Source organism: Bacillus rossius, chromosome 17 (assembly GCF_032445375.1).
Source record: "Bacillus rossius redtenbacheri isolate Brsri chromosome 17, Brsri_v3, whole genome shotgun sequence".
NCBI classification, from domain to species: Eukaryota; Metazoa; Arthropoda; class Insecta; order Phasmatodea; family Bacillidae; genus Bacillus; species Bacillus rossius.
The window spans coordinates 3,635,123-3,707,211 of NC_086344.1; the positions used below are offsets into that span (position 1 = coordinate 3,635,123).

The 72,089-nt window shown below is 36.9% G+C and overlaps 1 protein-coding gene across 1 annotated transcript; it reads left to right on the forward strand.

The window, feature by feature from the left end:
• The first annotated feature begins 336 nt into the window (after positions 1 to 336).
• LOC134541017 (alpha-tocopherol transfer protein-like) lies at positions 337 to 29,444 on the forward strand. The gene is made up of 7 exons (XM_063384144.1): positions 337 to 401; positions 5,032 to 5,154; positions 8,706 to 8,862; positions 12,024 to 12,279; positions 19,705 to 19,815; positions 21,817 to 21,922; positions 29,224 to 29,444. Exons 2-7 carry the CDS (start codon positions 5,058 to 5,060, stop codon positions 29,373 to 29,375), a joined length of 879 nt encoding a protein of 292 aa, XP_063240214.1. The 5' UTR covers positions 337 to 401; positions 5,032 to 5,057; the 3' UTR covers positions 29,376 to 29,444.
• Positions 29,445 to 72,089: the final 42,645 nt, after the last annotated feature.

Sequence of the window (72,089 nt, forward strand, 5' to 3'; positions counted from 1 at the left end):
TGTAACTTCGCAATCGGAATAAAAATGTTCACTAAGGTTTACACAATGTCACGATTTTAGGGTATTTTGAATATCTTTGAAATACTCTAGCCAACCTTTCATTTTACTAACGAGCGAAAACCTATCTAAAAAGTAAGTTTTGCGAGGATTTTTTTATTTGTTAAATGTCGAAAATAACCTGCCGCTAACTTTTTCAACGGAAAAGATTGGAAAATCCGTGGATGCACGAACGCGGAATGTTCAATTCGTGTGAGACTCGGGGTCAGTGAATAGTAGGGTCCAAGAAGGCGCTATCTTGATTTGAACATGGCCAGTGTGTCTCATCGATAACAAGCCAGTGTTGACTGAAGCCCAGACACGACAACTACGCATCTGAAGCCAGAGTTCCGACAGACCAGCAGGTAAGCGTTTCAGATAGAATGGCTGTTCCAAAATACCTTATTTTTTAAGGCGATAGTAACCTAAATTATTTTGCTGCTAATACCTATTTCGTGTTTTTTTTACACACGATTTGAAATAACTTCAAAATTGAAGCTTACTAAAAAAATTTATGAATTTTTTTTTTTTACTAACAGGTCCTTATTGAGTGGTCATTATAAACTTAAAGACAAATTTTTAAAATCAATCGTAGCATTTACTGAATGCATGAAATAATTTTTGGATTAACTGTTTGTATGTTTCCTTCGTCTAAAAAATCTTTACTTTGAGATTATAATTTGTTAAGTCAATAAAAATTTAGTTTTCCAAATAATGAGAGAAATCTCAGTTTTTCAGAGGTTTGTAAAAACCTACTTTTGTGTTTATTTATGAATAATACTCTTTAAAAAAATTAAGACAAAGCTAAATACGAACGGTTAATACAAAACTGTTCAAACACATGATTTCATGCTTTCATCACATGCTACATTTGACAAAAAAAAAAAAAAAAATTAAGTTCATCAAAACTAATAAATAAAAAATTGTTAATAAGAAAACACACTTAAAAACAATTAAATGTGTTATAGTGTGAATTTATTACAAATTAGTCCGAAACCACGAAATAGATGCAAAATAATTTTGGATACTACCCCCTTAAGAACCCTTTAACCTAAATGATTCACTAAAAGACAAGTCACTTTCGGACTTTCGTGAATTTTGTGTCCTTTCAAGGGTTTGTGGTGATACCTTTAAATAAATTGTAATGACAGTCTGTCCAATCAATTGCTGTCTACATCCTTTTACACTCATCAATACTGTCAAATGATTAATTTGAACGTGTTAAAATATGGAATTTCCTTACGTTTACCGTGTAAAACTTTAAAAACGTAAAAAAAAAAAAAAACCAGAAAAAATTTTCAATTTTGATTCACTAGGTTGTGTAACACCTAAAGAATTTATATATGTATGTTTGGAAGACAATTTTCTTATTGTTTCAGTTCATGAAATTTAATGTCCTTTAGTTAAACCTTCAGCAGTAAAGGACACGATCCCTGCTATTAAGAAATGTCAAATATTGGGGAAAGTGAGCTAACGAACGGCACAGAAACATTTAATTACATTTTTATTACCTACTTTAGTTTATTTTGGCTGTACGTCTAGCTGGCAGCGATTTATTAAGATAGGAACACGCCCGATAAACACTTCGCAGGGAAAAAAAATTGGGGGAAAATATACCTTGACGTGTTTCAATATTTACTTGAATATTTAGGGTAAATAATATCTAAAAGGGTTGAAAAAGGATTTGATGCCCCCCCCCCCCCCCCCCCCCCCCCTAAAACCCAACCCACCTGGTTTATTTAAGTTCAATGTTTTACCATTGTGCAATTTCATCAGGTAATTCCAAAACTGAACATGATTCATGTCTAATGTGTGATGGTTTATGAACTGACGCATTTTTTTTTTTTAGGTAATTCAATGTTATGGGCATTTAGTGAACCAGTTCAATGCAGGGTGCTTGCTCAGTGCATCGTTTGGGAGCTTAATATTTTTGTCCGTCCTTTACCCAACATTACTGGAATGATGCGATAAGTATAATAATATTTCTTACAAAGATCAGCTGAATTATGAGGATGGAAAAACACGTATCACGCATGCCTACACAAGAACAAAAGACAGTCGTTTGCAGCCACGTAGAACCATACTTGCGAAACAGAAGCAACAAAGCAAAACAAAACTAAGCAAAACAAAGCATAACTATAGAAACACAAGCCAGACACACAGCCGCAGAGGTGATTTGACACTGACTGCGTGACTGTACGAACAATTTGAAGTATAATAAAAAATTTTATCACGAACACAACAAATAATCAAACAATCCAACATTTTTTAAAATATTGAAAAGTAAAAGAATTTTTCTGAACGTTCACCTTTACCTTAGCAATTTTATATATTCCCAAAAATACTAACATTAAATGGTGTTTTTTCATAAATGAAACCCAACAAAACATTGTGGTAAAGATATTAAGTGCATAAAGTGCATAAATATTACTCTGTCCAGCAACGGTATTGTGTGTGGCGGTCTTGACAGGCACTATCACGCGATCAGATAACTCTTATCAAAAAAAAAGTTATCAAAATTAAAACTGAGTACACAAAGGAAAACAAGCTCTTAAATGTCGATAAAATAGACCAGTGGCTTAAATAAAATGATAGTGTGATTGGTGTTTCTTAAAGAGTTTCTCAACATTATAGTTTTCTTTTAAATATTCCGTGTTTTAAAATTTTTTTTCTGCAGCATAAACTAGATCGCGCACGCGTGCACACACGTGTATATATATATATATATATATATATATATATATATATATATATATATATATACACGTGCACACACGTATATATATATACATATACACTTATATACATATATATATATATAACTAGCTGGTGCCCGGTGCGCTTCGCTTCACCTAAAAAAATCTACCATTTTTAATACGTAAATAAAAAACAAAATGGCGCATTGGGTTGACGAGCCAGGAGCACTGAAAACCAGCAGCCTGGCGGACAGCACCCTGTTTTTTCTACATGCCGTAAAATAGCAGTGCTGATAAAGTCCTAGGGCTCAGGACACAGCCAACTGTCCTGGTCAGCTGAGTGAGGTACGGGGCTGATGCGGTGACTATGCTGTGTTGGTGGCCCCAGCCGCTGGTCATTGCCGAAGCTCTAATACCCTCCCGATCAACAACAGGGAGGGATCCCTAGCAGTTCTGTTTATTTAAAAGCTCTGGAATGTATAACAAGGATCTGGAATGTTACTCCCACCCTACCCTATTAGGGCGCACATGTGGGAGGGGAACGTGAGAATGCCGGCCGTGAGGTCGGAACAAACTGTAACTCAGAGCCAAAATATGTTTACCTCTAGGGATGTGGTTAAAATCTCATTAATGGTTTTTTTTTTTACTTTTTAATAAAATGATTATTTATAAACAATGCATAGAGACCGGAAAAATTCACGGATTTATTTCGTGATAGGCTGAAATTTAAACATGTGTACAATTATGCTATTGGCTCGCAGTTTACCTGGAGCTCTCTGGACCAATGAGAGACCATCGACCAATCAAGCGTCGAATCACAAGCTACCCAGTGGAGACGCCTCACAGTTTAGTACCCAATGAACACGCGTGTTTACTTGAGAAATGCAGAGGATAATGGAGGCTATCCTAGAAGTCATTGAATCCGCGAATTTTTCCGGTCCCTAACAATACATAATTAATATAATGCTGAATCGCTTTAATAAGGATAAGATTGGTCTGTTGTAATTATTTACAGATTGATTTCAGTCGTTTGTTTTAAAGCTTATATATAATCAAATACTTAGTGTTATAATATTCTTGTTTAAAATGATTCCTGTTAATATTTTACTTTAGGCATAGACGTATAACTTCTAACATGTGCGGAAACTTTAGAATATGAACAGTTTAATTAATTTTAATAAGATGGACAGTATTTTTTATAATATTCCTAGTCAAATATCATGTTTAAAGCCTGGGTTCAGGATTTTATTATATTATCTTTGAAAGATTTGTGCAATGGGAATGCATGACTTGATGTAAGCTTTTGGACATACGCCATTGCTAAGCACTTTTTCTGTAGAAGAAAACTAAAAAATACACAAAAGACACAAACACAAATTAAGCAAAAAATTGCTATTGTCAACAGGATATAAACACCACATAATATTCCATAACAGGAATATGGTCAACAAACAAAAAAAAAAAACAAAGGAAAATGGACTAAGAGAATGAAAAACCCCCCACAAATTATGACAGCACAAAAATATTGAACCCAAAATATTCAGCACAACAGTTGAAACGAGACAAAAACACGACAAAACGAAAAGACGAAACAAACACAATAGTTTTCCAAAACTTTTAAGTTTTCTTCTACAGAAAAAGTGCTTAGCCATGGCGTATGTCCAAAAGCTTACTTACATCAAGTCATTTTATCATGTCTTTTTTAGCTTTTATCGGAAAATTTTCCAATAGTTTAAAATTCCGTTTGTTTCGTTCGGACATCTGTGTGATGGTGGGAAGAAACTTTTACAATTCAGGCAGAAAATTCTAGGGGGGGGGGGGGGGGGGGGGGGTTTTGTAGAAAGTAAATGTGAGATTCCCATCTAGAAATTTTAGTATGTAATTGAAAAGAGTAATATTTTGTTGTTTAGTATGTTTATCACGCTCGGCATTATTTTAAAGTATTATCCTGTAAATTACGTGTCCGATTCCGTGTTACAAGTTTATGTGCAACATGAACAATACGAGAACATGTAAATAAATTTTCTCGTTAGCAAGGTTAGATGTTTACATATTACTGACGAATACTGAAAGACTCACTCTCAAATTATTTTTCCAATGGGATTCATTCCAAAGAAATTAATTAAATATTAAACACCATTGAATTTTCACACATTAAATATAATGCAATGCTTTAACGAAGTATAATTTTGAAAGCTAAATCTTTAGAAAAAAATTATATCCTTAAAGTTGTTTGAAACCAAGACTTTGGCATTGGATTTTAAAATTCTTCCCCTAACTGACATTGCTTCTGTTTAAGTGTCAAAATGGACCGTTTGTCCTTGGATGAAGGCGTACCAGAGCAACGCAAAACTCAAGGAAGAAGACGTCGAGAATCTGAAAGAATGGCTTATTAAGCAGTATCATCTACCAGCCATTTCAGGTAAATATATATTTTTTTCTCATTTAATGTAATATATTAACATATTATTAAAGAATCTTGAAAGGTGTTATTTTTAAAAATCATATAACTGCTGGTTCAGTAATTCTAGAGTACAAAATTGTTTGAAATTTGTTATCAGTCTTGGCATCCCCATTTTCGCTAGTCGACTTTTAACCAAGCTGATTGTAAAGTTCACTGTAAAGAAATTGTGTTAATTTGCACATTATGTATATGGCAGAAGGAGTTTTCACCTACGCTAGTGTATTTTTACATCTGTGGTGTTCTTGATTGCTTGTAAACTGTGTTTAAGTAAAACTTTCAACAAACGTAAAAGTGCAATATTTTTTAGTTTGTTTTGGCAAATCCGTCTCAGCTGTTTGTGTAACTGTGCTCTATTGTATCTAAGCTTATGCATGCAAAGAATGTTTATTTTTTCCATTAGCGTATTATTTTAAGTAAATTTAAAGAAACGTGTTCCTAAATCACGATGGCTTGGGTTTAGAAACCGAGGCCTCACGAACGTGAATTGATTACATCAGAGATTCACTTAGATTATTGTTTATGTGGTACGCAGTGCAATATAGCTTCGCATTTATGTTTGTAACTACTTCCAATTGTAGACATTGTACACGGAATCCACTGCAAGAACTTAGCTATCGAGAGCCAGAGAGATTCGCGTGTTACCTTGGACTTGTGAGTATGGCAACTGAGTCGAACTATCCCCGCGATAAATCAAGGTTTACTCACCTCACTGATTGGCGAAGGTAAAGCTCCTACAAAATTAATTTTGCAATCGGTATGTAACAAAGTTTTGTGATTTATATTGTAACAGTTAACCGGAGGAACGTGTTATTTCATGTTTCATATTTGACACTTACTGGTTGCTATACGATGCTTTTAAACCGTATAGTACACATGTTTTGCGATTATCATCATCCACCCCCCCCCCCCCCCCCCGATAACTTCCTCGTCCTCCAACAATAAAATATTTAAATCCATTTCAAACGTACAAAAATCTATTATAACATGATTTTCCTATAAAAAGTAGAAAAAAGTGTATTCTTATTATCACAACAAACTTATAAATATGGAAATTCTAAAGGAATGTAGCAAATAAATCAACGTAACTGAAATCGAGCTAGAATGAATCAAAGGTGGGAAACCAAATCTGATTTCTCCCCTCGTCTGATACTTTGAACAGTATTGCTTATTCAGTTATTTAACTGTAAATATGGCTATCTAAAAATATATTTTTTTTAAATTTGAATTGATTGAGTCATTGCAACGCAATCGAGCTTTAGCTTATATATGGACGGTGCTATGTAAAAATGGTTGAACCCACAAACATTTTCAACTGAGTAAATTGAGCTCAAAGTTGAACACACAATAACCGGTATTGTGGCAGGGCGTTGAATGTTTGGTCGCAAGATGGCATAGTAGCAAGGGTTGTAGGTTGAAAAAATTTAGCTCAATTAAAAGTGTCATTTTATCTACACAATTATTTCAATAACATTTTTTTTCCTTTTGTTGGTTAACTCATTTGTGCATAATATATACATACATACATAAAGGGATGTGTGATGAAGTGAATAAAATGAAGGCGCTGATAACTGACATAATGATTACCGGTCTTGATAATAAATTTTGAAACACACCACCTTCGACGGCAATGTGTTTGGCAGCATTCGTGTGAACTTCGCATGCAGATATTACCTACGCGTGCATGTAAGGTCGACTACCGCTAGCTACTCAATGCTACGAGCGCGCGCTTCACATTCGTGAAGATTAGGTGTTGAGATCCACCCCATAATATATAGCATTTTTTTTGACGTGACAACGTCTAATAAATCGATGAACGTCGGCTGCACGCACGTAAAAGTGTCCCGTAACGCACATTGTCCCGTTACACTGTGTCCCGTTACGCTCATTGTACGCTTGCGCCGCATCTATCTCTCTTCCACTCGATTGGAACAACCATCGATTTGACTTTTTCGAGGCACATTAAACTTGAAACACTCCCATTCGTTTCCTACTTTTCCTATCATCGTCCTATCCTTGACAGAATAACACAGATTGGAAGGAGTTAAATAGCAAACATGTGTAAAAGTTATAGTTAAAATAATCTCTTCTTTAAAGTAATAAACATATTTGAATTAATGAGTGCAAATAAAAGTTAATTTATCAATTAAAATGTAGATTTCATTTCACTTTTTCTTTGTATTCATACAAAATAGTGATAATTCAATAAAAATTATTCAATTTTATTCATAAAAGTATGCAATAATTTCATCAATGTTTTGTTATGACGTTGACACGTTAAACTATCGTCCTTAAACCGACTTTACAGACAACGAATTTTTTTTTCTGCTCGAAATAATGTCAGTTATTAACTCCTGCATTTACTTCACTTCGTTACGAATGACTTTTCATTGCGTTCTTCTTGCGTGTGTTAGAATAGGTATACGTGTGAATTATTCTGGACGATAAATAAAAATATTATAGAGAGAAAACTCTGGAATTAACGTTCTTATGTTTTCATCACCCTCTCCTTAAAGGGGATTATGCCTAGATATCTTGCAATTTGAAATATTTTGATACTGCTTGCAATACAAAGCATTCGTGCAAAATATTTTTTTGTCCGACGTGGAATAGGACTTAGTTTTTGCTTATTTGTTCGAAGTCAAAACTTGCGAACTGTAGTGATTATTATGATAGTTCTGGTCGCCCGCGTTAAATACTAAGTTATTTCGGGTCGTTACCGCAACGCCGAAATACCACAACGCCGAACGTGCAATAACGCCGAATACCATAACGCCGAATGCCGAACGCCGAAAAATGATCCTGGCGGGAGGGCGGGGGGCACAGGAGCAAAATGAAAATAAAATGAATGAATTTGTGTGCTAACCTTAGTGGCAGTCCTGCAATGACATTTTTCGGGGTAATGTATTTCGGTGTCGTGGTAATTCGGCGTTGTGGTACACAGCAGTTTTTTAGCTGTCGGCGTTTTAGTCAATTTGGTATTCGGCGTTATTGTACGTTCGGCGTTGTGGTATTTCGGCGTTGTGGTGTGTCCCCAGTTGTTTTCTCGCGGCGCTTAAAGACTAGAGCCTGTTAGTAAATACGTGGTTGCAAATAAGATATATAATGTCTGGGATAGATGATTTGTTCCTTGACATTTGGATGAATAGTTCAAAATTATAATTATAGGGCGGATCCCCGTTAAAGTACACACTCAATTTTTTTCTCGTACGACTTGTTTAGAGACCTGAAAAATTCGCGGGTTCATTTCGTGTTATGCTAAAATTCAAATAATTATACCTTAGTGCTGCTTCTGTCATTCGTCACTGTTAATCTGGAGGACTGAGGGCCAATTAGAGACCCTCACTCATAGAAGTGTCGAATCACAGGCCACCCAATCGAGACGACTCACAAGTCAGCAGCCAATGAACAGTTGGCATTTGCCCGAGTGTGTAGAGGATATTGGAGTCTATCCTGAAGGTCATTGAACCCGCGAAATTTTCCGGTCTCTACTTACGTTGCGTCGTTTCCAGAGAAGAAGATGATCATGTTCCTGCATGCGTGCGACTACATGATGGAAGCCACGAAACGAACCATAGACAGCCACTACACGATCAAGACCCAGTTCCCCGAACTGTGGAGCGACATGGATCCAATGCTACCGGAACTACAGCGCGCGATGCAGGTTATGTGAGTGACTCGTCGTGTATACCGTGTCGTGCATCCTGTACTCAAATTCGAAATCATTCAAAACAAAAAAACTGGTACCAGTGTTCAACGTATTTTTCTGCCACTGTTATTTTTGTCAACAGTGCTGGCAAACAACTCCATGAGATTCTCGCTGTTTGCCAACAGACATCTTTATTTGCTTTGCAAGTGGTAATTAGAAAAATGGCTAACACTGGCACTACTTTTGAAAATGGTTGAATCAGAAACAAGTTATATTAGAAGGTTTTTTTTTATCGAGAAACTATTCACAGATAACTCAAGACAGCGACTCGTAATACGACCACCTACCTGAGCCACCGAGTAATTTGCAGATAACTAGTTAAGTGTAATATGATTTTTGATGTGTAACATCTGAGCTCTCGGCATACGGCGTTCTTGCGAATAACTTCGTGAATGGAACAGACGTCGCGTGGAACAGAAATGTGTAACCACGGTGCTGCCATCTGTGGCAGATGGCACGAACCAAAGTTCACAAAGCCAAAGAGAAAATTTATTACCTGTTTAATGAATGTGAACAAAATGGATATTATATTTGAAAGTTTTGTGCAATGGGAGTGCATGACTTGATGTAAGCTTTTGGACATAGCAATGACGTATGTCCAAAAGCTTACATCAAGTTAAAATGGATATTATTTTAATAAAAATTCCTGGTCAAAAATAAGGTCCAAATCCGGGGTTTTAGTATTTTTCAAAATTTTGTCTTTCTTCTCTGTGCTGTTTTATTATGTGGTTTAACTTTTCACTCTGAAAATCGGATAACTCAATAGTCGACGTAGAGGCTTCGGTTATAGCGGGGGGTGCGGAAACGATGTGTGATTTGCAAGTAATGTAGTGAAAAAAAAATTTCGTATATTTATGATGCTCGGGATTATTTTAAAGAATTCTATTAAATATTTCGTGTCCGAGTTTCATATTAAAAGTGTATTTTTAACATGAGAACACCTGAATTTTGCCCGTCACTAATGCTAGACGTTACACATCTCAAGAGAGTTCTAAAATTCTCGCTCCAATTTTTTTATTCCGCTAAATACTCCTCAAGTATGTTTGATTAAGAACATTATTTTATAATGAATATAATTCCCCATTTCATTCCTATTGGTAGAATTATTTTTCTGCCAGCTTGCAAACCTTCACATTTTAGCCTTATCAATACTGATGGAATAGGTGTATATTAAATTTGAAGAACAATTAATTGAATAAAAAGTTTTGAATGGTGGTACATGAAAGGGTTTTTGTGCTCAGTTTTTCTAATTAACACTTGCATTTAAATTCCCACTGGGGTGTTGTGCACCATTTATTTAATGGTAATACAGGTGATGAAGAAGTAAGGCATTTTAAAGTCTAAATATTGAGTTTGCCACATGTATTTTAACCTATATTCATCTTCTGGTGGTTAGACTGTGCCTCAGTAATTTAATATAAACCTAAGTGAATCAGAAGTTGGGTAGTGCGTCAAGTTTAAGGAGATAGGTGACCAACTTTCCGATCACCTAGGCCAATAAACTGATCACAATATTATGCAACAATTATTCAAAATGAACCCATGTGATGGAGGAGTTAAACAGTGTGAAGCCTAAAGATAAGGATCATATCAAGTCTGATCCACCTTAACCATTAAAATGAGTATTAGGTTGTGCACCAAAAATTATATAGGAACACAAGTGATAGAGAAGTTGGGTTTTGTGTATAGACTGAGGTGGCATTTTGCCTCTTGCCTGATCCATCTCGACCAATTTATCTGATCACTAGAAGCAGCGGATGTATGGTGAGCATATGATTTCTTAAGAGTATTATTACTGATGTTAAAATATAACATTAAGAAGTATTAAAGCAATGACATGACAATCCCATGAAGTGTCCCCCTAAACTGCTGGTCTCTTAAAATAAAACAGCGCATTTCAATAAATATGGAAATATAAATTTCTTCTAAATACATGACATTACTCCTCAAGATGTGACTGCATAATGCTTCTGAATCCCTGCCTTGTTACCCCAAAAGTAAAAAATGCTTGTAAATTCCTGCCAGACTCCCTCAAGATATATATATATATATATATATATATATATAAATCATATTAAAGCCTTCCTTGACACCTGAAGATGAGAGTAGTGAAAGTTCCTAAATCTCTGCCTTGATCCCTGAAAAAGAGAGTACTAAAGTCTTCCTCGACTCCTTAAAATGTGACTTCAGACTGCTTCTAAAGCTGGGCCTTTACTTTAAAATTAACAGTATTGAATGTACCTAAAGTCCCGCCTTCATTCCTCAAGAGTATCAAATGAGTCTAAATCTCTGCTTTGCGCCCTCAATAAGTGACTGTATAATTAATATAAAGGCCTTCCTTGATACCTGAAAGTGAGAGTATTGGATGTTCCTACAGGCCTGCCTTGACCCATCAAGATGTGACTGCAGAAGGATTCTGAAGTCCTGCCCTGGTCCATGAAAATAAGAGTTTTGATTGTGCTTAAAGTCCGGCCTTGATCCATCAAGATGTGACTGTAGAATACTTATAAAGACAGGCGTTGACCTTTCAAATAAAATGTATTAATTTATCCTAAAACCCTGCCTTGACCCCTGAAGATGAGACTATTGAATGTTCCTAAAGCCCTGCTTTGACTCTTAATGTGTGACTGCAGAATGCTTCAGAAGCCCTGCCTTGACCCCTGAAGATGAGAGTATTGAATGTTCCTAAAGTCCTGCCTTGACCCTCAATGTGTGACTGCAGAATGATTCAGAAGCCCTGCCTTGACCCCTGAAGATGAGAGTATTGAATGTTCCTAAAGCCCTTCCTTGATCCCTGAAGATAAGAGTATTGAATGTTCCTAAAGTCCTGCCTTGACCCTCAATGTGTGACTGCAGAATGATTCAGAAGCCCTGCCTTGACCCCTGAAGATGAGAGTATTGAATGTTCCTAAAGCCCTGCCTTGACCCCTGAAGATAAGAGTATTGAATGTTCCTAAATTTCTGCCTTGACCCTCAATTTGTGACTGCAGAATGCTTCAGAAGCCCTGCCTTGATCCCTGAAGATGAGAGTATTGAGTGTTCCTTAAGTCCTGTCCTGGACCTTCAAAAAGAAAGCCTCTGAAGCCCAGCGCTGACCGTTGTCTCCGCCGGACGGCCGCAGGCAGTGCGCGCAGATGCCGTCCAGGGACGCCCGCGGCCACCTGGTGCTCGTCATGCGCCTCAGCGACGCCGACGCCTCGCGATACTCGCACGTCGAGGTCGCCAAGACGCAGGTCATGCTCATGGAGCTGGTGCTGTGGCTGCACGGTCCCTTCTGCCCGGGGCTCGTCGTGGTCGTCGACGAGAAGCTGTCCACCTTCGGCCACGCCGCCCGCACCAGCATGTCCGCTTTGCGCAAACACTTCACCTTCCTCAAGGTAGGCCCTCTTTCCCATTACGTGTTTACTGAGAGTCAAGTATGTTGCGACCAGTTAACATTCGTCGGTTAGGTTTCATTTGTTGCTTTTTGGTACCCAATATTATATGCCAATGGACGAATGGCAAAACGTAACTATCTTGAGGGTTCGGATCAGTTTCCATTTTATGCGTTTCCATGTAGTAGAACATGCCTACAGAGAACTAGGTGCAGAACTGGCCAGGTTGTGTTGATACTATCCCCCCCCCTCCTCCAACTCATAAATAAAATTTTGTTCTTTTACAAAAGATTCCTTTGGAAAAATTATGGGGTCTCGTACATTTGGATCATAGATGAGTGCAGCTTCGAACTCTGTTCACGCCGCCGTATTCGTGTACGCTGTACACCTGCTGGGAAGTTTCTTCCCGAGTGCCTCTCTTCCGCCGTGCAACAAGGCGGTGGTTCGGTCATGGTGTGGGTCTGCATATCCATGCAAATAAAATTATACATAATATCCAGAAATACAATGAAATTGATTAGAAAAAAATTATAAGGAAAAAATGAACCAAATTCTTTAGAATAATATAAGTTAGTAGACAAAACGCAAAACCAAACCAAAAGCCAATGCCAGCCTATCTTATTTTTAATAAAAGCTAATAATATCTGTAACTTGTCTCCAATTTCAAAGTTCTCTAAAGAATTACTAATTGTCTATATAAAGTTGCTTGGCTTCTGGGTTGTAGCCGCGTCGAAGACAAAGGAAGATATCACCGACATTCCGTTAGACGTTTCAGTCGCCATCATCAGGGAGCAGTTACCTACTGAGGTTACTGCAATTTTTTTTTTGGACTACAGCCCCTCCATGCTGATGTCACTCTCACACAGCCGAAGTGTTTGTGAGCCCTCCTAACAAAAATGGGAGTGATTTTACGGGATGTTCCTAGTATGTTCCACACACCCATGTCGCAGGGGCACCAAACCCAGGGGCGTATTCTCCATGAATGCAATGCATGCAGTGCATGCTCTAAATGAAACTAATATTTTATTTTTATATTTAATTTTTATTGTTTTCTGCTTAAGTTATTCCCTTTTCTTTATAGCTAATCTCGTTCCGTTCACGATTTGTGCGACGTGTGGCAAACAAATGCATTAGCGCTACCTATTGACTACAGCGTGAATGATACTTGTAATAGTTCCTCAGATTGTCGCGGTACGGCGCTGTGGTGTTCTCAACAGCCACTCTCCAGATGTGACGTCACTACCAACTCTCGCGAAGACGGGGTCGCATGCATGCACTAGTTGCTTCTGCATTCACTGATCAGTAACACAGCGCGGCCGCGAACGAGTCCATTTAGTGTCTGTTCAGTCGGTTTTTTTAAATTAAATGTTTGGGTTAGAATTATATAACATTCGTAGACACATTTAGTTGTAATTCAACTCTTAATTTTACTGTTTTTCCTTTTCACTGCAATCTTAACGCGTTTGGGCTTGGGTGCTTGTCGCAGCTTGTGTTAAGCTTATGTGTCACGTGGGAGGTTGCAGGTGCTTGAAGGTGACATTTTATTCAGCATGAACAGGAGTAGATTGTGTGATGGTTAGAGATTTAGTGATAAGTTTACAATTAAGTTTGTTGTAAAATTGTAGTTTTGCAAGATGAATAACTGTAAAAATGACGTCGTAGAGACTATTTTTAATAAACCTTTTCAATCATGTTCATTTGATGAAAAGTTATAAATCGTTAAAAACGGGCGCCCGACGCCAGCGCTTAGCAATCTAAAAACAGATAAAACTAAAAATTTTGTACGGACATTTAATCCTGAGCTTTATAACAAAATTGTGTGGTTATGTGGCAGTGAAACATTAACAAAACTCTTCTGTTGGCCATGTTTGTTGCTTGCAAATGAAAAATCACCCTGGAACAGTAAAGACCGGGGTTATTCAGATCTTAATAATTTGCACACGGCAATTTCAAGGCATGAAAAGTCAGTCTCTCATATACATGCGTGGATATCGCTCGGTACATTCGGTAAAAGTAGGGTTGACTTGCAACTGGATTCACAGAAACGTGCAAGCATTTTAAAACACAATGAAACTGTAAAACAGAATCGGGAAATACTGAAGAGATTGACTGCAGCTACATGTTTATTAGGGCAACAGGAACTGTCATTTCGAGGACACAGGGAAAACAGTGATTTTAACAATCGAGGCAATTATGTAGAGCTAGTTCATTTGTTGGCTGAGTTTGACGACAAATTGAGAGTCCACTTGTCTACAAGCTCTGTGTTCACTGGAATATCACCAATAATTCAAAATGATTTAATTCAAAGTATCAATGATGTAATGATTTCGGAAATAAAAAATGAGATTAAAGAAGCAACGTTTGTTGCTATTTTTCTTGACGAAACATGTGATGTAACAAATTTTTCACAGCTATCAACAGTGTTAAGATATGTGTACAAGGGGCAAGTATACGAAAGGTTCGTAGGCTTTCATGATGTCAGTGGAGACAGGTCAGCAGAGGCACTAGCAAAACTTGCAATAGACACTCTTGAAGTATTTCAATGTAAGGACAAACTGGTCGCGCAGACGTATGATGGTGCGGCGGTCATGGCCGGACATTTGAATGGTGTGCAGGCAAAAGTTAGAGAAGTGATTCCTCATGCTGTATTTGTACATTGTTACGCCCACAAGTTGAATTTGGCGTTATCGCAAGCAGTTCCATGTATAAGTGCATGTAGAGTGTTTTTTGCTAACCTTAGCGGCTTTGACAGTTTTTTTGTCCATTCCTCAAAAAGAACCAATTTATTAGACACTATAGTGCAGAAGAGATTTCCTAAACTTGCACCGACAAGATGGAGTTATTCAAGTCGCTTAGTTCAGACTGTCGCTGATCATAAAGTAGAACTTGAAGAACTGTACGAGCACATTTTAGAAAATCCGGAAGACTGGGACACAACTGCTATTAACGAAGCTCGTGGATTTCTTATGATGTTAAGGGATTTTCAGTTCAACTTCTTGTTGTGTGTATTTGGAGAGTTATTTTCGTTGACAGATGTTACATTTAACATTGTGCAGTCAAAATACTTGGACATTACATTTTGCAGCAAAGAAGTTGAAGCTCTGAAGAATAAGCTAAACACAAAGAGAAATTGCGGTTTTGGTAAAATATGGTTGAAAACTGAAACCGTATCTGACTGTGAGCCTGCAAGGAAGAAAAGAAAAGGAAACTGCTCAGAAGCCACTGTAAAGGACGATTTTAGGAGGATGTACCTTGAGATTTTGGACACAGTAATCATGCAGCTGAATATTCGGTTTCAATCGTTGCATGATTTGAAGTTCATTGAAATGTTTGATTCAAAAAAATTCTCAACATTTTCAGATGTTTTCCCCGAGGAGGCATTTCAAAAATTAAGGACACTCTATGGAAATTTTTTTTGATATTGTTAGGCTGAAATCTGAATTGAGCGCTATGTTTACATCTAAACATTTTGAGAAAAGACAGTGCAAGAAATGCACCATTTCCTGTATCAAAATGAACTCCAAAGTGGACTTCCAGAACTCTATAAACTGTGTGTAATGGTTTCAACTATTCCTGCTACATCGTCATCCGTAGAACGTTCGTTTTCTGCACTAAGACGAATAAAATCATTCACAAGAAATGCGCAAGGACAAAGTCGTTTGTCTGCACTCTCCATCATGTCCATAGAGAAAGATCTGTTGGTGCAGATGAAAGCCCGCAACTCGTTTTTCGACGAAGTCACGGAGCAGTTCTGCAGGAAAAACCGCAGAGCCGAGTTCCATTATAAGTAAATACATGGTGAGTGACAATTTGATATCTTTGTTAATTCTTCTCTCTAAGTTTATCACAAAAAATTTAACGTTGTTACCAGTTTTATGTTTCATAATTTTTTTTAAAAAAAACTGCCTAAACAGCACCATTTTGCTCCCTGAAAACCAAAATTTTCCGGGAGAGGGCCCCCGGACCACCCTTCTTCCGGGGTGGGGGGGAGGGGTTGGATGTATTCTATATTTCATGCGTTACCAAATTTGTCAGGATACGCCCCTGACCAAACCTATCCTACATTCCTCGCTCCCACCCTCTCCGGTCTGCCGGGCGCGAGCTGCGTTTACATTCGGGCTACAGGTTTCCTCCAGCGCGTTCGCTGGTTTACTGTAGCCATCCCACTTTGCAACTTCCCTATGGCTGCCGGGGCGCTAATTGCCGCGCCCCTGCAGCCTTGTTCTAGCGCTAGACGCAAACGGGCCACCGACTCCTCGCCCACGAAAGTGAGGGAGGGCTCTGGTCATTGAGGATACTGCAAGTTTTCCTGACTTTTAATACCCTTGCCTGAAAGGGGAGAGTTTCCTGATTAGCTGCAGTTGTGTGCCAATCAGAGCCTTCCTTCTGGTTGGCTGGTCGGTTTGGCCAATTGGAGCTGTGCTTCTGTGATTGGCTGGGGGTGACCTATCAGTGGCCTCTTCTCTTCTGATCTGTCTTTAGTCGGATACAGAGAAAGATTATCAAGATTTCTGAAAAAAATTCTGCTTTATTTGTATCCATATTCGCTATTTATTTTTAATTGGTGTTTTAATATTTAAACCTTTTCTCGGATGTAGGTACCTTTTCTGGCATTGTGGAATGTTGGCTAATGTTTATTTTTGATTTTGTCTAATTAAATGCTGTGTCTTTTATTTTTTTTATTTTCTGCTCTAGATGATGGTAGATTTTCGTGTTTATAGTTGGTTGTGATTATTCGTCTGCCAGTTTGCCCTGTCTATAATTTGTCACATGAACATGTAGTCCTTTACACATCGGCTAGAATTTCGGCTGGAGTTTTTTTCATTTACTAATATCAGGGACCCCTCAAACTTGTTTATATGTTTTAGGATGCTATGATGTTCATGTTTTCTGAGAATTTTGGCCATTTGGTCTGAAATACTTTTAATGTTATGAATAAAGGGTTAGTCATAAGTGCATTACTACTTTTGCTCTTGGGGTGGCTTCGTGGCTTTCCTCATTTTGGAATTCGTGTATCAATTTGCTTGTAGAGCAGTTTTTAGGTTTTTCGTATCTTCTTAGATTCTTCGTCATAAATGGCTCTAGTTCTGTTGACCAGAGTGAAAATAACTGTTCTCTTCTAAGATGGTGGGTTGTGTGAACTCGCCTGTTGATAACCTGTCCATTTGTGTTGGCTTTCTGTAGATACTGTGTCCGATGTGGTTCTCCTTGCCTCTTGTGAAAAAAAAAAACATCTAGAAAAGGCAGTTCTCCATCTACCTCCGCCTCCATAGTGAATTAATTGTATGTTTTGATGGAAATTTTATCGGTATTTCAGTAAGTCTCACAGCTTATCAATGCCATGGCTCCATATCACAAATGCATCATATACATACCTATACTAGTACTTGCATTGGAGCTGGCTGGTATTTGATGCTTTCTTCTCAAAATCTGCCATTTAAATGTTGCTAAGAAGTGAGAGAGAGACATGATCCCATGGCGGTGCCTTCCTGTTACTTGTAGATCTGCCCCTTCGAACGAGAAGAAAGTCGAAGAAACACAGGGTTCTGTGAGCTTCACTGTGTCTTTGCTCATGTTTTTCTTCTCCCTGGTGTGTGAGGAGAATTTGAAAGGCTTCTGGAACAGGCACTTTGGTGAAGAGTTATACCACGTTAAAGCTGACCAGAATTGAATGATAACAATTTTTCATCACAGCCAACATCCCATAAAAAAAAAAAAAAAGATACATCTGAGAATCAGTAGAAATGTGAAAACACCCATTAGACATTAATAGAGAATAATATAAGAATTTTTTTTTCAGAAATACTGAAAACCTATAGTTCTGCATTCAAATAAGGACGGATCGCCTTTGACTGGCCAAACAGCCCAGCCAACCAGGAGATAAGAGGCCACTGATTGGCCAGCACCCCCAAGGAAATCACAGAAACCCAGCTCAGATTAGCTAAACCAACCATCCATCCAACCAGAAGGAATACTCTGATAAGGCGCACAGTTGCAGCCAATCAGGAAAACACGCCCTTATTAGACAAGTGTATGTGAATGCATGAAAACGTCGGTGATAATTATCTTCGCCTTCGACGCGGCTACAATCCATAAACCAAGAAACTACAAACAATGGCCGCGAAATCCTGCGAACTCTATTGTCTTCATATCATTATGCCCTCATAGTCCTCTCAAAAGTGTTTGTATACAGCCTCGTGTAGTTGTCAGATAGAGCTGTAAATGTGAGATAAAGACATGTTACAGATCTTATCTTTTCTTAAGACAAGTTTCATGACAGAAACTCTGTGTTTTGCTTTGGACTGTAAATTTTTTTGTAAATGTAACTGAAGTTATATTGTAAAATTACAGACATTTGTAATATTTGCATTAAAACAACTATATCATTACAAAAAAATTGTTCGCGGCAATACCGGGTTTGCATTCTTGTCCGGGAATTAATGTTTCGTGTTGTCGCAATGCTTCATTTAGTTAAAGTTTCTTGTAAACCGTACCCTGAATAGCTTTCCAGTATTAACTGCGCACATTAACAAGAATAATTTTAGAAAGTAATGTTAAATTGTTTAATATTTGGTTCTGTTTTCCATGGATTAAAATATTTAGGCTTATATGAAACATAAATCAAATTCTTATATTATGTGCCTGGTTCGGTTAGCTTGACAAGAAATACTCAGTATTTTTTTCTTCCAAAATATATGTCTTACATGCAAAACTAACTATAGTAAAGAGTTTTAAAAATAAACCTTCTTTTTCTTGAAATATTACAAACAATATTTTTTGGCAACTGGTTTATAAATGAATCTTTAGTTAAAGTGCAAAAATATTGTTGTTATTTTACTGTACTCATTGTTTCGTGCACTGTGATATGCCTGCTTTAAATAAAATGTTACTCTTTGTTTCTCTTCTTAATAACATTTTAATAACTTTCTAAGGTCGTCTTTGACACTCCTAATCTCGGCTTGTTTGTGTGTGTTTGCATGTATAAATTTGTGACCCTGCTTCTTATCAAAGGCCTAATATGTTTTTCAATTGCCATCATTACAAAACGTAGTTGCCACAGCAATGCAGTTTTCTGTAGCTGGGTAGTACAATTAGTATATAAAACTTTATAATTCACGGAAATTTGAAAGATCGTGACAATTTATCTGAATGATGGAATTTTAAAGTGAAAAATTTAATGTCATTTCGATATTAAAAGTAAAAATACATAAGCGAAAACTTAATAACGTATTTAAGTATTGGTTTCACTCCACATTTAATGGGGTTTTTAATTAGAAATTTATACTTAATTTGTAATCAATTATTCGTCGTGAAATCGCAACGTTTAAGACAGGTCTTTTTCTCTTGATTCAGTAACTGTGTTGCCTAGTAAATTTGCTTGAGCTTGTGTTCCCTGTAGATAAACGTTATTTTTCTTTGTATTCACAGGAAGGATTCCCTGGAAAAATAGTTGGTTTTCACGTTATCAACTGTGTGTCAATTGCTGAGAAAGTCGTGTCCTTAATAAAGCCTTTCGTAAAGATAGATTTACTGGACAAGGTGAGTCACTAAATTAAAGATATAAAATATTTATTAACTCCTTTATGTTTGAGGGTTACACACATAAATAATAAATAGAAATAATAAAAACCAAATTAAAATAAATAAAGCAGTAAAAATTGTGTAATCTTTGGCATTTAAACTAGACTGAAAATTAAAAAAATACATTCTGAAAAATAAAACATTAGAAATCTACTATTAAATTTGTAACAATTATTATAAACCCTATAGTTAAAGTGGATAAACACATTATGAAGTTTGTGTGAATTTTGTACTATTCATAATTATTGTAAATACTTCTACTTCTTTTTGTGATTTTGGACTTGCAAGAATGTATGATTTTTATTAACTTAAATCCAATCTTAAAATAATTATTTTAGAAAAAATACTAGTGCGTAACGAAATGTGTCTGCAGTTAAATGGACGAGCTATATCCAATCATTAATTTAAATTAATTAAAAATGTTATCTTGAAAAACATTCAAAATAGAATGTTGAATTTTTAACGCTGGTGTAGTTGAAGGGATGTAAAAACCAAAGTGGTGTTCCAATTTATATTTTATATTTAAATAGTACAATAAATAATAATGTGATCGTTGTTATAAAATGTTTTGTGTTAAAAGGTTTTAGATGTATTGTTACGCGAATAACATAGGTGATGTAGAAAATGACTGTATTTCAGTACAATTCGAAAGTCACGTATGAGCATTACTCACTCAATTTCAACTGAGTATGTTTGTGAGTGTGTGTGTTCAATCTTTCGAAGAAGTGATATCAACCAAAAAGTAAGGTTGTATGTATATATTCATCGAGAGCAATATTAATATTTTTGCTCGCACTAACCGTACTCCTAGAGAGTCTAAAATCTTTAATTGAACTTCGAAGCAAACTCGATATCCCGTGGAAGCTAACTTCACGAATAACGTCAGCCACGTTTTCAAAGTGTCGAGGTTTTCCTAATCTACATAGACTATTTGGTTTAAAATCATACATCCTGGAGAGGTATGCGTAATGACGTTCCGTTTTATACTACAAATTAATTGCTAACGGCTGCTTTAGTAAGCGTAATTTGGCAGATAGGCCTATCTACAAACGCAAAGTAACAGGCCTATACAAGCAAATTTATAATTTCATATATAGGAGTGAATGTTTTTAAAATATTTATCATAGGCAATCTATGCAAAATGAAAGTTAATTATGTATGTTCTTAGTTGACTTTCGGATTTTATTATATTTTTGTATCTTTAACTCTTTCAGTCAAACTTAATTTTTTCCTAACATATTTTTGGATATTAATTAAACTATTTATATTTTAAACACGTATATATTACCTACTAATTTATAATTATTATATTATTACTTATAACTTAAAGAGTGATGTCGACTGTAATATAGGTAGACTGCACCGTGACATACACCTTCAAAGTTTAAATTATCCGTGTTTCAATAAGATATACTTATAAACAGTCCACTTCACTTGACAAATACGTCTATGATAGCTTCATGTTTGTATTTTCTGCGATAAAATAAAGTGGATTATTCGTTACATAAAACTAAAGACCCTCCTGTTATACAGCTCCCCCTATTTGCTTTACAAACTAAACACTGTCAGAAAAATCCTGAATGGCTGCCCATCCAAGGGGCAACAATTCAGACAACCTTTCAAAAACACTACTGTCAGAAAAATCCTGATGGGCTGCCCTTCCAAGGGGCGAGTTTTCAGGATTATTTAAAGACTTAAAGAAACATGTTTTCAGAAATTGGATGGGCTGCCCTTCCAGTCGCTGTACAAACAAACCATTGCCAGAAAAATCCTGAAGGGCTGCCCTTCCAAGGGGCAGCATTTCAGTCGCCCCGACAATTAGACTGGATGGGTTGAAATTTAAAAAAAAATTTTGAATTGTAGCATAGGTGGTGTTTATGTTACTTACCTTCTCGTGTGTATCACTCAAGGCTAAATAATGTTATAGGTTTTTTTAATATATATATGTATTTTTTTTAGCTGAAATTCCATCGTGGTGGTCTTGACTCGCTCTACAAATATATCCCTCAAGAAATACTTCCATTCGAGTACGGCGGGAATGCGGGATCCTTCGAAGATCTGCACAGTGAGTGGGTGATCGCTATTGGTCTCTTGACGCCGTTTATGCAGCCAACCTCCGTCGCGCAGTAGTGTCGACCTCTGTAGCGTAGTCGGCAACGCACCGGGTTACGGTGCGGGTGTTCAGGGGTTCGAATCCCGGGTAAGAACAGGATCTAATTTGTGTTGTCTTAAGTACACCACGAACCACAAAATGACTTGGGTTGACACACAAAAAAATAAACAATCTTAAAGGGGGGAGATGATTAGAACACAGGTGACTGACTGTCAAGACTTGCCAGTGTGCCACCAATATATATATATATATATATTTTTAAAGAAAAAGGTCGGGTGCTTGCCTGCTTTCGACGGGCGGTGTTCTGGGTTCGAGACCCGAGTGTAGTTAATTCGTCACAAAACAAAGACAATTTTAAATATATACATATATCCTTTTTGGCAGAGCCTACAGGCGTAGGTAGATTTCGAAGTAGTCTACCTATTTCTTCTGCAAATGTTCTGGAAACTTCCAAAAACTTCTGGAAAAATTTAAGCATTTAATCTACATGACATCACATGTGTTTTCTAATACTCCAAAACTATTGATGAAACATTTTCTCGTATTTCATGCAGCTAAATTTTTTTAGAATGTGTTTAACTTAATTCATTCACCATTGAATAACTTCGAACGAATTTCATATTGTGCCTACTAAGTTAGCTATGAATTTATTTTACCTTCAATTAGTATTTTTTTATCCCTTGCACTAATGTGTAAACGTATAAAAAATGTTTTGTACGAAGGTTTAAATAATATTAACATGGTTTAAAATATATTAAGTATTAATGTTTTTAACTCCTGTTTTTACGCTAATAGGTGGTTTCATGAAAACTTTTTTGGACCAAAGTTTTTAGTTAACGTTTGGAATTCTACAATAAATTATAACGGACTTAATACTGTACCTACTAAACAAGTAATTAATATTATTATTATTATTTTGTCTTTCCAAACCTTATTTCCACATCTTGCTGTAATTGTTAGTTACGTAAAAATTTACTTAAGACAAAGGTTTTAGACAGTAATTATCAAGGCTTAAAATAAAAAAGAACAAATTAGGTAGAGTAAGTACATGGTACGAAGTTGTATTTTTTATTCCAAACCCTGCTTTTCCACCCCCTTGTTGCAATAGTTTGTCATATCATAAAATATTTCAGAACAAACTATGAGATAATTATTAGAAAATTTACAATTAATTATTTTATACTTTACCACTTACCTAATAAGGGAGTTAGTGTTTTTTGTACTTAAACCCCTGTTTATTTCACCTTTAGCCTCACTGGTTGGTTGTATAAAAAGTTGTTTTTGTCTTTCTATACGTGTTATTTTCCACACCTTACAGTAATGATTGGTCATATAACACATTATTTCAGACGAAAGTTATGATAATATTTTAAGGTTGTTGTTAATAGTGACTATAGTACATATTTTATGATTTTTTTAAATTCTACCACTGAATTTTTTCAGTCCCTTGCAGCAGTGGTTCGTCTTACCAAAATTGTTTCAGACAAAAGTTTTAAATAAAAATTACAAGATTTACAAACAAATTGAACGCATTCGATTGTTTTGCTACTAAGGGAGTTATGAGTTTTTTTGTCTTCGAACCCATTTTTTTCCATTTTTACATTAATTTGGTCAAAAGTTTATAGTATTATCCCTACAAATTTTAATACGTTTAAACGAATGTGATATTCGTCATATAAGGGGACTAGTGATTTTTCTGTTTTTTAGTAAACTTTCTTCATTTCTCTCCCCTTGGTCGGATTTTTCCCATTAACGAACTCGACCGAGATTTTCCACTATTATATTTTATGTATCATTTTGAAAGTGATTGGTGCAAATTTACGGAGGTTATCGTGTCCATAGAAATGTGATGTTTTTATATATATATATATAATACAAAAATTAATGTTTGAGTGTGTTTCGCGGTTCGTTCATCCGATTGAGTTGAAAATTTGTACACTTGATTTTTGAAACCATGGAGGTTTTAGTATATGGAGTAGATGTTTGTTCTGAAGTTGAATTCTACTGGTTAGAAATAGGGTAGTATACATCGTAGCTGTATAAAGGTTAATATGTTATAAATTTATTCAATAACTTCAAAAGAAACTCCCTAGGAAGAATAGTAAATATGCCATAATGTAGCGAAACATAATTTCAACATATCTGCAAGAAATTAGCGTTAAACTTCATTGTAACCAAAAATTGGTATGCTATGCAGAAGGGAAAAAAAGTGTGTGTGTGTGTGGGGGGGGGGGGGGGGTTGAGTCGTTCTCATTTTGACTTGAAGTATTAACATGGCAAAATTGTGTGCACCAACTCCGTTACTTCTACCACAATGTTTAAAACACGAGGGAGGTCACTGTGTGAGATTTCGATAAAACCAACCCTTAAACAAAAAATTAAGATGACGCGCGAGTAGTATCGGATAATTACCAGTAAGTAGGTACTTTATGTCGGTTCATCTTTTCTGTTGTGCAAATAAGAATGGTGGCGTGCGAGTCGGTATATATATATATATATATATATATATATATAGAGAGAGAGAGAGAGAGAGAGAGAGAGAGAGAGAGAGAGAGAGAGAGAGAGTGATGGAGTAAGCTAGTGAGAGATTTAGATAAAGGTATAGAGAAATATAGAGTGATAGAGAGATATAGATAGATGCACTGATAGTTTTAAGATAGAAATATGTATATAGAGTGATATTTAGAAGTATAGAAGAAGAGAAATTTAAATCTATATTCATATATACAAGCTATATAAATATAAATACAGGCTATATATATATAGATAAAAATGAAGGATTACAGATATAGAGAGAAAATAATAATTGTACAGCTGTATTTATATAGTGGTAGATATATACTCTGTGAGTGCGTACAAACTTCAAAAAATTACAAAACATAATTATTCATTGCAACGCATTCCAGGCATTAGCTAGTGTATGTATATAAATATATATATATATATACTTTTTAGAGTTTACAGTGTTTTTGAGATCTATGAACCATGAAACAAAAAATATATATATAATTTCTCCAGAAGTCGCACAAGGGTTAAAGGCTTCATCCGGATTATTTATTTGAAATCTATTTAAAAGAGCTCATGTAACTCAGTACATGTCATAGAAGTGAAACTATTTTGGCAATTCTAACCTCGACTCGCAAGTATATCGTAAGGGCTAAAACGGCAGAGAGAAAGGGAGAGAAAGAGAAAGAGATAAAAAGACAGTTTACTAGAAATAACATAGCACGAGATTTTTTTTCAAGTATTTAAAATTCAAACTTATTTGGTATTTATTTGACATTTGATTAAAATAAAAAAAATAATAAACTTGAATAGTAGTGTAGTAAAGTATTTCCATCGCCAGCGGCTGGAGTCGAAGTGAGGTGACAGAGCTGATTCCGCCATCTTGGATTTTGACGTCACGAAGGCCAGCTGTGATGATCTTGACCATTGACCTTGAACTCGTTCGCTATCTTGTATTCCGCCATTTTGAATTGCGCCATATTTAAATCAAGCGCCCCACTCATAAACGTTGCATTTTTTATTTTATTATTTAATTTTGATGTCATACTGGCCATCTGGAATTCTAATGTTACATCCACCATCTTAAATTATGAAGTCACGTCCGCCATCTTGGATCTCATGTCACCACCTTTTTTTTATTCTGATGTAATTTCCGCCACCTTGTTGTTAGCCAGATGTAATATTGTTGTAATTTGGATGATGTCACGACCACCGTCTTTTTTGTTCTGCTCGAGGCCACCATCTTGGCTACCGCCATCTTAGTTTCTGCTGTTTTTTCCTAGATAGCACCAGCATTGCTCTTTCTCATGCATGTAAGACTATGTTCTAAAATCTTTTAAAATTTGATGACACCTATAGACATATTAAATTAATTTTTTATACCAAATACATTCGAAGCACTGTGATTCAAACCATGACAGCTCAGACATCTGGGTTGAAAAACATACGCCTATAACCGCATGGCCATCGAGAGAATAACCAGTCTGAAAAATAAGTAAGATATATAAAATAATAAGATGCATAATCAGAATTGTAATTATTTTAATTAGAGGGATTACCTGGTCGAGACCAAACAAGCATCTATTATTTTACAGTATGTACTCGCTATCAGGAGCGCTAGTGCTACGTAGTAAACATGTCGTTTAAAAAAAGCGCTGCCACCATCTTGTTATCAATACTAGATACCAGGAGCGCTAGAGTCACATAGTACACACGTCATTTAATAGAGGGCTCTATCGCCATATTGGTTCAAATTTTACTATCTAGAGTACAGTAGTATTAATTGCCATAGAATAAGCAAACTTGTCGGCTATCTTCAGCCACCATCTTTCATATCTGTTTTTATCAAGACAGAAATTCAGAAAAAATTCCAAAAATCATCAAAAAATTTACTCATTAATTAAATAATTAAATAAATCGATTTATGGCCTTGATTGAATCCTTGGTTTATACAAAGAAGTAATTTTACATAAGATAATTTATAAAACATGGTGAAAAATACTAAATTGGATTTAATTCTTCATCCACCAGCCGCAGTTAGCTGCCGTTGCCGCCTGGACCACCAATTAAAAACTATAATTATTTAGAAAAATAGTCGTGAAATTTCCAAAAATTAAAAAAAAAATCACTTTATAAAATAATTATTAATTAGATCAATTGGCATATGCCTATGTGGTTTGAAACCAGGCAGTAAAGAGTTAATAAAAAAACTGATTATTTATAAAAACAGGTTATATCTAAGATAAAATAACTACTAAAATACATCAGTATCACATAAAACAGCAGGTATGAGGGATAAAGAGACAGTCAGTCACCCATGTAGCGAGGTTTGTGTGTTCGATACCCATCACAAGCAACTTGATATTTATTTTCTTGCATACCTTTGTCCTAAATACCTAAGTTCAAGCACGTTATCACAAAGTTTTAGAAAATATTCACGAGGCTGGACGATGTAGACTTGTCTGCCGCTGCGAGCCGAGAGGTTTCCACCCCGCTCACGGGGAAATATTTGCAAGCTTGCAGAAACATCAGGAGAACAGCTAGATAACCGATCGACCCACATAGCGCACCGATCTCCAGCCATCTCGCTTGCAGTGTGAACATCGTTGTAATCATTACCCAAAACATGAGAAGTACTTGTTGGAGTCCAAGTACTTCAACTGGTACATGTGCTCCAAATGCTCAAAGTGTTCCAAGTGCTCAAGTCCTAGAAATTCTCAAATTTATAAAATTTCTCCAAGTGCTCCAACTGCTCCAACTGGCTAAATGCCCAAGTTCTTCAATTTTTCCAAGTGCTCCAACTGCTCAAATTTCTCTAACTGCTCCAACTTCTCCAAGTGCTCCAATTGCTCCAAATGTGCTCCAGCTGCTCCAATCGCTCCAATTTATCCAACTGCACACATTTTTAGACATTACAATCACTGTGAAACAGAAAGAGCTAGGCAGGAATTAAAATAAAATCGAACCCAACAAGAAACAGAAAAATGTCATGAGTAGAGACCTGAAAAATTCGCGGGTTCATTTCGTGTTATGCTAAAATTCAAATAATTATACCTTAGAGCTGCTTCTGTCATTGGTTCACTGTTAATCTGGAGGAGTGAGGGCCAATTAGAGACCCTCACTCATAGAAGTGTCGAATCACAGGCCACCCAGTCGAGACAACTCACAAGTCAGCAGCCAATGAACAGTTGGCATTTGCCCGAGTGTGTAGAGGATATTGGAGTCTATCCTGGAGGTCATTGAACCCGCGAATTTTTCGGGTCTCTAGTCATCAGTGTAGAAAGGAAAATTTTCGCCGCGTTAAAGGAGAAACAATGTTTTTGTTACTTAACGATTATTCAACCAAATTTTAAACTAAATGTATTTATATCTTAGAAATGTTCAGAGATTCTTTACATTTTTTAAGAGGAAATTTTCATTCAAAACCCAAAATTAAAAAATATATATTTTTAAAAATTATGAGCGAGTCATTCAATACTCGCTAGTGATGTGTAAAATGAAACCTCGGTAACGTACAAAATTTATGTGTTTTCACGTTAAAAAAATACCCTATAATACGGAACCAAGACACGAAATTTAACGAAGAATTATTTAAAATAACGCCGAGCGTGAAAACTATACGAAAATTGTGTTTTCAACCTCATTTCTGGACACGAATCCCATTTAGTTTCCGTAACCACCAATAGAATTCGTTGCCGGAGCAGCTACGTCGACTATAGAATCACTTCATTTGCTGACATAAATTTTAAAATATATATTAAAACAGCTCCTATAAAGACGAAAGAGACTTCAAAAAATACTCAACCCCAGATTTGTATCTAATTTTCGACAAAGATTTTTTTTTAAGTACTGCCCATCTTAATAAAATTCATTAAATAGCTGATACTAAACTTTGGCTTAGCGAACGTTGGTTCGGGCCATCCGCCACTGATGGCAAAACCATGATTACACATTTCCGTTACATGAGACTTCCGTTTCATTCACGAGATTACTCCTACCATTGCGTGTCCAGAGAGCTCAGATGTTACGCATCAAAAATTTCAGCCGAAATAGCTTATCATCGTGGTGGTGTATTTACCAACATTAATGAACAGTTGAACAGATACGTCTTAAGTTATAAGGACTGCAGGATTTCGCGGCCGTTATCAGAAGTTGCTTGGCTTGCGGGTCCTAGCCGCGTCGTAGGCGAAGAGTTCACCGACGTTTCAGGCGATATTGAAAAAGCCATCTTCAGGATTGTAGCCCTATTACTGAGGATCTCGGAATTCTCTTGCCAAACCACCCAGTCAGCCAGAATAAAAGTAGCCTATCATTGGCCCACAATGCTTACTGTTCAGGCGAGAGCATTTAAAGACAAGAGAACTTTCAAGACCTTCAGTAGGAGACAGCTACCCTGATGATGGCTTCTGAAACATCTATTGAAACGTTCGTGAACTCTTCACCTTCTTTTCGGCTAGAACTAACATGATAAGCGACCTGTTTTAAGGTATGCTTGAGAAATGTTTCTTGTGTTACTAAAATTTTGGCAAAGGTAAATAGAAACAAGTAGGCCCTACCTTTTTCTGTCAAAAATGAGAAAATTCCGCACTTTTCGAATAAGTTAAAGTCTTAAACATTACCCCTTTTAACATCTTGTAGTCACATAAACAATAATTATCCTTACCTTAGCTATAAAAATAATAAATTTTAAGAAACTGGACTCAACGATTTTTTTTCCTCCTAATAACAGGCGATCTTTTGTTTTACAGAAAAAACGATGGAGGTGATGATGCAGCATCGTGATTGGTTCTTGGAAGAAGAGAAACTGCGAGTGGACGAATCAAAGAGGACTAGCATGGACAAAAATTCAAAAACAAAATCTGTGATATCTGGTTCCTTCAAGAAGCTAGATATTGACTGAAGAGACTCTTACGATACACTTTTATTTTTCCTTTGAGCTAATTAAAGTTCTGTAATAATGTTAAAACAATTTTTGTAGATTTTTTTTCTGACAAAAGGAAATTTTTTTATCTTACATACGCTGGTGAAAATAACACAGAAGAAACGAGGTAAAAATTTAAATTCGGGGGAAAAAGTCATTAAAACTTGATCCTAGGCTTTTGTGGTCAAGGTATTAACTCATTGCGGGCTTTTGGGTTGGGGTTAGTTCCTTGGGAATGATGGTGGGCCTGACGTTTCGGCACGCCTTGTTTCAGCCATCTTCAAGGGTGTTAAACAGCTTAGTACTTAGGGACCGGGGTCCCACTTAGGTCACATTCCTCTAGTAAATGAATTTTCATCCTGGGACTGGGTCCTTTGTGAGGAGCCGAACGGCCATCTTGGATTGTGATGTTAAAGTGGCGATCTCGGATGACTTTAACCTTGACTCTGGCTGCCATATTGTATCCGCCATATATTTCTCGGACATTCCGCCATCTTGGTTTCTAGAATATTCCGACATCTTGGAATCTAATGCTCCACTCCCTTGCGTTGCAATTTTCTTGACGGCCGCCATCTTGAAAATTCGAATGTTTATGGAAAAAATTGGAGAAAATTTTAAAAAAGATCTTCTACCATTTTGAACTTTTTCTGCCATCTTTAAAAACCGTAATTTATATAAAAAAATAAATAATTAAAGTTTAATAAAACACTATTACATCATGGAGATTGGAGTCCTCAGTTCGAACCCGGAAAATGAAAAATAAAAATTGGCATCAGATTATTTCTCCAAGGAAGCCACCGGCAGACAAACCTCCTACCACTAATACATTATGATGGCCATATTGTCATAATGGATCCGACAGTAGGAGCCATAGGATAGATGGTATTGATTCCACGTGTTCCCATTATGCCTAAATATTTATCTTTCAAGTTCTAACGCTCGCAGTTCCGTTTGAAAGTTGCGTTTTCAACGACTGTTAACAAAATTCAATGAATAAACGCTAAAAATTGGCAGGAATACATCTGGACATCCCATTTTGACTGCTCGCCTTAAAAGCAGAGAACAGAGTCTCGAAAAATTGTTTACAGAGACGTATTGCAGTAAATTTTTGGCTCTCAAAACACCCGGAAACAGTCTTATACAGTAAACATTGGTATATCTTGAGAATGTGTGAGAGAAATGTCTTCCAATAAAACGGTTTTGGTAGCTGAAATTTTCAACTCCTTTTTTGAAGTGAAAACTTCTATATGAAGGTTTGGATAGGGAGTTAATTCATGTAAGTCGTCATCGACATGATCACGTGACGTCAGCTGTTAATGTACATATATATATACTCAGTGGTGCGCGCGCAGCCAGTACACATAACACAGGTCGACAAGTAATGCACACGACATATACCAACACATATCTTATTAATACGCGTCTTCAGTCCCTGTACATCAGTGCTGTGCATATGCGAATCGAATGTGTGTATGCAGTAAGAAGTGAGTATAAAATATATTAATATTCTCATATAGATATATAGTTTGAATAACGAAGAAAACGGAGTCTTTGTAGCAATTTATTTTTTTAATACCTTCAATTACTATGCAATGCGTATTTTATAGTGATTTAGGAGTTATTTTACTAACGTGATAAAACAAATTTGTTGTGTGACAATATTTTTTTCTTAAAATTGCGAAAAGTCTCTGATTTTTATTAAGAAATTAATTTGGATATCCAAAAATAACAACTGTTTGTTTATAGATATAAGTTTTCACTTCTGTCGGCAGTCCTCATGACTGCTTTGAAAAATATTTTTTTTAGTTCTGTCGTAAAAACAGTAATAACATGCAATAATATTCAATCTTAGTGTGATTATAGTCCGAACTCTAAAGTATAACAACAAAAAATAATAACATTTGACTAAGTGCGATTCGGACTGGAGCTAAGTGTTACATGATGTGGAGGTATGGAACCCCTTGTGCGTGGGTCCGATTCGCAATTGACCGGGTTTGTTAGTTATAATTAACTGTTAAACAGCGGGGTGCAACTAGTATTAATATAGTTTTATAAACCTTTATTTTCGCTTTAAGATAGTAACAAATAATTTTACTACATATTAATTATTGTTTTTTCTAGATTTTAAAAATTTAATTTAATTTTGCAAGTGGACTTGAAGCGCTGTCGTAGTGCAATATTTTTTAGTGTGTTAAACTCTTTAAAATAATTGAAAGCTTATTAGAATCAAAAAATAAGTATGTGCCTTTTTAAACTTAGCTATTTTAACAATGGACGCAGTTATTTAGGGGATAATGAATTGTGATCACTTTAAAAACATTTATTCAATAATTCTTTAGTATAATTTTCGAACATAATATACATTTTAAAATCTGTGCTTTTTGATTCACATCTTCTGGATAAATATATAAAATGATATTTACATTTAAATACACATAATTTACATATGTAGCTTAAATGAGCTAACATCGATTTCCAAGAATTCCTATTAGCTGAAAAGATATACATAGATAAATTGTCATTGTTTTTCTGTATTTAAAAATCTCTCTATACTGTGTTGACGACGGATAAAAAATGTCTGCTATCAAGATAATAGCATAATATAACCCGCAAACAATGCATTTATTTAATTTTACTATTAAATACAATTACATTATTAAAAACCATATTACCACAACACATTCAAACTTCCCATATTTTCCCACCACTTTTGAATCTTCAATTTGTACAAATGGAAAAAAAAATCTTTAATTTAGGCTTGTAAACTAAATTATAAAAATTATTTTGAAAGTAGAAAATAAAAATTACCATATGAATGAATTAAAATATTATTAGATGATGCTATAAGAAGAAAATTATTATTTTGGCAAATTAAAATTCTTAAAAATTATCCCTAAACGTGTGAATAAATAAATATATATATAAATGCTATTTTATTTTTGTTTACGCTTTATAAAACACGCTGTGCCAAATGTATATTTGATTTTTAAATAATTTACAAAACATCATTCTAAAAAAATGGAATAAATATTTCATATGGTAATTTATACATGATTGCCAAAGGCATTTTGCAAGACACTTCCTAAAAGAGCTATGTAATATCAACAAAATTTGAAAATTTAATTCAAACAGGCAGAAGGTAAATATAATAGTTTCACTTCCTTGTCAGTGCGTGAACCTAACGGTATTTTATATCTTGTATGACCCAAGATTCAATGAAAATATCAAAGTACCTATAATATTACATGAAACTTCGAAACATATGAATAAATACTATATTCTCTTGCATTCAGTTCAGACATTTTCATTTTTATTATTAAATTTTGATGATATACATTTTTGCTTGAACATTATAATTCTGGCCATATAAGTGATATATTTAATTAATTACACATTAACAACAGAACACATTTGGCGGAATGTCAGCGTACATACAACTCCACTAAGGAGTTGGCTCAAAAATTGTATTTTACAGGGATTCGAACCTAAGTTTATGTAATTTATGGCCTTTTTTTTCCAGTGCACACAACCATGTTTAGAATGAGTGTGGAATCAAGTGTCAATGATGGAAAATGAGTGGCGAATTGAATGTCGATGATGGTTAATTTGCATTTGATTGCATGTTAATGATGGAAAATGAGTGTTGACTCAAGTGACTATGATATAATATGAGTGTCAGCGATGGCAAATGAGTGTAGAATTAACTTGCATCCAGCACTGTGTATGTGTAGCTAGGTTCTAAAGGTTCAATGGATTCCTGGTCCTATATATATCGCCGCCTGAGTATTGGAGTGTTCTATGTCCACTTTTTAGGTTTTTTATGCTATGGACACTAAATTAATATTAGTATTCATTTGTACTATATCCACACACGTCTACGCACATAAAAATGTTTGTTCTTAATTTAAGACCAATATTATTTTGTTCTATGTCATGATATTCATAGTTGTTTTAACTTTCAAATGCTTATATCTCAGTTCCGACTTCAATGGACATAGAACACTCCAATTCTCAGGCGACGATATGTAAACTTTGCTAATAAATTCCCTCTTTTAAATAATTGGCTAAATATAATTTTGGCAAAAAAAGTTATTAAAAATTGAGGAAAACCTTCCCTTAAATACTAACAAATGGCAAATTGCACAGCCACCGCGAACGAACAGACACAGGACCACGCGTTTGAGCGATTAAATTCATGCGAACTGGGAATTTTAGACGGTCTTAACTCAACAACTTCACAAAAAAAAAACACTAGCGGAATAAATAAAGTCCCAATTTTAAGCTACGCTTTTCTTGCATAATTTTATGTGCTTTGCTAAAAAGGTCTGACGTTATAGTCCGTCTTTGCAAAGACATGAAATCAGCTGACTATGCAGCAAATTGATTCAAACGTACGAAGGTCTGGACGAAGCAATTCATTATTATAAATTATAATAAACAAAATTATAATTATTTTATTAAAAAACTTGTGTTTGTATTTTCCTGAATGTGAACCTCAGAGTTTTTATAATAATTTAGATGCCAAAATCTTTTCATTGCTAGGTTAACCGTTAATGAATAATATCCTAATTTATTTAAAGGGGAAAATTCATTGTACTTTTTCACATTTACAAATGAGACATAAGTTAGAGAACAGTGTTTCAGTAAATAAGGATCATCACTACTACTTAAAAATACTCAACCTCATCTACAAAGTTGTACATGCAAATAAGGTTGTTTCATGTCCTCTGCTTGTTATATGTTTATTGAATCAGTTTTCCGTGTCCATACACATGATGGACCACAAATATTCTGGGATAGAGGAATTTTTGAAAGGATATAAAAAATGTGTGATTGAAAATATAACTGAGAATTACGTACAGGCACATTGCTGCAATCAACATTTCCAGCATGTAGACGTTAACTAAGATGTAAAAAAAAAAACACACCTGGGGATTTAAGTAGACACATAAAATACTATAGTATGGAACGCCATTTAAGGACTATACTGAAAAACAACAACTAAGTAAGTTATGACTGTTCCAAAGAAAGACACAATAAAGCCAAAATCAAGGGTGAAATACCCGTAAGTGTTGAATGCAATTTGACGATTGATAATTTCGTACAGGAAAGTTTTCAGTTCTTTGACTTTCCTCGTGTCTCTACCTTTGCTCAAAATTGCCTTTTGTAGGTAACTGGATGTTAAAGTGGCTTCAGAAATTGCTTTTTCACAACACAATACTATAAAAAGTAGTTCGGAAAACAGATGTAAAAATAAAAATAAATAATTGTTTGTCCAATCGACTATCTTACCGTGCCTAGCGGAGCTGAGAACTTCGTAACAACAACCATTGAATTCAAGAAATATTTCTCCGATATGGATCACTAGTGGTACAAAGTATACTGAGCTCAGAGTCTGGACCATGTCTCCTAGTTTGAAGTGCGCTTTTCTGAGCAAGAATACTTTGCTGGTTGAGAGTGGAAGACTCTCTGGACCCCGGCTAAACATTCTCGGGTGAACCCGTGCTACACCTCTTACAAAAATAGCGTCTAGTGCGCTGGAAGTGCGAATCTCGGAGACGAATCCTTCATGACAAATCCTGTTAATGTGTTTGTTGACTGCTTTGAAACGATACCACAAGCTCAAGACAAGAAGACCATAAAGGAGTGACATCGATATTTTGATAGTGTAAATGAAGTAAAAATAAACGTACACAATAATAGGAAACCCGATTTTCTTAATGACACTTTGATGGTTGTAGTAGAACAATGGTGTAATGAACATGGCAATTATTAGTATAGCTGCTAGCTGAAAGATAATAGTTTTCCGGTAGCAATACAGAGGATTTTCGAGCAGAATTTTGTCCACGTCTTTCATCAGAGACAGGAATTTAGTGAAAACTCTTGGGCCAATGAACAGAGTGACCAAACAGTAAGAAATAGCTGTGCAATCTGATAAAATTAAGACCGCATATCTGAGGAAAGTAATCAATGAAACTCCTTCACGAGAGTTAAATATTTTCTTAGCCAAATATATTTGCGACGCCGCAAGAACCAGTACAATAACCGCAATGGTCGTCGTTGAGGCTTGTCTTCGCGTCACGGTTATTCCCAGCATGGAGAGCAGACACGTGACTGGCCGCATTGCAGACTTCATGTCTTCGGGGCACAGCAAGCCGCAAACCATCCTAGAAACGAAATTTAAAATTAAAAAAAATATTGCTATTCTGATCAAATATCAATACCTGAAATAATGTTCCTTAAAACGTGACTGGCACTATTTGACGTGGTCTTTTATTGAGAATACACAAGATATACAAGTTCACTGCTCGCTCGACCAATTTCATAGCAATTTCTTTTGTAAGATTTCATATATTTCATCAGCTTTCGAGTATTTTAAATGTTGCTGACCACCCAAATTATATTTTAGTTGCAATCAAATAGAAGTGCAAAATTGCCCCCTCTAATAAAAGGGGCGTTGACTGTAAAGTCGGTTTACGGACGATAATTTTACGTGATAACGTCATAAGAAAACATTGATGAAAAATGGCATACATTCTTTTTAATTTTCAAATAATATTTTCAGTTTTTGCAAATTTAATTTAAATAATTTGTTTAAATATAATCACGAACAATTAGTTAAAAAGCCCGCCTTAACCTGTTTGATATTATAGAAGATTTTCTCGCACGGTGGTTGGCCGGTTCTTGCACGCTCGGCTCAGGTGGAACGTGATAATGAGTCATGCTTTTTCGTACGCGCAGCCGGCGTTCATCGATTTTTAAGACGTTATCACGTCAATAAAATTAAATGTGCTAAAAATTTCAGATATTATTTAATTCATTTAATGTCTTTAATTTTGAGTCGGCAAATAAAAATACTAAAATGCAGGAATAAATAAACATTTTTATATATAGAAAATCAAGAACAGTAGTTTAGTTCAATGAGTCGGCAGAATTCACGACTATCATTGGAAAAGCAGCAATAATAGTATAAATTATCATTTATTTATTTTCCAAAATGTAGCTTCCTATGTGCATTTCTGTTAATTATATAGACAGTTTATTTAATTTTGTATTGATAAAATGTGTAACATAAAATTAGTTATAAACAAGTTGCAAAAAATTAAACCACCGAAACTATAAAAATTAAAAAGTTTTATTTAACCCGTTTTACAAGTAAATCATTCGTTTTTTATATAAAATTAATGTTCTGGGTATTATCTGAACCTAAACTGTCACCCGTATTGAAAAATACAATTATTAAGTAGGCATGTTTAATGTCTCTTTCAGTCAGAAAAGTGATTTTTCCAAACTGCAATAAAACAGAAACATAATATCAATGCCCAATTCGGGAATGAGGTTTAAGAAAATATTTCCAAAATACAATAACAATGTATATATCCAGTCACAATATCTAAATCTGAAAACAAAATTATTTATTTTTCTGCCATATGCTAACAAACAGTAACAGAAATTTCTAAGGTAAGCACAACATATTCATATCCATGCAGATATTGAAAAAAAAGTTACACACACAAATAACTGGGACAACAGACGAACGATTAAGAATTTGGACAGTACATAAATAAATAGAAATTAAGTGTATATAGTAATTAATATAGTGAAACAAGGTTCCAATTTTAAAAAAACACTTATTAACGACTAAAAGTAATTTTGATTAATCCATAAATAGTGAAAAATTTTATTCGTTTCATTTTGATTGTCAGAGGAATATGCTTTTAGGTAGATTTAAAAGAAATAATACTTACTAGCTGCAGTACCCGGCGTTGCCCGGGCTGAAAACAGGGTGAAGGGGACCTTTTTCGAAATCAGATATAGTTAGTAATTGTATTCTTAATTTGAATGTCATGTGTGCAAAATAATTTATATCACTTTCAGATTCCGACAGACGTTCTGCCAGTGTATAGTTATTTACCCGTATATATCGAAAAATTGGTAGTCTATATGTAATCTAGACTTTATAAAGCACCATAGAAAAAAGCTGAAAAATAAGAGATCACTAATTTTGAAATGATTCCATTATCTAGCTAATGCTCGGCCTGCATTGCAATGACTCATTCAGTTTTGTTTTGTAATATGTTTAAAGTAGTTACACATATACAAATCATCCATCCATATCTCTAAATATATATTTATCTCTATTTACATCTATGTAGATGTATCTCTCTATATATATTCATCTATTTATATCTACATATCTACATATAGGTATACCTCCCACTATCTCCATCTCTTCTATATATAAATCTCTATATAGCGCTATACATCTATATATCTCTTTATCCAACCCATTTCATTCTCTATACCTCGCTCCATCTCAACTTATCTCTCTGTCTCTATCCCACTATAAATATCACTAGGATATCTCACTCTATCTCTGTCTCTCTTTTATATTAAAAAAAAATGTCTCATGCGTGCCGTGCCGGAAATAAGGAAATTCGACACGTTTTTTGACGTGACAACGTCTAATAAATCGATGAACGCCGGCTGCACGCACGAAAAAGTGTCCCACAATTGGGATGTCCGACTACGGATGTGTCCTATTTGCTCATTGTACGAATGCGTGGCATCTCTCTTCATGCTCATTGTAGGGCCTACGAATGCGTGGCATCTATCTTCCATTCGATTGGAACAACCATCGATTTGACTTTTCAATCATATTTTCGTCATTTGAATTATTAATATTATGGAATTTAACGATCGTCCACTTATTTTCAGCAGAATTGGTACAGTTATTTAAAAGTAATGTTGAATATTCAAATACGTTTTGAACCAACAATGGAGTTTTACAGTTACACATAATAATTCAAATTACACCCGTGATCTTTTGCACAATGTTTTAAAAAATATTGTAACACATTATAAATAAGTTTGCTGTATTTGAGATGCGTATTTGTTATCAAATCGTGTTATAAAAACGAAATAATATTATTCCCCTACCCTGAAAAAAAGTTTACAAATATATATATATATATATATATATATATATATATATATATATATATATATATCATTTGAAACATCTTATTTTAATGTATGGCCTCGTGGCCGTGCAGTTAGCAGTGCTAAGTTCTAATTTAAAGGTTGTTGGTTCAAATTCTGGCAGGTGTAAATTTTTTTTATATACTAAAAAAACAAATACGGCGCACGCAACATTTCAATAGTAATAAATATATTTGAATTAATGAATGAATGCAACTAAAAGTAAATTTATTAATTAAATTGTACATTTCATTTCACTACTTTGTATCCATACAAAACAGTGATAATTCAATAAAAATGATTCAAATTTAAAAAAAAAAATTTCTTCCTCAAAGAATATAATATTTTTAATGCCTAAATGGTTTGGTTGCAGAAGCCTATTACGGCTCAGTCTCAGGCCGAATATGATATTTCCTTTTCTTTTGGATCAATCCTTTCAACAATGTTTTGTTATGACGTCACGTTAAACTATCCTCCGTAAACCGACTTTACAGACAACCAATTTTTTTTTAATTTTACTATAATTTTAAATCATTTTTGGAAATTTTCTTTTCTATATATTTTAGTTACAAAAGGGTGATTTACACTTTGTTAGGCTGGTGTACTCTCCTTAGTTAAACTTGGTGCCAGTGGACCGAAACACCTTTCTCAGGGGCCAGTCTGATATTTTGCTACTCTAATGTGGACGTTAGCAGCCCGTATGACATTTCTCTCGCCTGCAGTCACGGCCGGGGTTTGTAATATTATTTCCCTGCATGACCAAAACTGCATACAGCAGCTCTGGACGAGTCGATACCTCTTCTCAGAGATGAGCTTACCATAGCCTTTACCGTTACACATACGTCTTAGGTTCACTCCTCGAAAGTCACGGCTATGAGGCTCTCCCAGCCTGGTTGCGTTTTTTTGTCCCCCCTTAGTCCACCTCCACCCCCCCCCCACCCCTTGATTCTAAGAATTTAGCCCAAGAGCATTGCCCTGGTGAGAAACCCGCGAAGGCAGTGGCCTACTCCAAGGACATTCTCCCTTGCCCTACAGAGCCCTCCACGACACCTAGTGACAGAAAAAGTAACTTTGGCCCTGGTTGCCAGCGTGCAGAGCCCATGCTCGTGACACCTGGTGGCGATTCAGTTCACCGCCTCCATTAGTTCCCCATTACGCTGCTAGAGAGCAGCTCCGCGGCGCCATATGCCCCTATGCTTTCAAATCGCGACCTGTAGAAGTCGATTGTTTGTTGCTTTCTGTGCCCGCCGGTAGAGAGAGTGGCAGTCGCTCTTCGGCGCAGACAACTGAAGTCGTGCTTACGACCACTCGGTCACCTCCGGATGTCTTCAGCATACAACCGAACCTTCCCCATCTTTTCCCTAGGGCCGACCGCCCATTTTAATTAGGAGATTTGTTCGCTATCGCGGCACTCAGTACTCTGACTTCGGCTTCTTACCGTGTCTTCTCGGCGTCCTCAGTTAAGAGGCTTTTCGCGGCAACGGCGAAATCGTGTGAATAAGATATGTAGTCAGCTGCCTCAAGGGAGGTGATCCCAGCTAAATTTTAGTAGTAGCCAGTCAGTAGAAACAATTAGTACAAGTCATGTATTAGTTTATATTTTATTAATTTTTTAATTTTCTAAATGATGATTTCTGTTGCGTCATCCTCGCAATCTCGATGCGCGCCATTCTGATGTCGGCGCGAGACATCTCCTGAGCCCTGAAGCTACACCCTGTTTGGTGAGTTACTTAGATCTTTTCCTCCCCGAATTCCCGTTTGTTGGCCTTTTCGCGCCGACTGTGTTTGACTGTCTGGAAGCAGGTCTAATTCGTTTGGAATTTGGCTTGTGTTTCAGACAGGGTCCAACAGTTGGGTGCCGAAATTACACCCATCATGTTGTGCAGGACCTCCAGCTGCATTTCCCCCAAAGAAGGGCTTTCCTCCCGGCCAGATGTTCAACGTGAAGCCCCGGGTGATATTTAACATATAACTTCCCCCTAGCGGCAACAAAACAAATTATTAATGCATACCAGCGAACAGTGACTTAAGAACTTAATCGACGAGAATATGTAAAATCAATGAGACTATTTATTATCTATGTAATCAGCAAAAGAATCTAATAATGTGGAATATTTCAATTTTTCTGTTCTGTGATGATGTTTAATTAATATAATACAAACTGTTTTAAATAATTTCGGGCTGGCCCTCCCTTTTGTAACTTATTAATAGCATGTTATTGTAATGCCAAAACAATACCTTTTTAAATAAACCAGGGAAACCTATAGACCAAGCTACTTATGTAGTGTTTATTTATTTTTCATAGTCTTTAATCTATTTAAACGATCCACTAGCTCCCAAGTAACTTGCGTGCAGGGAGTATAAATTTGACTTGTTCACCACCACGTGTTCCCTCTGGTAATACTTGCATTTTTCTCTATAATTTTCTCCAGCTGTTTCCTAGGCCTTTTTTTTATTAAATTAAAGTAATATAATTTTAGGGCACAAGGGGCGTATCATTGCGCACTTATACAACAAAAACAGACGAAGTGGCGCTATATAATATGAAATAAACATTTTTTTTTAAACGTTGCGTGCTCCAACTATTGCAAAATAGTTATACCTTCTCAAAAACCTTCACAGGCATACGCATAACAACTCACCAAAATTTAATCGCAATAAGATGTATGGTATAGAAACGCATACGGCACAAACAAACGAAAATTAAAGACATGACAAACGCATCAAACGATGGTGCCTTTAAAATTCAAGGCAACTCTATCTATTGACGAAGTTAAGAACAAAACTGTTATTTGCGCCTTTATTTTGCTAGCTGCCGCGAGCTCCACTAAGCGGACTGGTCTCACCAAGGAGAAGGATATGAATTTTCCAGACCTTACTATGTGTATGATCGTGTGGTAGACATAGAGAAATGACACTCACTCACTATTTGCATGTCTATGACCTTTGATTTTTTCTGTTATAAAATGAAATTTTCACTTTTTCACTATCTTAAGAATGGAATTTCATATTAATATGTAGCCTATGTGTTAATCCAGGTTATATGCTAGCTGTAGGCCAAATTTCATTCAAATCCATTCAGTAGTTTTTACGTGAAAGAGTAACAAACTTCCATACTTACAAACTTTCGCGTTTATAATATTACTAGGATTGTAGCCGTTACCATAGTGCAAATTCCGGAAAATAGTTATATAGTTTTTCGTTTCACAGTCCATACAGCCCAAAAAATACCTGAAATGTTTATATATATGTGTATATATATATATATATATATATATGCACTAGTTGCAGTACCCGGCGTAGCCCAGGCTGAACACAGGCTGAAGGGGACCTTTTTCGAAATCAGATTTAGACAGTAAAGGTCTTTTTAATTTGAATGTTAAGTCTGAAAAATAAATTCTACACTTGCAGTTTTTCTGCCAGTGTATATTTATTTGCCTCTATATATCTAAAAATAAATTGTCTAAATGTAATCTCTAATCTATAAAGCACTATAGAAAAAAGTTTAAAATTAAAGACTACTGATATTGATAAGATTCCATTATCTAGCTAATGATTGGCTTCTGGCTGTGGTTTCGGATGGGTTCACAAAGCCCAAGTACAGTATTGACCTAAATCCGCCATATTGGATTATGACATCCTGGCGGCCATATTGTATCCGACATTTTGTTTTCTATAACTTTCCTACATCGAATGCTCCACTCCCTAGTGTTGAAAATTTCGTTACGATCGCCATTTGGAAAATCCGTAATTTCTATGCTATAAAATCGGGAAAAAATTCATAAATAATTTAAGTAATCAAAATTTAATCAATTATTCTTTAAAACACCGTCGCAATTTTCGTTACAGCTGCCATCTTGAAAATCCATCATTTTTATGCTAGAAAATAGGAAAAAATAAAATTTGTAAACAAATTTAAGTAATAAAAAATTATTACTTAAAAACACCGTTGCACATTTCGTTACGATCGCCATCTTAAACATTCTTAATTTTTATGTTAGCAAATTGAGAAAAATTTAAAAAATTTAATTAATTAATCAAAATTTTATTTAAAACATGCACTTACGTCCTTGGTAAATCCCGGCGAGCGCAAAAAAAAAATTTAAAAAGACGACAGATCCTTCCTCCACAGATGTCACTGACAGACGGACCTCCCACTACTAATGCCAAGGTATATATCAACAACTTTTATGACATCACGTCGGCCATCTTGTTTTAGTCTGCCGGAGGTCACCATCTTGTTTTCGTCTGCTAGAGTGCGCTACCACCGTTTTAGTTTAATTTTTGTTCACTATACCTTGGACCTTGACCTTTGTCTTAGACATTGATGTTTGAACTTGACCTTTGACCTTGACCTTGAAGAAGTCCTCACCACGAATATGTGTTCTCGTGCACCGGCCCGCCTCCCCTTCTTACGTCCTGCTGCCCCTCCACAGTGCTGTGACGTCACTTTGTTTGCGCTCCGCCGCTCTTGTGCTTGGCGCATGCGCTGTGGTGCCTGTGCAGGGAATATATACGGGTGTCGGCTAGGCCTCCGCCTTCTTTCGGGCCTGACTTTTGAATGATGCGTTTGTATTTACCTTGCGACGGGAGCCTCACCCTTGCTTTGCTGAGTTCAGCCTAAAAGGTTTCACTTTAATATGTTTCATGGGTCGTCATAAGTGTGTGTTGCACGTTGGTTCCAGTAAAGTAACGCCATGTAGCCTCGTAGACTTGTAGCCTCGCAGACGTGTAGCTATATTATAGTCTCGTAGTCTCGTAGACTTGTAGCTATATAGTCTCGTAGCCTCGTAGCCTCGTAGCCTCGTAACCAGCTGAAGCTTTGTAGTCTTGTAGTCCTATAGTCACGTCGCTGCGTAGCCTCCTAGTCCAATAGCTAATAGCATCTATGCCTAAGAATTTTTGGAGTCAAGTATACTTTTGGCGCCATTGACTATTGGATCCAATGACTGTTGCAGCCAATGACTGTTGGAGCAAATTAATGATGGAGCCAATTAATTTTGGATTTATCAGACTTGCTGGAGCCAATGACTGTTGGAGGCATTATATCCTATCGTAAAATTGACAAACTCATCCTACTGAGTTGTTATGTTTGTGTAAAGGTACGTATTTTTCGTTAAATGTGCTTAGACAAGACTGTAGTATTGTATCCGACTGATAGGACAGAGTCATTCTGATGAGATCTTATTTTATTAAGTTGAATTTTCGTCCAAATGTGCGTCCTTTTTGTTAAATGTTTTTTTTTTTTTTTTTTTTTTTTAACTGTGCTTCCTATTGTTCTTCTATTTCGTTGATTGTTCTTTCAAATGAGCTTCCTTTTTTAATGTGCTTCCTTTTTCGTTGATAGTACTTCCTTTTCAATGACTATGATTTAATTTGCGCTTCCATTCCGTTGATTATGCTTCGAACTGTGCTTGCTTTTCAATTATTGTGCTTCCTTTTCGTTTATTGTGCTTTCATTTGTGCTTCCTTTTCAATGATTGTGCTTTCAATTGTGCTTCCTTTTCGTTGATTGTGCTTCCAAATGTGCTTTCCTTTCGTTTCGTTCGGAAAGGAATCCTTTTCGTTGATTGTGCTTCTAATTGTGCTTCCTTTTCGTTTATTGTGCTTTCAATTGTGCTTCCTCTTTGTCGAATGTGATTCTGATTGTGCTTCCTTTTAGTTGATGGTGCTTCCAATTGTGCTTTCTTTTTGTTGATTGTTCGTCCAATTGTGCTTCCTTTTCGTTGATTGTGCTACCGATTGTGCTTTCTTTTCTTCTATTGTGCTTCCGATTGTGCTTCCTTTTCGTTGATTGCGCTTACGATTGTGCTTCCTTTTCGTTGATTGCGCTTCCGATTGTGCTTCCTTTTCGTTGATTGCGCTTCCGATTGTGCTTCCTTTTCGTTGATTGCATTTCCAATTGTGCTTCCTTTTCGTGGATTGTGCTTCCGATTGTATTTCATTTTCTATGATATTACTTCCTATTGTGCTTCCTTTTTTAATTGATGATCGTTAAGTCTGTACTCAGGACATTATTGGTCTCATGGTTCGGAAATGTTTGGTCTATACAACTGGCATTCTTCATGAACTGGTCTCATGGTCCGAAGACACTTAGCCTACACGTATAGCATTTACATGAACTGGTCGAATGTAGTCTAAGTATCGAAAAAAAAAGTATTCCATGTTAGGAAGCGTGACAACGTATTTATTTCGTCAGGGCAGGTATCTTGTCTAGTGTTAATTTGTGTAGAGTTAATTATTAATAAACACCACGAAAGGTAATGGGAAACAGCATTAACAAATTTATTTTAAGTTTTAGTTATCCTTATCACCGGCCAAGAATCAAAACAAAGACGTAAATCTGTCGAAACAATCATATTTTAGTATGTAATTTTTTTGATGAATTTTGAAAAATATTTTTCCTAAAATCTAGGTCAATAATTACGAATTTCTAAGATTTTGTCTAAATGTTAAAATAACGTATACGGTGAGAGATAATAAATAATACTGTACTTTAGTGCCTAAGAATTAAACTAACATGATGGTAATGTAATCTAGCAGATGGCATGTGTACTACTTGACACTAGCGCTCCTAGTAACAAGTATTGAAAACAAGATGGCGGCGATGTCCTCTAGCAGGCGTTGTGTGTTTACTATCGCTCCTGGTAGTGAATACTTGAATACAATATGATGGATCCAAGATGGTCACTGTGGTCAAGGTCAAAGGTCAAGATCAAATATCAATGTCAAGGTCAAATGTCGAGGTAAAGTTCAAGGTCAAAAGTCAAGGTGAAGGTCAAAGGTCAATACCAACAGTCAAGTTCAAGGTCAAAGGTCTAATAAAAAAAATTAAACTAACGTGGTGGTAGCGCACTCTAGCAGACGGAAACAAGATGGTGGCCTCCAGCAGTCTAAACAAGATGGCGGACGTGATGTCATACTAGCTGTCGATATATACCTTGGAATTTGTGGTGGCAGGTTCGTTTGCCGGTGGCTTTCATGAAGGTATTCGTCGCCATTTTTCTTTTTGCCCTCACCGGATGCGAAACGAAGACTTCATGTATTAAGTGATTTTTTAACAAAATTTTTTTATTATTTAAGATCGCAGGTTTTTACGACTATTGTCTAGCTTCTGGGTTGTAGCCGCATTCAATGAGAATATATCATCGACTGCGATGTCGACATAACTAGGGTGATATATTCGCCTTCGAAGCAGCTATAATCCTTAGAAGCCAACTATTTAATTTTTTGTTAATAATTTGTTTTGTAACATTTAATTTTCTTCCCGATTTTTGGATAATAATTGCGAATTTTCAAGATTGCGGACAGTTTTAATGGCCTGATGTTTTTTATTAAAGTACTAATTAATTATGTTTTTATTAATATTAAAGTTTTCCCGATCCTATAGCCTTAAAGATATGGATTTTCAAGATGGCGGCCGTAACTAAAATTGCTACGGTGACGATTCAGTTAAAAATGGTGGCCATAACATTTTAATCGTCAAGGTTATGACCTTAGCAGCTTAGGGCGGCTTGCTTTTAGGACTCTTAAGCCATTTTTAGGACATTTCAAGCCACTGCCATTTCTGGGGACTAAAACGGGAAATTTTCCCTAAAATATGATTTTTTTTGTTTTTCTTATTTTTTGGGTGGAAAATATTACTTTCCATAAATTTGGAGTTTAAGCGGATTTTGGCTAAGTTTTAGCAATTTTTGAGGAATTTTGAGTCATTCAGTGTCTGTTTTGTATGAAAAGTTTTAGTACGCAGTCAGGGTCTCGTTTTCATTCCAATCCATTACAATAATACATAGGGGCAGGCATTGTTCGCGAAAAGATCTGCACACCTATTAGACTGCAACAAGGTATACCCGCACCTGTGGTTTCTTCCTTGTGACTGGCGTCCATTTGTAAGAGAAGTCGTTGCCTTATTTGGCCGAGCCATTCAAGACGCATTTGCTTCCGCACTGGATCACTGTGATTGGTGGTGTTACAATCGATATTTATCTGGGAGAAACTCACCCAATCACGAAACACAAACGATGCTACAGTGTTTTTACATTCAGATGGTCTCAAAATCTTTTAGCGAAATCTGCATGGCCCTACTAATACACTAAGAGCGACCCGCTGACATAGGCGTTTCATGTTAAACCAATTCTTTGTGTCCCGACACAGCCTAACACAATTTTTTTTAAGGTCAAAGGTCAATACCAACAGTCAAGTTCAAGGTCAAAGGTCTAATAAAAAAAATTAAACTAACGTGGTGGTAGCGCACTCTAGCAGACGGAAACAAGATGGTGGCCTCCAGCAGTCTAAACAAGATGGCGGACGTGATGTCATACTAGCTGTCGATATATACCTTGGAATTTGTGGTGGCAGGTTCGTTTGCCGGTGGCTTTCATGAAGGTATTCGTCGCCATTTTTCTTTTTGCCCTCACCGGATGCGAAACGAAGTCTTCATGTATTAAGTGATTTTTTAACAAAATTTTTTTATTATTTAAGATCGCAGGTTTTTACGACTATTGTCTAGCTTCTGGGTTGTAGCCGCATTCAATGAGAATATATCATCGACTGCGATGTCGACATAACTAGGGTGATATTGGTGGTGTTACAATCGATATTTATCTGGGAGAAACTCACCCAATCACGAAACACAAACGATGCTACAGTGTTTTTACATTCAGATGGTCTCAAAATCTTTTAGCGAAATCTGCATGGCCCTACTAATACACTAAGAGCGACCCGCTGACATAGGCGTTTCATGTTAAACCAATTCTTTGTGTCCCGACACAGCCTAACACAATTTTTTTTTAACTTCGTTAGAACCGTACTCACACAATTAAAGAACTACTTAAACACTCTGGTTTTGGTGCACCGTAATATTTTCACGTGGCAATTATTTACTTATGTACTGTAGTTTTCAATTACACACCTCCCTGCTTAGTGCATGCTTCCTGATTGGTTGGAGCTGTTGGATGGTCATAGCCACTAAAGCTACTGATTGGCTCGTTGGTTGCTCCAATCACGGTGGAATTTGTGTGGTGGGGTCAAGCCGTCGGCCAACCAATAGTTATTATTAGAGACCTGAAAAATTTGCGGGTTCATTTCGTGTTATGCTAAAATTCAAATAATTATACCTTAGTGCTGCTTCTGCCATTGGTTCACTATTAATCTGGAGGACTGAGGGCCAATTAGAGACCCTCACTCATCGAAATGTCGAATCACAGGCCACCCAGTCGAGACGACTCACAAGTCAGCAGCCAATGAACAGTTGGTATTTTCCCGAGTGTGTAGAGAATATTTGAGTCTATCCTGGAGGTCGCTGAACCCGCGAATTTTTTCTGGTCTCTAGTTATTATGCTGCAAATGATTGTCTTGGTTTCGGCTGTATTTGAACGGTGGTGTCAATTCGTTTTTGGCAGGTTGAATATTCAACATAGGCCTAGTATTATAACTTTTTAAGCTAATCATCAGATTATGCCATTTAGAAAAGTGTGTGTAGACTTAAAGTGTAACTAAGCCATCAATTCAGATTTAAGACATTTTTCCGATAAAGCTTTAAAATATAATTTAGTTGGTTTTTGCACAGATGATTAATTACTTCTCCTATTGGATATTAATTTTAGTTTTGTTATTAGTCACTGTTATTTCGTAGAGACGTAAGTAAAATTTAAAAATATTTTTTTGTTGTTTTTTTCCTCTACTATGAATATTGCTTTCAATTTCTGGCAGAGGTCATCAGAAATAAATATTTCAAGAGCTAATTATTTTTAGAGTAAAGGTGAAACATTTGAAATACATTTTCAATTATCAGCATAAAATTATTTGGTTTACAAAATGGAGTATAATTTTTCTTTGTGTTGTGGGCTTTACAACAAACTGACATGATTAGTATTTGCATTGTTTGGATTTTAACTTTTCGGTATTTTCCTAACTAATATAACAACATTGTTTTTTTATAACAAATTTAACGGGCACAGTGTTAATAAAAAGCCATTCGATCATAACTATTCGGTAAATGCCCATTTTGTTTGTAAAAAAAGCTTTGACAGAGTGTGATCAGCATTTTATTTAACTCTGCATTCAAATTAAAGTTTAAAATATATTTTTCGCTTTAAGTCACAATGCATTTAGTAAAACTTTAATGAAAATATTTTAAAAATAAATTTATTTTTCCAAAAATTAATAGTTTTTGACGTGAGAACGTCTAATAAATCGATGAACGCTGGCTGCACGCATGAAAAAGTGTCCCGTAACGCACATTGTCCCACTACAGATGTGTCCCGTTACGCTCATTGTACGCATGCGCCGTATCTCTCTTACACTCGATTGGAACAACCATCGATTTGACTTTTTAATCATGTTTTCGTCTTTTGAATTATTAATATTATATAATTTAACGATCGTCCACCGATTTTCAGCAAAATCGGTACGGTTATTTAAAAGTAATGTTGAATTTTCAAATACGTTTTTAACGAACAATGGTGTTTTAAGGTTACAAATAATAATTCAAATTACACCCGGGATCTTTTGCACAATGTTTTAAAAAATATTGTAACACATTATAAATAAGTTTGGTGTATTAGGGATGCGTATCTATACTAATAATATAAAGCTGAAGAGTTTATTTGTTTGATTGTTTGAACGCGCTAATCTCAGGAACCACTGGTCCGATTTGAAAAATTATTTCAGTGTTGGATAGTACATTTATCGAGGAAGGCTATAGGCTATATTAAATTATCAATAACATTAGGGATACTTACTAAAAGTCCAATTTAGAATCAAATGCATTGGAGGGGGTTAGATACAACATGCAGTACACGTACAAAGTGTGTGTTGACAATGCCGCAGGCGCTGGAAGTTTATTTCCTATTGCCTATTAACATTGTTGCCATGCACTAGATGCCTTATAGTAGTATAGGAATGTATGTTCTGGCACACGGGTCCGGGGCGTGGATTGAGATTGTCGATCCGCCATCTTGGATTGTGACGTCACGGCGGCCATCTTGTATGAGTGTAACGGGACATAGCGTAACGGGACAAGTTTGACCTTGACCCCGGCGGCCATTTTGGATCCACCATCTTGGATCCGCCATTTTGGATGATGTAATTGTGTGTTCTCGAAAATTCCGGCGTTGTGTTTTCCGCCATTTTGGATGATGACGTCACTGTTGCAATTTCCGTTACGGCCGCCATCTTTAACTTTTTTATTTATTATCCGATTTTAATGAAATTTTTTTTTTAAATTTATAAAAAAATTTAAATAATAAAACTTTAATAAATTATTTATAAAAAATTGTACTTTTACGACACGAAGTTCGGAGTCCTCGGTTCGAACCTGGTGAGGGCAAAAAAAAAAATGGCGACCGATACTTCCCCCGTGGTGGGTGCTAGCAGACTGACTTCCACCACTTTTTTTTTAAAGCATATATATCGTCATCTAGTATGACGTCATGTCCGCCATCTTGTCAATGATGCTGGAAGCCATCATCAATGTATCGTCGGCGAGAGTGCGCTGACGCCATGTTAGTTTAGTTCTTATCCGCTAGAGTGCAGTAATCATTTATTACTGTGACACCCGCCATCTTAAAATTTGGCCGCCATCTTGAAAATCCGTAATTATTTAGCTATAAATTCGGGAAAAGTTCCAAAATTCATTAAATAAATCACTCATTAATTTACATATTGATTCGATCGATTCCCGTCCTCGGTTCGATCCGCGATCGTTGCAAAAATGTTTAATTTTATGAAAAAAATAATAACTTAAATAAACTATGTTCAACATTCATAAAGAGACTTTAAATCCTCTACTACCATCATCCTATCAGACGTCAAGACCACCATATTGGAAATTCGTAATTTTAATGCTAGAGATTCGGGAAAAAGTTCAAAATTCATTAAATAAATTTGTTATCTATATACTGATTGATTGGATCGACTAAGCTCCTTGGTTCGATCCCTTGTCGATACAAAACAACATTAATATTTTAAAAAAGTACCACTAAAGTGTAAGGTTTGAGAAAATAAAAAACACTGCAAGTTCTTTTAAAAAAACTTTTATTACATACATACTACACTACTACAAGTACAAAAAAAATACACAGACAAATTACTAAATTTTTTTGGATTCCTCGATTTCCGCATCAGCCACCCACGAATTAAAGCGAGGTGGAAAGCCCCACCACTTGACGTAAGACCGTCCATTTCTTCGTTTTATAATCTTCTCCACCAAGTACGTATCGGGATACAATGTAGGCTGAATCTCTTCGGCATAGAAGCCTCCATGGATAGGTTTGTGGTCCAAATCTTCGAGGTAGTAGGTCCTAGGCTCTGATTCACGTACATGTGTCACACGGAAAAGTTCGGGACTCCAGTTTGCAGTGAAACCTTTCTCGGAGATACCTTTCTGCTTGGAGATTCGCACAATGTCACCGACGTTAGCTTTACGCTTTCGTGGATCTTTCTTCTTCGTGTTGGAAAACACTGTTTGAAGCAAGCGATTGTCCGTTACGTCCTTTGGCTTCATTTTCGTGGTAGAATGTACCGTGGAATTATACTCGCTTATTAGTTTCGGCAAGATGTCAAGCCACTTGTAATTTCCGTTAGCCGTGAACTTCCGCCACATCTTGGAACGCAAAGTTCTGTTAAACCTTTCGACAACGGAGGCTTTGACATTACTAAATGTAGAGTAGTGTTTGATGCCATACTTCTTCATCAAAGCCTTGAAGGTTGCATTGTAGAATTCTTTCCCGAGGTCCGTTTGCAGGTGCGACGGTACACGTCCATCACGCAAAATATTGTTCATGGCCTTGGCTACGTCAGTTGCAGTCTTTGATTTGACAGGTCTAGCCCAAGCGAACTTGCTATAAACATCGATGACTGTCAACATGTACTTGAAACCTTTATTCAATCGGGAATACGGTATCATCTCAACAAGGTCCGCCTGGAATAAATCGTCAATTCCACGAACTATGACTTTGCGACGAAGGTATTTCCGTCTAGCAGGAGCATGAAGTTCGCGAGCGATTCCGGTTCGACTCATTGTATGTAGCCGGCTTCCCTCAGTTCTTCAAGTATGGAGACTATTTCGTTGATGTGCGAATAGTTTCCTACGCTAAGCGAAGCATGTAGAACTCTAAGGCGATCAACTAATTCATTAGGGTCGTCCCAATATACATAGTCAAATATCTGACCACTTTCTAGCTTTTTTAAACCTTCGCCATGTATTGTTAGTTCACTGAAGAGATTAGCGAGAATGTTGATTTTTTCATGATCTACGTCTTTATATACACCACTATCTGGATCGTTATCGCGAAAATGTGCATTGGTTAGCTCTAGCAGTTTTTTGTACTCTTGTAAGTCGTTGTGAGAATATCCTTTAGGCTCCCTGCGAAACAGCAATTCGTACAGACCCGGAGTCCCGCGCGTTTTGAACTCTGCTACGCGCACGATATTTCCTGGTAGAAAGTCTATTTCTTTAGCACCGAGGAACCATTTATTATGTTTTCTGTACACTCCGTAGGTCGTGTCATTATTCCGGCTCGTAAACGATATCAGGTATGGTCGGACCATTGCATTAACTTGATGTCCCTTTTTCGGTATTTTTTTCTTGTGCATGGACTCTGTACTTGTTAAGTCCTCTTCTTCTCGATCTGGTTCATACTTTCTCTTCTTTACAGTCGGCATTTCATCTTCAACTTCTGTCTTCACAATGAAGGCTGGTTCTTCCTTGTTTTTAAGTTCGTCGAGGCGACTAGTGATTAGTTTAAATATCTCCTCATTTGCCATCTCACGTGCAAGTCTGGTTCGTCTAGCAAGTAAATATTTTTCACGAACAGACTGTATAGCTCGATGAAGGTCACTGCCCAGGTCCGACATTGTACTGGCTGAAAACTTATTGCAAGACCTCCTTTTATACTGTTTTATTCGTTCGCAGAAACTTCTTTCTTGTGTTTGGCCAAATCTGAATTTGTTGACAAGTGAGATAGTGATGCTTTCAGACTACTTTGAAAAGTCCTCAGATCGTCCCGTCTTTGTGCATTCGATACTTCGATCATGTCGCGAATGCGAGAATCCGAAGCTTCCACGCGCTGGTCTATGGCTACGAGGTACTCAAGTAATTCCTTTTTCACCCCGTCTATTTTTTGAGCCAGTAGCGAAATGTATTTGCGGATAACGTCGTCATGAGACTTGAGAGCAGTACGTAAGTCTCGACTGCTACGACCGAATTTCGAAATGCTATGACTCATGTTTGGCGATAAACTGATCGAAACCTCGTCTGTACCTGCCCTTATATAGAGGCCAGTCTTTGACTATGACTAGGAATCCGTGTTCTTCTTTCCAACACAAGGAGCACATGTCTTTGAATTCCTGGAATGTCATGTCTGTGTTTACGTGATCGTCATAAGCGTGGAGTAAATTAAGTTCGTCCATGCGAAACAAAACTATGACATTCGCGTTGTCTCGTAGGAGATGTTTTGGAATACGACTGTACGTCTGACACAGGTAAACGCAGTCTACCTTGGCGTGTCTGCCCATGGAAAAGTACTCTTGTATTATGCCTTGTTTCTCGCACATTACATCGTCGAAAACAAACACGGAATTGGCTTTTGCTTCGCTTGGAGGTACAACATCGGTATTATCGCTAAACGGAAAATACTCCAGACCATCCACCGAGCGTAGAACAGTTGCTAGACGCTGGTACTTTGGCTGTTGCAACGACTTGGAATACAAGTAAACGTTCTCGAACCGAAGACCATTTGGTTCCTCCAGTAAACTCAGTAAAACACACGTCTTGCCACAGTTTGACGGACCCGCCATTATGCATCGTACGGCAGAAGGCAACAGTAAGCCATGTCGTGATTCACGCGCACTAAATACATCGTCTTGCGTAATGCGTACGGGCAAACACACGTCTTGCTTGACGACCTGCATTGTACTAAAGTAATTGTATAAAAGAAGCGTATTTATACTTTCTGGTCAGTTGTGCGTAATGACTCGAAGAGGTAAGAACAAAAAACACATCGGCGCGGGACTCGTAAACTCGCTGATAAACAACCTACCATTCGAGCTACACATTCCCGGCTACAGATTTTGCGGCCCCGACACTAAACTAGCGAAAAGGTTAGCTCGAGGTGACGTGGGCATTAATTCTCTCGACGAAAAGTGCAAGCAGCACGATATCGCATATTCATTAAGCAAGGATCTGGAATCTAGGCACCGTGACGACGAGATATTGGCACAGGAAGCCGAAGATATAAGCAAATCGCCGGACGCGGGACTAGGAGAGAAAATCGCAGCGTGGGGCGTATCTAAAATCATGAAGGCAAAGACGAAATTAGGACTGGGTGCTCGTCAAGCCAGCTCCATCAAGTCAAAGACTAACTCACGCAAGACCAAGAAGCGCAAGACTGGCGCAGGCGTGCAAAAAGCCAAGCAAAAATTACAGACTCTCGACAAGAAGATTATAGGAGGATTTCTTCCTTTGCTTTTGCCTGCATTGGGTGCTCTTGGCGGCCTCATCGGTGCAACGAGCGGTATAGTGCGGGCAGTCAACACTTCGAAGAATGAGCGCAAGCAGTTAAAAGAAGCACAGCGACACAACGCCAACATGGAAGCCATTGCCATCGGTAAAAAAAAAACGGCGCAGGACTCTACTTGCAACCTCACAAGACAGGACGAGGCATGAGGAAGAAACGAATGAAAAAATCCTAAGTTCTTTGCCGAAACGTCCGCTCGCCAACGTAGATTTAATAAAGTACGCACGCAAACTTAAAATACCAAATTTCCGTGGCGTGTTTATGCGAGACACTTTGCACAGTAAGCCAAAGACACGTGAGTGCGCCATAATTAATTTAGACACGTCAGCGGGCCGAGGCACGCACTGGGTGGCCTATGTAAAGACGGGAAACATGGCCGAGTACTACGACAGTTTCGGTAATTTGAGGCCTCCGCCAGAACTGCGACAGTACCTGGGCCGGTCCACTACGTTGTTTTACAATTACGAAACGGAACAGAAGCCTAATCAAACAAACTGCGGACACTTGTGTCTTCGCTTTTTAACAAACAAAAATTAGCTGACAAATAAAAAAAATTGCTACTTAAAGGTTGTGCAGTGATGATAATTTATTAGTCATGTCGATAACACTTACCCTGACAGGTCACGCATCTGAGCTGCGGGCGGTTCATTTCCCGCCTCTGGATTTAGACGGAGAATGGTGTATCGGACTCGTAGATTTTCAAACGTATAATGCCATACCGAACATTGACGAGGAAAACTGCAAGATCTGCTTCCTGAAAAGCGATGGGACCGCTCATGAAATACAGTTACCTGTTGGCTCTTACGAAATTGACGACATTGCAAATTACATCAGGGATATGTTACCACAGGATGTAGACTTTCAACTGCGTGGAAATCCAAACACTCAAAAAAGTATTCTAACATGCAGTGAAAATGTCGACTTTACGAAACCTGGCACCATAGGTACCATGCTCGGATTCGAATCAAAGGTTTATGATACGGGAAGAACGTACGAATCTACGCGCGCAGTAAACATTTTGCCTGTGAATGTCATAAGAATAAACTGTAATTTGGCAAGTGGAACGTATCTCAACGGAAGACTAAGCAACATGCTGCACGAGTTTTCGCCGATGGTCCCGCCAGGATATAAACTGGTAGAAGTACCGCAAAGTATCATTTACGTTCCAGTCGTCGTGAAGTGCGCATACGAAGTCGTCGTCCGAATCGTTGACCAGCGAGGACGATTGGTGAATTTTCAAGACGAAGAAATTACATTACGTCTGCACTTGAAGCGATGGGCATAAAGTTCGTAACACCGAACAGTTATAAAAGAAATCGTATTGCCTTGAATAAGAACAGTTCTCTACCAGACATCGGTGAATTAACACCTGACAACATAAAGTATCTTCTCAGTATTGGACAAGTGCCGAATAAATATGGAAGACGAAATCCTCAACGTGGAAGATCCGGTCATTTTTGAAGACAGCATTACCAAAATGGAATTGCACGAGTACCAGCCTTTCCTGCTCGGACCGTACGCACTACCATCGGAAGTACCATTGCAGTACAACACCAAGATATTTGTACTTTACCTTCGCAGTCATTTCTACGTATAAGAGGCACGCTTACAAAAGCGGATGGTACGCACCCGACAACGACATCAATATCCTGCAATGGTATTCTACACCTAATCGAGCGCATTACATATGTACTCAATGGTGTCGAGGTAGACCAGACGAGAGATGTAGGCATAACATCTGCTATGAAAAATTACCTTTCGCTCACTCCAAATGAACTGTCTGCTGCAAAGATGGCCGGTTGGGCTCTCGAGGATGAATATAAGCTTCCGGTTTATGCCGAAGGGAAGTTCGAAGTTTGTGTTCCTCTGTCCATGCTTCTTGGATTCGCCGAGGACTACAAGCATATAATCATTAATTCGAAACAAGAGCTCGTACTGCTTCTAGCCAACACGCACATTAATGCAATTGTCGCCGCTGCAGAAAACCCTCAAGATGTCTCGCTAACACTATAGTCTATCGAGTGGATGCTGCCCCACATCCAAGTGAGCACCGTTGAACGAGTCAAGATGTTGAAGAACATAGAAAATGGCAAGAACTTCGATGTACCATTCCGATCCTGGAGCCTGGAAACTTATCCTGGCTTGCCTCATAGTCAGCGTATCAATTGGATAGTAAAGTCCAGCTTCGCTACGGAAAAACCAAGATACATCATCGTCGGGCTTCAGACAGGAAGACAGCTCAATGCAGGAGTAAGTCGCTCCGTATTCGATAACTGTCAAATACGCAATGTAAAAATATTTTTAAACAGCGAAAGTTATCCGTACGTTGACATGAACATGGACTTTGAAAGTGGAAGATTTCTTCTAGCATATCAAATGTATGCCAAGTTTCAGCAAGCTTACTATGGGCAGAGACAGTCACCGATACTGAGTCCTGACAGTTTCAAGAACAAGGCACCGTTAATGGTGTTTGACGTTTCCAAACAGGATGATCGAATAAATTCAAACATCATCGACTGTAGGATCGAGATAACGACAAGCGGAAATATTCCGCCAAACACCTATGCTTTTTGTCTGATACTTCACGATCGGCTTGCATCGTACAATTGTCGAGACAAACTTGTGAAAATTCTGACATAAATACCGTTTCGTTTTCTATGATAATTTAGTTCCGACCGAGCATTGCTAGCGACAAGATGTACTGCAACCTGCAAGGTTTCCAGAGCCAAAACGGATTCGTGCTCAAGGAAATTGGCGTCACTCACGACGGCCGGACTCGAACACACACTTTCCGACCTCCGTATCCGTGGAAACTACTAGACGAAAAAAGTAAACAATCGAACGAATGGCTATGTAAATACTACTATGGCCTGGAGCGGGACGAAGGAAAAATTCCGTACCACCAAGTGAAAAACACACTTCAAGATTTACTACTGCAAAACGAAATAATCTACGTTGCCGGACCTGAACAGAAGAAATGGCTGAGCAAGTTGTGTGACGACAGAGCAGCTGAAATCGTAGATATACAGACCGACTACGGCTGTCCTTCCCTGCGCAAGCTTAGTGCAATATATGACATGCAGCCACGTGACAAGTTTGAACGTGTCTGTGCCTGTACAAACTCGCAGTTAATGCAGAAATGGCACACACAGTGTTAGTAGGAGCCTGCATATATAAATGGCGTACCTACGTACGTGCTTTCAGTTGACGTTCGACCTGCAAGAAGATGTTTACGTTTCATCCTGCTAACGTGTACGTGAGCGCAAGACCTAGCTTCAGCAGTGTCGAGTACAGCTACTGGGACTCCGGGTATCTACGTACATATACAGAAACCTGTGATGGAGGCGCTCAGCATTGGCGGTTTGCGCACTTTCCTGTGTCCTACGAACCGACCCAGCAGCTGGTAGACTGTTGCGAACCTGGAAACTGTGTCGTCTATCACATGAGACCACACACAATCCTTCCTGCTAGCATCGCTGAGGTAGTCGCCTCGTCTTCACGTGCAACACCAAACATGGACGTGTTGCAACCTGTTGCGACCTGTGATGCTTCTACGCAGACGTCCAAACGGTGTGTGTCTCGTGGTCGCAGTTCAGACAGTGAATCTGTCCCAATTAGCACTGAGCCAAAGCCCAGGCGTAGACGTGGTCACAGACGTCATCGACCATGTCTTGTCGGAGTTGTCAACGTCGCAGAAGATGACCAGCTGGAAACCTGTGTTCCTGATCCTGTGGCCTGCGAACCAGTTGGAACCGGAGTCGACGAACCAGTTGGAACCGGAGTCGACGTGTCAGTTCGTGCGGCATTAAAGACTTTGCTTGTGAAAATGCTTGATTCCTTAACCTAATATGTATTAGTGTACTCTTTATAAATAAATGTGTAAAACTTGAACTCGTGTGTTTTTATTTCTACAATTTTTAGGTACCTAATAAAAAATTTTAAATACAGACGATATTTTGACTCATGTAGTATACCAGAAGACCACGGGTATATAAGCGAGGTTCAGACGACTGGACCCGCAGTTCACCTCTGGCCGCGGTGCAGTACGGACGTGCTCTCTCCATTAAGTTTCGTGAGATTTAGTTATGTCGACCGGAATAGACTGTTTACCGACAGCAGCGGGGACCTCGATGACAGCAACGATGATGGAGTCGGAGATCCCGATACCGACTGCAGAGGAGACCACGACAGCGGTGGAGATCCCGATACCGACTGCAGAGGAGACAATGATACGTGTTGTTCCATCATCAGCTGAAGTTTCACCATCTGCATTCCAGACTTCAATTCATGAAGAGCGTGCATCGCATCAATGCAAATATTGTGACGCATCATTTACTAGAACTTCAAATGCGCGCAGACATGAAAGGAGCAGCTGTCAGAATAATGCTCAAAGAATACTGTTTCAGTGTATAAAATGTAATAAACTTATTTCACGTCTCGACAGCTTACATCATCATTATAAAAAATGCTCCGAGAAAGTTTAGTTCACGCTTAATGAACATGGTTATTGTTTCGACTCATGTGTTGTACCGGCTAATGAGACTATATAAGTGATATGGACTTCAGTCCGTCTCTGGCTGCGGTGATGACTGGATCGGATAGACATTTAAAGTCATGTAAAAGGCTTAGTCCGTACAATAAGAAGACTGTTTCAATCGAGGAATCCAAAAAACTTTAGTAATTTGTCTGAGTATTTTTTTTGTACTTGTAGTAGTGTAGTATGTATGTAATAAAAGTTTTTTTAAAAGAACTTGCAGTGTTTTTTATTTTCTCAAACCTTACACTTTAGTGGTACTTTTTTAAAATATTAATGTTGTTTTGTATCGACAAGGGATCGAACCAAGGAGCTTAGTCGATCAAATCAATCAGTATATAGATTACAAATTTATTTAATGAATTTTGAACTTTTTCCCGAATCTCTAGCATTAAAATTACGAATTTCCAATATGGTGGTCTTGACGTCTGATAGGATGATGGTAGTAGAGGATTTAAAGTCTCTTTATGAATGTTGAACATAGTTTATTTAAGTTATTATTTTTTTCATAAAATTAAACATTTTTGCAACGATCGCGGATCGAACCGAGGACGGGAATCGATCGAATCAATATGTAAATTAATGAGTGATTTATTTAATGAATTTTGGAACTTTTCCCGAATTTCTAGCTAAATAATTACGGATTTTCAAGATGGCGGCCAAATTTCAAGATGGCGGGTGTCACAGTAATAAATGATTACTGCACTCTAGCGGATAAGAACTAAACTAACATGGCGTCAGCGCACTCTCGCCGACGATACATTGATGATGGCTTCCAGCATCAAAGACAAGATGGCGGACATGACGTCATACTAGATGACGATATATATGCTTTGAAAAAAAAGTGGTGGAAGTCAGTCTGCTAGCACCCACCTCGGGGGAAGTATCGGTCGCCATTTTTAATTTTTTTTTTGCCCTCACCGGGTTCGAACCGAGGACTCCGAACTCCGTGTCGTAAAAGTAAAATTTTTTATAAATAATTTATTAAAATTTTATTATTTAAATTTTTTTATAAATTTTAAAAAAAAATTCATTAAAATCGGATAATAAATAAAAAAGTTAAAGATGGCGGCCGTAACGGAAATTGCAACAGTGACGTCATCATCCAAAATGGCGGAAAACACAACGCCGGAATTTTCGAGAACACACAATTACATCATCCAAAATGGCGGATCCAAGATGGCGGATCCAAATGGCCGCCGGGGTCAAGGTCAAACTTGTCCCGTTACGCTTTGTCCCGTTACACTCATACAATATGGCCGCCGTGACGTCACAACCCAAGATGGCGGATCGACAATCTCAATCCACGCCCCGGACCCGTGTGCCAGAACATACATTCCTATACTACTCCTTATCATTCTTAATTTCCCCATACAAGTAAAAAACACCCGTGTGATATTAACAACGAAGCAATCAGTACCCTCATAAGAGTTCAATTAGTATTTAAAAACTTTTTATAACTTTAAATCGCAAACTTAAACTATTGTTTTTTCCCCCTCTTTCTGTATTTAATTTGATTTTTTTTCTTTAAATTAGAAATATTTTTATTATTTTTAATTTATTTTTATTTTTCGGACCATCAACAATTTTCCTCTCCCGTTTCAATTATGACAAGGACTTGTATATATATATGTGTGTGTGTGTGTATGTATATATATATATATATATATATATATATATATATATATATAAAAGCGAAATCTCACTCACTGACACACTCATCACGAGATCTCTAAAACTATACACCCGATTGATTTTCAAAATAAGCATAGATAATCATTTTGTGATGTAGACGCTCACTAACGGATTCTGCGGAAATCCGATCCCAAGGGGAGTTTCGGGGGCGTAATATATCAAAATTTCCAGTTTTTGGTAGGAAATCACCATGGTAACGGCTGTTGCTTTGTTGATGCCTAATTCGTCTCTATGACAACGACTATTTCATTGTTAGTGCAGTCTTCATAACCGTTGAAATTTTGCGGGTACTTTAAATACCAAAAATTGCCCTTTTTTTTTTCAAGTATATTTTACAGACTTGAAACTTCACAGTAATGTTACTTATGTTACGCAGGATGACATTTTCCGAAAATTAGATCCCATGGGTGGTTAAAAGCAGGCAACAGTAGGTACTTTGTCTTCATGAGAACAGGATTTTGCATTGTTCAATGCCTTCTGCGTCTCCATGGCAACGGTCATCGCGCGGCAGTGGCGTACCCACAAGGAGGCGCGTGTTTAATGAGCGGCGCAAGAGTGATCTGCCTGTAGACTGCCGTAGCGAAGTACGGGTACATCAGTTGTACGTTGCGTGCACGAGTCGGGAAACCATCGGCGCTATTCATTTTCTCTCCGGTACATTATAGAACATTGTAATACATTTTCACTGATTTTTTTTTATTTACCATTACTGTAAATGGGAGATGTGGATTAATTTATTTTCATTAGTATAGCCGTGCGAAGAAGGGTTGGGCAGCTAGTCGTATTATAAAAACGAAATAATATGATTCCCCTACGGTGCTGCTATCTACGGTTACGGACCCGAACCGAACGAATCGTGCTCTCTAACAGCTGCCGCGGGAACCAGGCACTCATTAATACAAATTTTCCTTTGTTTATCGCGAGGGCCGTTATTATTAATGAATTATAAATAAAATTTCGTGCCGGGGCCAAAATTGCATTTCATTTAGAGCACTGGAAGACATAAGAACGTTAAATATTATCGACGAATTTTAATATGTGGTTTTGATTGCTTATTATAACAACATTTTCGGGAATAAAGGTTCATTATGCTTGCATTTGAAAAATCTGATTACTAGTATAATTTTAAGTATTTATTATTTTATTATAAAAAAAGTAGCATCTGTCAACGAGTGTAGTAATAATAAGTTATGTTAGATATTTGATTACAATGTATGTATATGAACACTTGATCATAGTTATATTTAAACGAAAAGGTAATGTGGTTTTCATTGCTTATTACAACAACAATTTCGGCAATAAAGGTTAATTATTCTTGCATTTTAAAAATCTGATTGCTAGTATAATTTCAAGTATTTATTCTTTTATCATTAAAAAAAGTATCATCTGTCGGCGAGTGCAGTAATAATAGGTTATGTAACAACTGACTAAAGAATTATGGTGATTCATATAATTGATGATAGATATTTGATTAGAATTTATTTATATGAAAATTTGTTTTAATTATATTTAAACTTTATAGCTAAACGCCACTTTTTAAAATTAATTACAAGTCATCTACACGTGAACTGTTTCGTCGACTGTATATAAAGTGAAGTGAAAGTTAATGTGGTTTTCATTGCTTATTACAACAACAATTTCGGCAATAAAGGTTAATTATTCTTGCAATTAAAAATATGATTTCTAGTATAATTTCAAGTATTTATTCTTTTATTATTAAAATAAAAATGATTAAATTTTATTCATAAAAGTGTGCAATCATTTCATCAATGTTTTCTTATGACGTTGTCACGTTAAACTATCATCCGTAAACCGACTTTACAGACAACCAATTTTTTATGTAACTCTACATTAAAATTATATTTCTGATATTTTTTTAGATCCTCCAAACGATTTTGTTAGTAATAATTAATCTGAGAACTTTGTTTTTGGTCTTTCTAATATTAAAAAAATATATATTTTTTAATTCTTATAAACACCGCTCAAATAGATTAAAAAGTGTTAGAGCTTTAATTAAAATGGGAATTTAAAAAAAAAATTCTTTATATTTTTTTTACTAAACCATTTTTTAGGGAAATTCACACCTCCATCTTTTGTGGAATCACCAAAACGCCTTTTGATGGCATTACTAAACTAATCCTTTTTTAAGACTTCAGGAACTCAGAGGTTAAATTTAAAAATAAATAAACACTTACAAGTACTTTCTTGCAATTGATATTAAATATTGGTGTATTTTTGATCTCGTACTTGGGTGTAGGTACACCTAGAAAGGCTTAGCTTGTATAAAATAAAATTCATCATACTTTTCACAAAATAAAATGTGTTAATTTTATGTGTGAATATTTCATCATAATACCTCTCTAACCTCTTAAAGGTGTAATTTTAGAAAATAAATTAAAAATAATAATGTTTCCTTAATTATTCTATTCATTCCAAATATATAAAACTTCCACTTGATTATATTCAGAAGTATCAATAAAAAAAACGTATCCCCATTTCAAGCAAAAGCAGTCGAATTTTGATGATTGTAATATTCACATTGTGTAACTATTTATGTATTTACTTCAAAAACCGTTATTTACGTTTCATTTTTAAATATTCTGTTATAAAAAATTAAGTTTTCTTAAGGAATAAATTCTATAAAGTGTTCAAATGAGGTTTTTTACGATCATATTAATTTTTTCAAACACAATATGGAAAACCTTCGTGTTTGTCTTCGGAGCTATTCTTATTTTTTATAAATTACAAATTACCTTTTTTCGGCTTCAACGTTCGATTTTGGAAAATATTTTTTAAAAAGATTTCACTATGCTACTATCAATGTATATAATATTTGACTTCTGTTGGTTACTTCCCGCTGAATTTTCTTCGTACATTGGATTTTTTCGTAAAACAAAAACCTATTACGCCCTTAGCGGCTGAGTTTCAAAAATATGTAAAATTACATAATGTTAATTTTTAAGTACGTTATTATTTTTAATTTTCTTACATCTCACCCAATTCGCCTCAAAGGTAATATATTTGTTTTATTTTAACTCTTGTGCATGCATGCTGGGACAAATGAGAAACCTTGGTTTTGCTGTAATATAGATCACTCACATTCAGGTTTTTGATGTGTGACATCTTAGCTATCGGTATATGGTATTCGGTAGGCGAAACGGAAGTTACGTGGAAAGGAAATGTTTAATCACGGTGCTGCCATTTGTGGCGAATGGCTTGAATCAAAGTTTGCAAATCCAAAGGGAAACTTTATTTAATGATCTTTTTAATGAATTTTAACAAGTTGGGCAGTATTATAATAAAATTTATTTTCGAAAATTAGGTTCAAAGTGGGGGTTCGGTATTTTTTCAAGTCATTTTTTTTTTTGTTTTAATTTTATCTGAGCTGTTTCATTATGTAGGTTAATCTTACGCTCTGCTAATCGAATGATTCAATAGTCTTTCTGACTGCTCCGGCAACGAATTCTTGCGGCGAATGATGAAACTACGTGTGATTTGCGTCCAGAAATGTAGTGACGTCGCCCCAAGTGCTCCTCCCCGTCGCTTAGACCGTTGTTGCACATTGCCACCTCTTTGCCCCGATGCGCACGTGTGTGGAAAAATGTGATAAAGCAGGGGTGCCCACAAGGGGGGGTAACGACGCAGACTGCGTCATTAAAATTTCAGGGGGGGGGGGGGTGGTTAAAAGACGAGAAAATGTATATTTTATTTACATAATTATAGCTTCTAATGTGAAAATACGATTCTGGTGCTTTGATAATTGAAAGAGATCTTGTAAATCAAATTGGCAACCCCGCACTTTCCTCAACAAAAGCAGTTTGGCATCTGTCGGTTCAGGATGGAAATATTACCTGATATGACCAAAATTATTATTAGAAAATCAGATTTAATTAATGCAAAATGTTTTAAAATATAATATTAAAAAGGTATAATATTATAAAATAATTGAGTAAATCATTTAGAAAATGGCATAAAAAATTCGGGGGGGGGGGGGACCATCATTGGATTAGGGGGGTGAGTCATACTGTTTGGGGGGGGGGGGCACCTCTGGATAAAGGGGAATTGAAGGAAATGAAAGAGCTGCGGGAACGCCGGCAAGACGCACCAGGAAGACGTGTGTCAAGTTGGCGACCACACATTGGAATTTCAAGATCAAAATTTGTCAAAACTTTAGTGCTCAATTTGTGGTAATTTGTGTCGTGGAAAACAGAATTTGTGATGCATTACGTAAAAAGTTACAGAACGGCACAAATTAGTACAAATTGAACACTATTTTTTGACAAATTTTGAGGCTTGTAGTTCCAATGTGTGGTCGCCAGCTTGACACACGCACCAGGAAGAGGGGAGTGTGGGGGGAGACGATCTTGCGAGCGGGATTGTCGTATGGCGAGTATCGCGCCGGTCTTCAAAGACGACACATCGCTAGAGATCTGGAAAAATTCGCGGGTTCATTGACCTCCAGGATGGACTCCACAATCCTTTGCACACTCGGGGAAATGCCAACTGTTCATTGGCTGCCGACTTGTGAGTCGTCTAGACTGGGTGGCCTGTGATTCGACACTTCTATTGAGTGAGGGGTCTCTAATTCGCCCCTCGGTCCTCCAGATTTAACAGTGAACCAATGACAAACAGCACTGAGGTATAATTATTTGAATTTTTAGCATGACACGAAATGAACCCGCGAATTTTTCAGGTCTCTGCACACCGCAAGTGGCGCAGTTGCCGCGGGAGCAGATGGTGGGTGTTGCCGTGGACTGCTGGAGGCGCGCGCTCCAGGGCGGACGTCTCGGCCGACGCAACCACGGCGAGGAAACTTCTCCTGTTCGCAGGGGTGCCCACAAGGGGGGGGTAACGACGCAGACTGCGTCATTAAAATTTCAGGGGGGGGGGGGGTTAAAAGACGAGAAAAATGTATATATTATTTACATAATTATAGCTTCTAATGTGAAAATACGATTCTGGTGTTTGATAATTGAAAGGGATCTTGTAAATCAAATTGGCGACCCCGCACTTTCCTCAACAAAAGCAGTTTGGTATCTGTTGGTTCAGGATGGAAATATTACCTGATATGACCAAAATTATTATTATAAAATCAGTTTTAATTAATGCAAAACGTGATAAAATATAATACTAAAAAAGTATAATATTATAAAATAATTGAGTAAATCATTGAGAAAATGGCATAAAAAATTTCGGAGGGGGGGGGGGGGGGGTTCGAATCATTGGGTTAGGGGGGGGGGGGTGAGCCATAGTGTTTTTGGGGGAGGTGGGCACCTCTGCTGTTCGTCATCTCGTTCCACGAGGAGAACCTCCGGTATACTCTCCGGGAGACAGATACACACCTGCGCCAGGCCACGAGGCTGGAACCCCCCTCTACCACCCGTCTGAGCAGCCGGGACTTGAACCACGCCAAACGGGATCAGCCGCGGTGACGTCAGTAGTTTAAAACACACATTTCTTATACTTATAACTAGAGACCTGAAAAAATTCGCGGGTTCATTGCGTGTTATGCTAAAAATTCAAATATTTGGACGGTCTCCAGGTAAAATGTAACAAGTTAAGAATTCACTTTTTTGCAGGAGAAACAAAAAACTCTTAGATAAAAATTGGATTTAAATACTTTAATTTTTCTTGCATTATTCTTTTATTTTTACCAACATACTTACCAACATGGTTGCCAATGATTAAATATGCATTACATATTCTAAGTTTACTTAAGAGTTTAAGTGACTTGTTGACTAAAAATCACCAAAATTTGACTTGTATTATACCTTAGTGCTGCTTCTGCCATTGTTTCACTGATAATCTGGAGGACTGAGAGCCAATTAGAGACCCTCACTCATAGAAGTGTCGAATCACAGGCCACCCAGTCGAGACGACTCACAAGTCAGCAGTCAATGAACAGTTGGCATTTGCCCGAGTGTGTAGAGGATATCGGAGTCTATATTGGAGGTCATTGAACCCGCGAATTTTTCCGGTCTCTACTTATAACGCTCAGTATTTTAATTTTACTTTAAGAATTCTACGTTAAATTTTGTGTCTGTTTACCAAGTTTATTTGCAACTTGAGAACACGTGAATTTGCTCGTTACCAGAGTTTGGATGTTAATACTGAATGACTCGCTCACATTTTTTTCTTTGATTTCAACAATTTATAATTAAGGGTAGTTGATTCAATCTCTTAATGCTCGGTCTTAAGCGCTATGTTGAATATATTTCTGTTTCTTCGTCATAATTTTTATTTAAGTGCTTTTATTGAAATTTTAACACGATACCTTTCTAGCATTTGTTGTTCCACCACAAAAATTTTATGTTTTTTTTTTGACGTGATAACGTCTTATAAATTGATGAACGCCGGCTGCACGCACGAAAAATTGTCACGTTCCACCTGAGCCGAGCGTGCAAGAACCGGCCAACCACCGTGCGAGAAAATCTTCTATAATATCAAACAGGTTAAGGCGGGCTTTTTAACTAATTGTTCATGATTATATTAAAACAAATTATTTTAATTAAATTTTGCAAAAACTGTAAATAATATTTTAAAATTAAATGAATGAAATTTTTCTTATGGCGTTATCACGTAAAATTATCGTCCGTAAACCGAATTTACAGACACCCCTTCTTTTATAGAGTGTAATATCGTGAGTGTATAAAGATACTCAAGTCTTCGTAGTTAACATCACTTGCGTCCCTTTAATCTTTGGAATCGAACAAACGGCCCTCGTCATATGAGCGCAATGCCTTAGCTCTCACGGCCACCGAGATATCCTGAGGTTTCATTTTTTGGCATAATATTGTCAGTAATTTATATATGCATAAACATTATAGTATTTATTGAAAATGTGATTTTATGTAACACTGACTAAAAACCCGCGAATTCGCGCGCACAATTTAAGGGTGTTTCTAACATTTCATCATTTTTAAAAATATTAGTTTATTAATTAAATACGATTTTGATTAAGAAATTTATATAATAAAATTAAGGTAAATAAAAGATTTTATTCTTAAAAAAACGTTTGATATCGATATTTTCTCAAATGGTAATGCGTTTAATATTTTCTACATATTAAGTACCCGATATTTTATCTCCCATTTTAGTGTATTCGAGGATACATATAAACTTGATGAAATCACAATTACCTCCTTTACATTTCATGAGTTATCCAGCCAGGTTATAAACATATTTACACCTTTATTCCTTAAAGGTAAAATTTTGAAGAAAAAAATATATAAATATAATTTGTTTCTTTATATTGGCGCTGTTCATTATTTGTTTCTAGCATTTAAATTTAGTAGATTTGAAAGCATGGATTTATTTTTAAAATTAAAATTTTTCTCTTGCACATCCTTTAGGGGTGAATTCTCGACAAATATTCTTAACAAATTTGTTACGTCTTACTGTATTAGTTTCGGAAATATCTTATTTTTCACTCCTCAAAAACGGAATTTCCATGAATGGTAAAAAAAAATTAAATACATAAGTATAAATTAATGTTGTATTTTCATAGTTTCTTGCCTCTAGCTCTAATCGATTCGAAGTATGCTTTTTTGAATCATACCTACTTCTTTTACACCACATGGGGATTGAATTTCGCAAAATTGTAGAACTGTGGTTGGTAGTTTCAGTTTTTTTAATTTTGATACCAAATCTTTTGTTATTTTTTATTAGCTTTTGAGATATAAGTAATGTTCTTAAGAGTGCGCGATACATGTGGTTCCGAGCAGCAAAATCGACGTTTGCGGTGGAGCAAATTCTGTAAATGCCATGACATAAATTGGATTTTGGTAAAATATTATTTACAGAGTAAGGATGGATCTTAAAATGTTATTACTCGAAATTTCCGTATGCGTCTTATTTTATTAACTAATTATTCCTAAAAACGGCGAAGTTTAGTAGATGAATGCTAATATAATTTGATTGGAAATGGGAAACAAAATAATAATATTATACAACACATATGTGTGCATGAGTTAGAAACAGCAGGATGCATTTAGAAGCAATACCAGCTGAAAAATCTGTTCCGCCGTAACCTTTGTAATCGGTAGACGAAGAACGAATTTTACACATCGTAGTTCACGCGTCCACACACAGATGTCGGGCACTCCGCACGCAGAGGTTCATTGCAGTAACACATAACAGATGTCGCACATGTCGGAGGTCGTCACTACTTGTTTTGTTGTATCGCGCTACCACGAAGCCACATTTTTAAATTGAAATAGGTGGGAAACGCTGCAATTGGTGGCAATAAGACGCGTTTTAAAAATAATAGTGACAAAGGAAACCTGCTTCTTTTGGCAAGGCGGAAAAATAAAAGTTAGGTAACTTATTTTTAAATTGATGATATTAGTTTTTTTTTTTAATTCCAAAATCTTTAAAACGAGTGTATAACACTTTCCATGTATCTGAATATTTAAAATAACAGCAGCGCAGAGATTGTAGCATCCGAGACCGGCCGCAGCGTGGGAAGGTATCGCGGGAGAGGGCGGGCAGACAGTCCGCGGCGCCGGGCTGACGGGGCGGGCCAGTGCGCATTCCACGCACACGCTGCGGCCGGAGGTTTTTGTTTCCTCGTTTCCCCGATTTTACAAAGGCAGCGATACGAATGCCATCCTTGGAACCGTGAGCCAAGGGCGCCCATACCCATGGGCAGGGTAGGGCCGTGGTCCCCCTCCCCCCAACATTTCGCAAGAGGAAAAAATGTATGGGCTTTTGAGGATTTTTGGCAAATTGTGAGTAATTTTTGACACTTTTAGTAAATTTTTGAAGGTCTGCCCCCCCCCCCCCCTTACAAACTATCATATAGTCTGGGCCCCCCCCTACAAACTGCATTATGGGCGCCCTTGCCGTGAGCATACGTTAAATCGTGGTTCTAGTATTATTAAAATGTAGAAACTAACAATTTCTAGTGTTGTCACAAAAAAACGAACTCGAACCCAAATTTGTTGACACGAACTTGAACCGAAATATTTTAAAGTTCGGTTCGAGTTCGAAATTTCGAACGTTCGTACACCCTTATGCAATACTACTCTTGAAATGTCACATGTGAATGGAAACTTATCAAATTACAATTTTATATTGCGTCTATTAAAAACATGAGTTTAAAGAATTTAAAACATTTATCCAGGATTCTTTTTGGTCATTACATATTTTGGTTTGATACATCTGGACACACACTAATGTTAATTGTTGCTGACATCACATAACACAGTATAAATAAATACTAAACGTGTATATATATATAAGTAGTATATAATAGTTCCTCCTGCGGCAGGCTTTAAGGCTGTGGATTGATGATTGTCTGTCCGCCATCTTGGATTGTGACGTATCGGCGGCCATCTTGGATGCAGCGTAACTGGACACAACGTAACGGGACACAGCGTAACGGGACACAGCGTAACGGGACATAACGTAACGGGACAAGTAGATCACGGCGGCCATCTTGGATCCGCCATCTTGGATCCGCCATTTTGGATGACGTCATTTTGATTTCTCGAACATTCCGACATTTTGTTTTCCGCCATATTGGATGATGACGTCACCGTTGCAATTTCCGTTACGGCCGCCATCTTTAACGTTTTTATTTATTATCCGATTTTAATGAAATTTTTTTAAAAAATTATAAAAAAATTTAAATAATATAAATTTAATAAAATATTTATAAAAAAAAAAAATCGACACGGAGCTCGGAGACCTCGGTTCGAACCCGACGGATGCAAAAAAATTAAAAATGGCGACCGATCATTCCCCCCACGGTAGGTGCTGGCATACTGACCCCCACCACTTATGTCAAAGTATACATATCTTCACCTAGTATGACGTCATGTCCGCCACCTTGAAATTTGGACGCCATCTTGAAAATCTTTATTTATTATCAGATTTTAAAGAAAAAAATTCCAAAATTCATCAAAAAATTAATGTATTTGAATTCTGTTCGATTATATCGATGTACGTCCTTGGTTCGATTCCCGACGAGAGTAAACGGTCGATCCTTCCTCCATGAAAGCTACCTAGACTGATCTACCACCACCAGTACCAATGTATATATCATCAACTGGTATGACATCATGTCCGCCATCTTGTCTTCATCCGCTGGAGACCACCATCTTGTTTTCGTCTGCTAGAGTGTGCCGATACCATGTAGTATAATTATCTGGTCACCATAATTTTGTCCTCAACTGTTGACATAGATCATTGACCTTAAACTTTGACCTTGACCTTAAAATTTGACCTATACCTTAAAATTTGACCTTGACCTTGAAATTTGACTTTGACCCCGAAATTTGACCTGAACCCCGAAATTTGACCTTGACCTTGAAATTTGACCTTGACCTTGATATTTGACCTTGACCTTGAAATTTGACCTTGACCTTGAAATTCAACCTTGACCTTGAAATTCGACCTTGACCTTCAAATTTGACCTTGACCTTGAAATTTGAACTTGACATTGAAATTTGACTTTGTCCTTGTCGATCATCATGGATCCGACATTTTATGTTCAGTAGATGCTACCAGGAGCTACCACCTGCTGGAGTATGCCATCTTGTGTGTGTGTACTCGTATTATAGAGTACATTTCCATCTGGATAATTTTATTCTAACCCGCTACAGTGCAGTAATCATTTATTACTGTGACACACGCCATCTTGAAATTTGGACGCCATCTTGAAAATCCGTAATTTTAATGCTAGAGATTCGGGAAAATGTTCAAAATTCATTAAATAATTCACTCATTAAAGTAATGATTGATTAGATCGATTCCCGTCCTTGGTTCGACCCCTGACCGATACCAATCAACTTTAATTTTAAAAAATACCACAAAAGCGACAGGTTTGAGATAATAAAAACACAGCAAGTTCTTTTAAAAAATACTTTTATTACATACATACTACACTACTACAAGTACATAATAAACACAGACAAAGTACTAAAGTCTTGTGGATTCCTCGATTCAAACAGTCTTCTTATTGTACGGACAAAGCCTTTTACATGACTTTAAATGTCTATCCGATCCGTTCATCACCGCAGCCAGAGACGGACTGAAGTTCATATCACCAGGGTCCCACTTATATATTCTCATTTGCTGGTACAACACACGAGTCAAAACAATTACCATGTTCATTATACTTCTCGGAGCATTTTTTATAATGAAGATGTAAGCTATCAAGACGTGAAATTAGTTTTTTGCACTTATTGCACTGATAATGTATTCTTTTAACATTATTAGAACAACTGCTTCTTTCATGTCTGCGAGCATTTGAGGTAATAGTAAATGATGCGTCACAGTATTTGCACCGACGCAATGTATGCTTTTCATTAGTGAAAGAATCCATTGCTGACGATGAAACTTCGGATGATGGTGGTATCACATCTGTTGAAATCTCCTCCAATGTTGACGTCGTCGTTGCCAACGGGATCTGCACCTTCTCCATCGTAGCTGTCGTCAAGGTTCCCGTAGACGATGGTACAACCTCCGAGTTCGACGTTAAAGACGGTAAAGATGCCATCGAGGTCTCAAGACGGCAAAGATGCCATCGGGGTCTCAAGAACAGCTAATTGGCACGTCTTATGCACCAGAAGAAACAAACTAGGTGATCCTTACACCGCCGACGTCAGTAACAAACTGAGCGTCCTGCTGTCTAGGACTCGCTTATATACATGCATCGGATGGAATAATACGCTAGTCAAATCAAGAACCATTTACAATAATACTAGAGTCAAATCTACAAATTAAAAAAGAGATTTATTTGATCGAAAAAAAATTCGATCTCTCCAATATACGCCAGGATCCAAGAGCTACAATTCACGTCATCAGATCCATCTACATTTTGCTCCTATGCTTCAATTGACCATTAGCTGCAAGTGCTCCAACAGATCCATCAGCTCCAACACGTAATGTACGCAATGTACGCACAATACATACAATTTACATGCAATAAATGTAATGATCACTCAGTTTACACAGGAA

Excerpts from the sequence above, each read along its gene's own strand:
- LOC134541017 (XM_063384144.1), top strand. The coding sequence starts at position 5,058 with ATGAAGGCGTACCAGAGCAACGCAAAACTCAAGGAAGAAGACGTCGAG. Across the intron at positions 5,155-8,705 it reads TCATCTACCAGCCATTTCAG|AGAAGAAGATGATCATGTTC; the intron begins GTAAATATATAT and ends CGTCGTTTCCAG. Across the intron at positions 21,923-29,223 it reads ATCCTTCGAAGATCTGCACA|AAAAAACGATGGAGGTGATG; the intron begins GTGAGTGGGTGA and ends TTTGTTTTACAG.